Below are 70,009 nucleotides of genomic sequence, written 5' to 3'. Positions count from 1 at the left end.
TGATAGAGAGCCCTACAGAGAGGAAAACTGGCTAACCACAGAAAGCCTGTGCTGTGAGGCCATTGCACTGATGAAGCATACAGCTGATGAAGCAATTGTCAAGGAGAAGATGAAGCAGACATTCAGCTATCGTCAAAAGATGGTTCATGACCCAATTAAGGCCTCTGAAATATTCACAGCTTTTCCAAGATTCCTAGACATAGCAGGAATGGTAGGTGGACCTTTTAACTACCTTGCCCTGTAACTGTCATGATAATAGTACCACACCATAAAGTTTACTGTTGTGTCTTGACTTATTTCATCTTGTCTGCAGATTGAGCAGGATTTTAATCTTATGTTTGGTGGTGCCACCTCTGCAAAGTTCCTGGAGAAGTGGCCCACTGTCTACAAGCAGAAAGTCCTTGAACAAAGCCGTGGCCTCACACAGACAGGGGAACTTCAAGACCTGGTTCAAAATGCTGAGTCCACAACAGAAGTGGAAAATGGTAAGCATAGAATAAAAGGATTACACTAATGGAATGGAGATTGTTTTTGAATGAAAATGCAATAACTTAAATGCAATATTTTAATTTTTGTTTTTTACTTGTATTGTCAGGATGGGACAATGACATGTCATCCATTTTGGTTCTTGTCCACCTTTTGCCACCGTCTCCCCATGGCCGCAAGCGACCAGGAAAGCTCTCAGCCAAACAAGCCAGTGACCATCTTGTAAAGTTCATCAAGGTGAGGTTAAATTAACCATTTTAGGATTATGGTCAAATGTTTATCTGGAAAAGGAAAACATTTTTGTTTTTTGCGAACCGTGACTAACTTCAATAGACTAATAATAAGGTTCTATGGTCACAGACTGGGACCAGTGTCCAAGGGCATCTGGACAACATCATGGAATGTCTTCAACCCTATCTGCTTGCTGTGGGGACCAAGAGAAGTGTAATTCACACTTACTTCATTGTGATTGACAAACATGCAATACCATGTAAGTCACCAGACTCTCTTGCCTGTTTTGATGAGCTTTTCAAAGCCCATTTTGTCTTTGGTACCTCGTACAACCCAGATCTGGCAAACGTGTACAACTTTTTGCAAACCACCATTTATGAAATAGATGTTGATTCCACTAAGGTGAATCCTAGGGTTGCAGAGGTGAGGGCTCGGATGCTGCGCTGAGTCAAAACCTAAGATGTTGTGTTTCATTTGCAAAAGCCACCAGGCAAATGCCAATTCCCTAACAAAGCACTTAAAATTGATCCATGGACTTTGTTCAGGAAAGTCACTTCGTCTGAAATGCTGTCAAGCTGGTTGTTCACAAGTTTATGGCACTTTTTCTGGGTTTAGAAAGCATCTCAATAAAGCACATGAACCTTGTTCTGATCCTGGTGAAGGCCCTTCTACAACTGAAGATTTAGCAGCATGTAATTTTGAGGACTTGCCATTAAGAAGTTCCCCTTCTGACTCAGTAAGAGTCTTGTAGACTGCTGCGCTACAACAGTAGCTGAACTTAAAGTGGCAGGTTTAGGCGAAACAACCATTAACTCTTTGGTCATTTCCATGAAAGAGATTGTTGATGATATTCATAATCAAGCAAAAGAATCTCTGAAGGAGTGTCTGTCTTTACAGGAGCCTATCAAAAGTGACGTTGAGCGTAAAATTGATCAGTGTTTTGAAAAAATGGAAAACCCTTTTGGTTTATTAAATTCTGAAACAAAGAGAAGGCAGTATTTTGCAGAGAAGTGGGGAATACGTTCTTGGTACAAGATTTGATACACTGCGCAATCGGACTACTGAGTCCTATGATCAGGTTGTTGTTACCGATAAATTTGTTTATATCCCAATTTTGAAAACATTGCAGTTTATTTACAACCACCCTAATATAAAGGAGATGATGCAGACTGATTTTAGTTCAAGAGAAAATCTTCTTAATGACTTGTGCGATGGAGATCTTTTCAAGAATCATGCTCTATTTACAAAACAGAAGCATGCAATTCAGATTCAGCTTTTCTATGATGATTTTGAAACTGCAAATCCGTTAGGATCAAAACGGGGAATACACAAATTGGGAGCAATCTATTTCACCTTGCGAAATGTTTCTCCAAAGTACAACTCAAGTCTGAATAATATTCATTTGGTTGCTTTATTTCATGCTCAAGACATTAAAACATATGGCTTTTCTAAAATACTTGATCCAATTGTGCAGGATATTAAAATCTTGGAGAAGGATGGAATAAAGGTTCCCTTGTATGATCAGCCAGTGTATGGAACTATTGTTCAAGTTACGGGTGACAACCTTGGTCTTCACTGTTTATTTGGTTTTGTCGAGTCTTTCAGTGCCAGATATTGTTGCCGCTTTTGTCTTGCTGAGAAAAGAGGACTTTCAGACAGAATTTATTGAAGATTCACCCAAGATAGTTATGCGAACTAAAGCACTTCATGCAGAACACTGCCAAAAAATGGAGGCAAATCCCAGTCTTCCCTATGTGATGGGTGTTAAACGTTCTTGCATTCTAAACTCCTTGCAGTACTTCAATACGTGTGAAAACTTTGCTGTTGATATTATGCATGATATCCTGGAGGGAGTGGCACAATACAAAATGAAACTGCTTCTACTACACTTGATAGAGAAGTACACAACATCAAAGGAAATAGACAGGAGAATAAAGAGCTTTAACTATGGTTACATGGAACAAAACAATAAACCTCCTGCAGTGAAGTTAAGAGAGGACTCAAATGACCTGGGGTTAAATGCCATCCAATCTTGGTGTTTACTTCACAATCTACCACTAATTTTTGGAGACTTGGTTTGTCCCAATGATCGGCACTGGTATCTGCTACAGTTGTTGCTTCACATTGTTAACATTATATTTTCTCCAATGTTATCAAAGGGTATTACTATTTTTTTGAAACACTTGATCGCAGAACACCACAGGTTATTCAAGCGTTTATTTCCAAACAAGAGACTGCTACCGAAGCATCATTTTATGGTGCATTACCCTACATGTATTCTTAAAAGTGGACCAATTTTGCATAGCTGGTGCATGCGCTATGAAGCAAAGCATAATTTCTTTAAAAAACAATTGAAAAGCTTTAAAAATATAACTAAAACATTGGCAAAGAAACACCAAAGTCACATAGCATACAGTTGGCAGACATTTGACCCCAACAGAGTAATGATGGGTCCAGGTAAAACAATTTCTTTAAATGTGATGGAATGGGGCTGTGAGATAGCTGCGACTCTTAAGGTACCAATGGACACCAAGGTTTTAAATGTTAGATGGGCCAAACACCATGGAAATGTGTATCGTGCAGGTTTAGTGGTTTGTCTTAAAGTCAATTGTGAGATGCCAGTTTTTCACAAAATCCACCATGTTATTATTAAGGATGAGAGGTTACTGTTGGTTACTTTTGCCCTACAAACGATATGTCTTGATGAGCATTTTAATGCATTTAAAGTTGTGTGTACTACAGAGGGACCTCATGTAGTCAATGTCAATGAGCTTTTCTGTCACAAAGCATTTGATGTACAGACCTCATACAGTTGTGGTGATTCAAGTTTGTTTATTGTCCAATACTGTTTCCTGTGATATAAAAAGAATCCGCGGAGTAACCACTTTAAAGCCCAGACAGTATCTTTATTTACATGTTAAGGATTGTTTCTGTGATAGTCTGCACAGTTAGATAATTAAAGGCCAGATGTATATAAATATCTATTGCCTTTCTTTTTATTTACATGTATTAAGGGTAAACCGAGGCCAAATGTTTTTCTTGATGTTAAACTGTGAAACATCAAATGTTTATATTTTTGTATCTTAAAGAAAAGAATAAAGTGTACTTTGTTAAATAACATGACGTGTGAAATCCTATTTTGAGTAAAATACCGAACTATACCGAGGAAAAACAATTCTATGTAGAGTAAAATACCAAACTATAGCAAGTAAAAACTATTCTCTATGGAGTAAAAAACCAAACTATACAGAGTAAAACCTATACTCTGTGGAGTAAAAAACCAAACTATACAGAGTAAAACCTATACTCTGTGGAGTAAAAAAACAAACTATACAGAGTAAAACTTATACTTTGTGGAGTAAAAAAACAAACTATACAGAGTAAAACCTATACTCCTGTGGAGTAAAAAACAAAACTATACAGAGTAAAACTTATACTTTGTGGAGTAAAAAAACCAAACGATACAGAGTAAAAACTATTCTACGTAGAGTAAAAACAATGTAAAATGGCAGTAGAGTTGTTTTCATTTTATTCTATATAGAGTAAATTGTCATCATGTGGAGTTAAATTTAAACACTGAATAGAGTAGAAATAACTCTGAAAATGTTACTCTGAAAGAAGAGTAAATTTCACTCTATTTAGACTGAGACCAAATGTTATATTTTTTAGAGTAAAATTTTATTCAATTTGAGTAAAATTTACTCTGACAATTTTACTGTGTAGCAAACCCTTGTAGCACTCCAAAAGGTTCCATGGTGTAATGGTTAGCACTCTGGACTCTGAATCCAGTGATCTGAGTTCAAATCCCGGGGAAACCTGTTTTTAAGCCACAGCAAAGGGTAAAAAGATCAACTTTCCCCATCTAGTTTAAAGTGAGCTTACAGGTTTAATGTCCTTGGTCATTTAGACTGTAAACTCCTAAACCAGGGATTGTGAGTTCGAGTCTAATCTAGGGTTATTTTCAACAGAGTGGTGCAGCGGAAGCGTGCTGGGCCCATAACCCAAAGGTCGATGGATTGAAACCATCCTCTGCTAATTCAATTTTGCTAGTGACACAATGTTAGACTCTCTTAAAAGGGGGATGAATCAAGAGATTATGACCCTCAACCTGATTTCCATGGTGAGATGAATCATAATATAACTGCTGGAAAAGTTGTTGACAGTCCATGAATAGTGGCAAGTCATGTTCTGGCAGTTTACTGTCCATTTTGATGAATCAACATCCACTACCCTGTCAGAACCCTGTAGTAATGCTGAAGGAAGGAGCTCCACTTTTGATAGTATTGACTGGAAGTGATAGGCTTTGAGTTACATGGGGGATACACACTTTGCATTCAGTCTCGTAATCACCATAAAAATTAGGTATCACAGAAATTTGAACTTGTGTTGCTGCAGTCAGAGTATACAGTGCTCATCCTGAATGGGCCAGTATAGTTCATCAGAACTGCTTGTTGAATGGTCTATTAGCTTTGGAACCCCCCTTTCCCCACAGCTTTCAATTGTCAGATATGGGTGGGTGAGTGGGCTCTGTGTCAAACCCTTTCTGTGTAAAAAAACAACTAAAGAAGTCTCTTGGATGAGGGACAAAACTTCTGCGGAGGACCTTTCACCAAGTCCAGTTGCCCTTGGCCTAGTTGTGAACTTTTGGGGTAATTGCATGGATCAGGAACCAAAACGGACACATCTGGACTCAACATCCCGCGCAATGTATTGCCATTGTCAAGCACATTGCCACCCTGGTGACTTTCTTCCATGTCTCCATGAACGCCCATATATTTGGGCTGACAGTTGAGAAACCTTCCCTTATTAACTATGACATGGATGACTGAGAACCTCCTATATCATGACATGTTTAATTCACTATTATAATTTTTGAGACAGGTCCTACTGACTATCTGTTGAATCAGGATGGCCGAACACTCCATGGCTCTGCGTTCAGGTCGCAGTCTCCACATGAGGCATGGGTTCAAATCCCACTTTTGACAACTAGTGTTTTCATCTGGAACTAATGTCTGAGATATGAAATGGGAATAAAGAAGTTAGTTCTTTGTATTTACGAGGACATGAATGTGCTCAATTGCAAGTACAGCATTTTTTGAGTATCTTTGTCAACACATGTAAAGTTACTATGGGTTTGTACATTGTAGACATATCTACTGCTGTATTCACTGTCTGTGGCAAGTCTTTTAAAACCTTTGGACTTGCTTTTCCCCACATCCTCTGAACGCTTAACTAAATGACTTAAGTTGGCCAATCATTTTTGCTTCTTTGTGAGCCTTCAATATCTCCATTTAGCAGCCATGTGTTTAACACAAGCAGAGTGTTACAGCAATTGTAGCAGGAGCCACTGTTGGCATGTTAATGTCAGCCAGACTCCAGCATGCGCCTCTAGTTCCCAATTCAGTTGTGCTTTGGACTCACCATGCATCAATATTTAGTCATGTGTTTTAATCCGACAGAGTCGGAATTAAACCTTCCAACAGCAAAATATACAAATGTGCATTTCTTGTCCCTAGAACTGTGGTTGCAGAGTGGAGGTGTAGTCTCGTCTTCATTTAGCGGCCGTGTGTGACACAAGCTAAGCTTTACAGCACAGACAAGCGTCCCCTAGTCACTCCCTGGAATAATGTATATCAAATCAGAAGTGGCATATCTGTGAGCCAATGACATGCCTGGTTTATAGTGGCCCATTTAATAAATATTGGCACAGAAACCCAGTTCAATAAGTTTATTCACAACGTCAGTCAGAATCAGTGGTTGACTTTACATTCCTTTTGAAAAAGGACACGTGAATCTTCCCAAGGGACTTCATTAACGGTGAAGGTGCACTTAAGTTCCTGAAATATAAAAAGTAAACAATTAGTGCATCTTATTTAACATTGATGCACTGGGGCAAACCTGTGTTTTTCCCCTGAGTTTAAAACAACCTGAAGTCTTACACTTGCCTTGGGTTCAGAGTTGGAATCACAGTCGTTAGCAGCAGCGTTGCCTTTAACAGCAGCAGCGTTGCCTTTAACAGCAGCAGCGTTGCCTTTAACAGCAGCAGCGTTGCCTTTAACAGCAGCAGCGTTGCCTTTAACAGCAGCAGCGTTGCCTTTAACAGCAGCAGCGTTGCCTTTAACAGCAGCAGCGTTGCCTTTAACAGCAGCAGCGTTGCCTTTAACAGCAGCAGCGTTGCCTTTAACAGCAGCAGCGTTGCCTGTCTTGCACGTTGTACGTCCCAGGAGCATTTCCAGGAAGTAGTTAAATCCTCCGACAACCTAAAGTGAAAGGAAACAGGACTCAGACATGTGAGCGCCAATAATAAGACAATGCAAGTCAGTGAATATGAAAGGATTAAGGCCAATGTCAAATAGAAGAAATTCATGAGTTCAGAAATTAAGTGATAAGTTTGACATTGGCCATACTCCTCTTCCGTAGTAGAAAAAAGGTTTTTTTACGTTACCTGAACTTCAGCCGATGTTATGTCCAAAATTGCGTAATTAAACATGTCTTCTGTGTTGGCTTTGTTGAATTCATCCACAGCAAACTGCGCCGCTTCTAAAACATCGGTACGGTTCACCGGGACTTCTTGATAGCTACCGGGAGGCGGAGGAGATTGTTCGGTTACAAAGCAGCCGGTGAAAGCAGAAACAAAAACGCAAAACCAGACAAACCGCATGATCGCAACAGGTTGTTCTGCAGTAGCTATTAGGAGTTCTGTTATCAGTTCTGAGTGGACTGGTTCAAAGCCGAGTTAATATACCGTCTAGAGAAACATACACACACCTGTTTCCTATCTGTTGATGAACACCCACACAGGTGTTTCCAGTTAATCTGGCTGATTAGACCACACCCCAGGACTCTGTGGGTGTCCTTTTGGTGCGTTCATGCCACCTGGGAATATCAGGGACCGACCCCATCAGTACATTGTTTTTCAGACTGTCAGCAAATGTCTAATAAGGGAGAACTCCCAGTCTCGGGAAACTTCCGGATTGGTACAATGGGGCTTAATAGGGAGTGAGATAGGGAGTGAACAGATGCGTGTTCCTCTTTTCTGTCATATTGGCGTTTGGCATAACAACTTGTTGCATTACTGCCACTAACTGTTGGGCGTAGCCTAGAGCATCAGGTGTGCGAAAACATGGAGGCCACAATGACAAAGGACACCCCAAAGCTCTTTAATTAGGCATTACGTTCCTCACTACAGTGTGTACAAGAGCTCAAAACATAGATCTACTTGACTTGAGTTGGTTTACTGTTTACTGGCAATGGCACTGTGTGAATTTTGTATATTTAGGAAACGTTTCTAACCATTCAACACATGAAGGTACGTCAGTCACCAACTGGGAAACTGTTCTAGCAAAACCTAGCCCCAGTTTCCTACCTCTGATTCCCACATGAGTGACGTGAATGAGGACGTTTTCACTGGGAAAAATGTTTTTTTCCAATGCCCATGACGTCCACTGATTGATTAGGCCAGTACAAATGAGACCTTTATTGTTCTTATTGGTCATAAAAAGATTTGACATAATACCTTCTGTCTGATGTGGTGGTGAGTGGTACAGGGGTCCCACAGGGGACTGTGCTGTCTCCTTTTCTGTTCACCTTATACACCTCAGACTTCCAGTACAACTCAGAGTCATGTCACCTACAGAAGTTTTCTGATGACTCTGCAGTTGTTGGGTGTATAAGGGATGGACAGGAGGGGGAGTACAGGGCGCTGGTGGGTGACTTCGTGGAGCCAGCGACACAAACAGACTGAACAAACTGATCAGGAAGGCTTGCACATTGTGTTTTCCCATCCTCTATATATTTGAATATTTGTTCTAATATTTTATTCTTATATTTTATTCCTATTATTATTATTATTATATCATGTATACTGTATGTATGTATATTTTTTCCTAGTATCTCATTTATATTTATATTCTGTGTTGTGTGACTAATGTAACTGCTGTGACACCGTAATTTCCCATTTTTCATCTTAATGCTGTTACAATATTCTAATAATCAATAATGCCAGAGAAAAATGACAAAGAGTGATAACATTTTTTAATAAAGTACTGACATTTTTCAATAAAGTATTGCCTTTTGACTTGCAAAAGTTTTGTTCCAATAACATTAACAAGCATACCGTTAGTTACATCCCTGTGTTTGTCATGATGTGGAGGATTAGTAAAGGCAGGTAGTGTGGCTGAGCGGTCTAGGGTGCTGGATTTAGGTTCCAGTCGCTCTGGAGGCGTGGGTTCAAATCCCACCACTTCTGTTTGTAAATATTAAACAGCTGGAAAGGAAGCATCGTTGTATTACTTCTTTGGAACTCTTAGTTCATGTCTTAAAGTAACTAAAGTCATGTGTACGCACAATGACCACTCAATCGTAAGTGTTCAACGTGAAATACTCATTCATTGTCGATAACTGTGACTGGATGCATGTCGGCCATCACGGTAGTGAAGCGCTACCTATCCTGAGACTGTAGGTTTAATGTTATAAGCTCCTATACTAACGTGTTCATATGATTTGATAATTTTCACAATGTTTAAAATCATCAGTTAACCTAGCCATTCTCCATTTCCCCACAGTAATCCCGTAGCTTTCTTGTGCGCACTAAAACTACGGTGATTTACATGCTACTGCTACATTCATCAATCCGTCATTCTGTTTAAAACCATACCATACGTCACAAACATTACCTATTTACAATAACCACGCAACACTCACATCTCTGTTAACTATGTGTCTGTTTATTTAGTTTCAAAGTGTAACACAGATTAAACATTAGTCATATCAGCGTCTTCTCTTTCTGTTTTAAAAGGAAGTTCGCCGTGCACACCAGGTTTATAAGACGGTAAGACGTCCGGGGTGACAGGAAGTGACCCGTATTTTAAATGATAAAAATTGTAACCCTCAATATTGCTTGTGGTGTGTTTAAACGTATATCACCATCTTATCACAATGTCCATGCTTGTGTCCGTGCTTGTGTCCGTGCTTGTGTCTTTGTTATGCGAATACTCTGGAAGTCTACTTATTAAGACTCTGCGTTCCCCTTTTTCCCCATTGATTATAAAACACATGCCTGAGATTGTTGATCTCAGAAATAACAATAGAATCACAACTTCCATTCATGTGCTTGACCACCTGCAAGTCACTGTATTTTCAGCATGAGTTGTGTTATTTTCGTTTGCAAATCTCTTTGAAGTCTACTTATTGAGAGGATAATTTCCCTTTATTCCCCCCATTGATTTTAAAGCACCTGCCCCGTGTGAGGGTTGAACTCATGACCTTCAGATTATGAGACTGACGCGCTGCCTACTGTAAAAGTGAAAGCAATGGTTGGGAAAATTTCGGAAAAACTAACAATTAGGTCTTTAATCTCAATAAAAACACAGTTTCTGGAAACCTATGTACTCACACAAAAGGTTAAGATTGACCCTAGATGCTTTGTCATGACCCCATGAAAAGGCCAGGACAAAAGACCGTGTGCAAAGGTTGTAGGAAATGCAAGAATATGACCACAACAAAAGAAATGATAATTCAATGATGGTGGTAGTCAGTTTAGTCAGTTGTGAGTGTGTTTGCATGGATGAGTGTGATGATGATCAGATGCTGATGTTATCAGGTTCCCAACTGTTGGGTCTAGATCCTGGTCCTCAAAGCCTTCATCTTCCTGCTCCTCCCCAATGTTGATATCTTCCAGCAGATAATCTGTCTTCTCAGAGTCTGGGTTCATGTCCTGATTGGGCTGCCCTGTCTGATTATACAAGTAGTCAACACCAATAAGCTCTCCTGGGAGGTGGACAAAAATAATGCTGCTGCTAATAAAATGCATTATTAACTAAATGCATTATAATTAACCAATATGTGGCATCATACCTGAGAAGGTTTCCTGGCCGTACTGAGGTTGGGCTTCAGTGTTGCAGTATGTGAGCCACCGAACCGTGGTTTGAATAACTGGGGAAGGATGGAATGTCACAAGTTACAGTAAATGATCATAGAGTTGTACAGGTCAAAGCAATATACATGTAATTAAAGCTATTGTTTGCAGGCTTTGATTCTGTTTATACTTTTACAATAATGTCAATAGTTTAAGACTACAAACTGACCTTCTGAAGCTCTAGCCAGGAGCCATTCTTCGCCTAAAACAATATGAGTCATTCCAGTAAGTGAAAAGGAAACTCACATCTACAAAGATAAATTTGATGGCTGTGACTCCCTGGAAATAAAGGTTAGGTTCTTTGTTGCATCCAGTCTGTTACGTATAACAGATAAAAAGCGCAAATTGACATCATTCCATCCAATACGGGCAAGACGGGGTTGACTGACAGATTTTAAAATCCTTATAAACAGTCATCGTAGCTGTTTGCAGGATTTCCGCAACGTTTACTGAGATTAAACTGGGCCGTATAGTGGCGATTATACAAAAAGAGAGAAGTACTTCCACTCGTTGTTACCTGTCATTGCTATGGGTAACAAAAGTTCTTGTTATGTCTCGGCAAGAAGTATTATGCTTCTGGGTTTTAAACAGGTCCTACTGAAAGTTCTGCTGGATCAGTCACGATGGCCGAGCGGTCCAAGGTGCTGTGTTCATGTCGCAGTCTCCACTGGAGGCGTGGGTTCAAATCCCACTTCAGACATGTTCTGTTTTCATCTCAAACTAATGTCTGAGACATGATATTGGATATAAGAGGACATGAAAGTGCACGAGAAACGCAATTGCAAGTACATTGTTTTGTGAGCATCTTTATTGTCAACACATGTAAAGTTACTGACTGTGATTTAACTGAGGGATTCGGTGAAAGTTATCTTTTGTTTTGTAAAACTTTGGGTTGTGTACAAAACAGGAGAAAAGGGTTCTTCGTTGCATCCAGGTTGTTATGTATGACAGATAAAAAGCGCAAATCAACATCATTACATCCAATACAGGCAAGACGGGGTTGACAGATAGATTTTAAAATCCACACAGATAAACACTCATTGTAGCTGTTTGCAGGATTTCCGCAAAGTTTACCGAGATTAAACTGGGTCGTATAGTGGCGATTATGCAAAAAGAGAGAAGTACTTCCACTCGTTACCTGTCGTTGCTATGGGTAACAAGAGTTCACAGTCACACACACACACTTCCCATTCTTGTGAATGTGATAACACAGGACCCCCTGGAGGGAATTTCTGAATCGTCAGGGGCTGTAGCTCAGTGATAGAGCGCCCTTTCAGTCTCAATGCCAAGATGTATTACAAGATTTGAAGTGAACATTATATTGCCCAGCGATGGTGGTATAGTGGTGAGCATAGCTGCCTTCCAAGCAGTTGACCTGGGTTCGATTCCCAGCCATCGCAGTAACTTTCTTTGAGTGATGTTGCTTGCTTTATTTTACAAGAAGTCAGCAGAAAGGTTACTTGCCAAACCTGGTTTGATAAAACATTAGATCTCTTTGGGCTGAACGATTATGGCCAAAATTAAAGATCATATTGATCTATAGATCACGATTAATTATCGATTTTCTACTCCAAAGTGCTGGAAAGGAAGGTTTCACCATTCATTGAACCTCAGGTTAACATGGAACAATCTCAGCAAGGTGATTGATGGATGATTCTAGTTACTTCACCAAGTTCAGCCCAAATGACACAGCTGTAAGAGACCACATTGGTCACCTTCCAGCTATGTAATATATGCAAATGGCAGTGGTGGGATTTGAACCCACACCTCCAGAGAGACTGGAGCCTTAATCCAGCGCCTTAGACCACTCGGCCACGCTACCTGCAAGTATCAGCTCTCTACATCGTGACAGACACAGGCACCGTAACTAACAGTATGCTTGTTCATGTTAGTGGAAAAAAAAACCTTAGCAAGGAAAAATCCAATACTTTATTAAAAACTGCAAATACTTTTCTGGAGGTCCGAATGGCATCTTTGATGTTAACAAAGGTGAGCCACTGTGTGAGCCACAAAGTGCATAGCTGTAAATCTGCTCCCTAAAAACAATAACAGGTCTGGCACTCCTTTCCCTCTTTTCTCTTTTGGCTTCTTCATCACTCTTCTTTGCGCTCGTTCCCACTTGGACCTCCACAGGAAATAAAAGATGGCTTGTTCCAGGTTTAAAATCACTTAAAAAAAGAGTTGATGAGTAAATCAAAGCTGAAAACACTGCCTTTTTTAAAACACCAAAGTGAATAGTCAACGTGTGAGCAATCAGGAAGCTCACATAAAAGATAGCTGTTGGAACCTTGGTCCTTCCCAAACCCTCCCTCAAAATGTGTGTGCATGTGCTTTCTTACCAGCAAGTTTCTGGAGGTTCAAATAGCCTCTTTGATGGCGGCCAGGGTGAGACACTGATTTGCAAAGTGTATAGCCGTAAATCTGCTTCCTAAAAACAATAACAGGTCCGGCTCTTCTTTCCCTATTTTCTCTTTTGGCTTCTTCATCACTCTTTTTTTGTCTTACCTCTATTAGAAAGTACAGTTCTGCAAACCATGTACATATTAATCTTTGCGGTCATTGGTATGCAGGTCACTTGATGTAATACAAGCAAATACAAAAGGCCCTACCAAACAGTTTTGTGATACGTGGCGTGTAACTGTATGTCAATGATCAAGCTTGTTGCTGTGACCAAGAAACCACCAGCAAAATGATTGATACATCATCAGTTCCGAAATTTTCTTGGATGCCAAATATTTGAATTCAAAGTCAGAATCCAATTGACATGTAAGAACAAGACAATGCACGTCCAGCTTCTATCATCAGTCAGCCATTGCACCCACACTGCTGCTGTATGTGGACTGTGGCTTCTGCGTCAGTGAGGGGTCCAGCAAGCTGCAGACAAGGTTTGGGGAGTGGTCAGACCCAAGGAGGCCACCATTAGTCTCACTGAGCGGCTGCTGCAGGAACTGGGAGGGGCAAACGGGAGGGACCTCATGGGGTTGCCACTGCAGGACCAGGTGCGCATGGAGCAATCTGGCGTGTGCAGCAACGCCATGTCTCGCCATGTATACCCAGTATAGTCTTTTATTAAAAAAATCATTAGATTGGAAAGCTAGACCTTTTTAATGGACTATTAATATTTTATTGTTTTGTCAGGAACCAGTGCAAATGCGCTGAATTTCCATCTTTACCTCCTGGAAGGCCTGAACAGGTGGAACCAGGATCGGGGGAGTTCAGGGGTGACCAGTAGGCCATCGTCTCTGCTCACCTACGCCGGGCATGTGACCCAGTGCGTCAACAGCAGCAGCTTGAAGGTGTTTGGCCGGCCATTTGTGCCAAACTTCAGGCCACCCTCCAAATACACTGGTATGCTAATGTAATAGTAACTGTCTACCTAGTACAGTGAGGAAAATGAGGATTTGAACACCCTGCTGTTTTGCAAGTTCTCCAACTTAGAAATCATGGAGGGGTCTGAAATTGTCATCGTAGGTGCTTGTCCACTGTGAGAGACATAATTTTAAAAAAAATATCCAGAAATCACAATGTAGGGTTTTTAAACTATTTATTTGAGAAGTGGGAGAACTTGCAAAATAGCAGGGTGTTCAAATACTTATTTTTCTCACTGTATGAGGAAAATTAACAGGCAGAAACCTCAGACTAAAACTGACTCATGGTGGGCAGTCATCTGACACAACCAGTTGGGGGAGAGGGTGAGAGAGAGAGAGAGAGACAGAAAGAGAGAGAGAGAGAGAGAGAGAGAGAATGGAATGAAAAGATGACCAGTGCTAATTATGGCCGCAGTAAAGGTAATAGAACTATTACTAATAATAGTAGCAGTAGTAGTGCAGGGCGTCCAGCAGGACCACGGCAGCAGCTGCATCCACTACTCAGGTGCCACCACAATCCAAGGAAATCTGAGAGGGGAGAAAGCACAAGGGCTTCTGGAAAGAAGCAACATTAGTTACATGCATGCTTTTTCCAAGTATCAACAGCAATCATAAAGATGATAGCCTACACACATCCTTAGAGGGGGCACCCAGATTTGAACTGGGGACCTCTTGATCTGCAGTCAAATGCTCTACCACTGAGCTATACCCCCACACACCATATGTTGGATATGCTTATGGTGCAGCAAAACAATGGCTGGACCTCCACCATGTGGTTATCTTCACAGTCTGAGAAAGTATCCAAATCTCATCTACTGTATGAAAGGGAGTTACAGTTTTTTACAATTGCTATGACAGATTTTTCAATACTTTTAACACATTTCCAAAATTATTAACACAGTTAGCACTGCATCCGCATGTGTAAGCTATACTATTACAGTTTTTTACAATTGCTATGATAGATTTTTCAATACATTTAACAAGTTTCCTAAACTCTTAACACACAAACACACCCAAAACACACAACTGGCAAAACAGTAAATTTCATGCTCAAAATCACACATTGTAAACTGAACTCCAAAACTAATTTTCAAAATACAATAATACACTAACACTACACACTATGTCTAACAAAACACTGCAAACATGTTTCAAAATGAAATAATTATTCCGAACACTAACACATGTTCTCCTCCAACAGGAACATTTAGTCAATCATAACACAATGACAAAAACAAACTCTATCATCAGCTGACATTACAAAAACTTCATTATTTTAGATGTGTCAGGTATGCCCTTATACAATAGACATTATATTGTATTGATCATAGATTGTGTTTTGCACATGCATTTTCAATTCAATTTTATTTATAGTATCAATTCATAACAGGAGTTATCTTGAGACCCTATACAGATAGAGTAGGTCTAGACCACACTCCAGAATTTACAAGGACCCAACAGTTCTAGTAGTTTCTTCCCGAGCAAGCAACAGTGCAACAGTGGCGAGGAAAAACTTCCTTTTAGGCAGAAACCTCGGTCAGACCCAGGCTCTTGGTAGGCGGCGTCTGACGGGCCGGTTGGGGTTAGAATGAAGAGTGGAAATAACAAAAATAGAAAAAATAGTAGTTTATAGCAGATCTTTGTAGTAGTTCATGGCATAGCAGGGTACTGTGGGCATTACAAGGCACAGCAGGAGAATTTTTTGAAAAATCTCATAAAGTCGTTACTACTAAGAGCTCTGGGAATACTTGGCTCAGTAGAGCTGTGACCATCCGTCAGCCTGGCTACAGTGCTGAAAAGAAACCTCACTTCACTTCGTTCACCATTGCATTGTTTTCACTTTTCTGAACCGGAGCTACAGTACAGCTAATTCTACAGTCTATGGTTAAGGTCACATTTATATGCAGATTATGTAAAGATATATATCACAAAGGTTCCGTAGTGCAGTAGTTGTCAAGTCTGCTTTGCATGCAGAAGGTCCTGGGTTCAATCCCCAGTGGAACCAAATTTAAGGTTTAAAGTAAGAACTATGTCCCGTTACCGTCTCACAGGCGTCCCTTGAAAAGTTTTAAAAAAGGGAGTGAACGACACTTGACAATCAAAAAAAACATGCTCCAAAGACATATTGTCTATTTGAAAGACTTCTTCAGTGTTTTTGCATTGGTTTCACTTCTTAGAACCTGACCTCCATCCATTTTATTTACAGTATGGTTCTGATTATGTTAAAGATAACAGTCTGCACATTAGTTTTCTAAAACAAATATCAAAGAAATCAACAGCCACAGATAAAAGTCAATTTTAACAACATACATTATGGTTGCATCTTTAGTATATTTCTATCATTTAAGTATCCCAATTAACTTTACCTTCTTAGTGTGAAATCCACACGTGCAGACCTGTGCTCCACCAAAAAGAGACATCTGCCCCCGCTGCTGGAGTGGACACTTCTCTATCTGTAATTAACCGAAATTAAAATGCACCAGACTGTTACATGACATAAATTAATTGCTGATAGTTGTTAAAAAAACATGTAAAAAGCTGTACCTTAAGATAGAGCTCATGCCATCTCTTTGCCTAGGGGCTGGTCTATTCCCAGCATCAGTAGGCCAGACCCCTGTAGCGGCAAACGTCCTCAGCCAGGACAGCCATTCATGGTCCCCCATGGCACGATGCTTAAAGGCCTTAGATGCCATCTGAGATTAAACTGAATAGGACAATAGGACAATAATGTCAATAGTTTAAGAATACAAACTGACTATGTGACAGATGTGTAATCTGTCATGTCCTGCCTTCTGAAGCTCTAGCCAGGAGCCATTCCTCGCCTAAAACAAATGAGTCATTCCAGTAAGTGAAAAGGAAAATCAAATCTACAAAGATAAATCTCATAGATGAGACTCCCTGATGGTCTAGTGGCTAGGATTCGGTGCTCTCACCGCCACGGCCTGGATTTGATTCCTGGTCAGGACCTGACAGATTCAGGTGTAATATCTGTTAGAGTTTGTTCCTGGACTTGATTTAGATTTGTCAAATTCTTCCTCATTAGTTTAACGCTTGAACCCCAAAACTTTTAAAGAGTACCTTTTCCTTTAAATCTGACCACCGACAGCAAATGTTTCCTTTTTTCATCATTGATGGGTCATAAACACTTCATCTGCCTCTATCTCAATAAGATAGATAGATAGATAGATAGATAGATAGATAGATAGATAGATAGATAGATAGATGTTTATTGATACACCCTTCTGCATGTAAAGCAGATGTGATAACTACTACACTATGGAACCTCTGACGTACTGCCATCTTTAAAAAATCTGAACAATACAGGAAAAATAATGGCTTCAGGTGAGGTTCTGAAAAGACTGGGCTTATATTTCATTATCGGCATTCAATTCTTTCTTAAGACTTTTGAAATAACAATTCCCAGGTGGTACCATATCCATGGTTCTTACTTTAAAGCATAAGTCTGGTTCCACAGGGGATTGAACCAAGGACCTTCTGCGTGTAAAGCAGACGTGATAACTACTACACTACGGAACCTCTATAAAACTGTTGTCTTTAACATAATCGGAACCATACTGTAAATAAAATGGATGGAAGTCAAGTTCTAAAAGGTGAAACAAAAGCAAAAGCACTAAAAAAGTGTTTCAGATAGACGATATGTCTTTGGAGCAGGTTTTTGTGATTGTCGAGTGTCGTTCACTCCATTTTAAAGACTTTTCAAGGGACGCCTGCCAGGGGGTAAGAGGACATAGTTCTTACTTCAAACCATAAGTCTGGTTCCACTGGGGATTGAACCCAGGACCTTCTGCGTGTAAAGCAGACGTGATAACTACTACACTATGGAACCTCTATGATACGCTTTTTCTTTACATAACCTGCATATAAATGTGACCTGAACCATAGACTGTAGAATTAGCTGTACTGTAGCTCCGGTTCAAAAAACAATGCAATGGTGAACGAAGTGAAGTGAGGTTTCTTTTCAGCACTGTAGCCAGGCTGACGGATGGTCACAGCTCTACTGAGCCAAGTATTCCCAGAGCTCTTAGTAGTAACGACTTTATGAGATTTTTCAAAAAATTCTCCTGCTGTGCCTTGTAATGCCCACAGTGCCCTGCTATGCCATGAACTACTACAAAGAACTGCTACAAACTACTATTTTTTCTATTTTTGTTATTTCCACTCTTCATTCTAACCCCAACCGGCCCGTCAGACGCCGCCTACCAAGAGCCTGGGTCTGTCCGAGGTTTCTGCCTAAAAGGAAGTTTTTCCTCGCCACTGTCGCACTGTTGCTTGCTCTGGAGGAAACTACTAGAACTGTTGGGTCCTTGTAAATTCTGGAGTGTGGTCTAGACCTGCTCTGTCTGTAAAGTGTCTCGAGATAACTCTTGTTATGAATTGATACTATAAATAAAATTGAATTGAATTGAATGTAGGTTGCCCATTGTTCATTTAGACTTGCCAGCAACATTGTTATAATGCAAACCTGCTTGAAAAACAGCCACAATTATTTTTAAAGACTTGGAACACACATGATATGACAGTGTCTGAAGTGTTCAGGCAAGTCAAATGGACAACTCATCTAGCAAAAAGTGCAACTTTACGCCTGAACAGGGACTTGAACCCTGGACCCTCAGATTAAAAGTCTGATGCTCTACCGACTGAGCTACCCAGGCTTCTAAATTAAAAATCTGTGGAAAAAACAATCTCCTGAACTGAAAATAGCGAGCACTTCATACATATCCCAGAATCAAGCTGTTGCCTTACCAGGGACTTGAGCTGTGGTATTCCTTTTTGCTCAAAACGTTGATAGCCTAATGCAATTTTATGGCTACAGACAAATAAACTTAACTGCTAGTGGGTACAATAAAACAACTCTCCCTCTGGTTCTGCTTCCTCTTGACGGGCCTTCCTCTTGGCCACCAGAAGTTCTTGTATCTCAAAGGCATATGAGGTTGCATACAGATGGAGAGAAGGAGGAGGAGAGAGGTACCTAGTGCATCATGGGAAGTCCACCGGTAGTCTAGGCCTATAGCAGTACAACTAAGGGATGGTTCAGGACTCACCCAAGCCAGCCCTACCTATAGGATTTATCAAAGAGGAAAGTCTTAAGCCTACTCTTACATGTGGAGATGGTGTCTGCCTCCTGAACCCAAACTGGAACCTGGTTCCACAGGAGAGGAACGCTCTGGCTCCCATTCTACTTTTGGAAAACTTGTTCTTGACTTGCCTTCTCCCACATCCTCTGAATGCTTAGCTAACTAAATTACTTAAGTTGGCCAATAATTGTTGCTTTTTCATCTTCGTTGTGATTGTTGTGCGCCTTCAATATCATATCATATCAATATTATGTGGATATTATGAAAGAAACTGTCAAGCACAGGAGCACTACAGAGGCGGAGACTGCCTTAAAGATGCGTCAGATGGAGATACAGGCTGGGTTGGGAGTTGCCCGTAACGTATCCACTGCCGGCGCGCATTCTCGCAGTTCTGTCAGTTTTGACGTGAGTAAGCACATTTCGCTGGTGCCAGTTTTCCGTGAGTCCGAGGTGGAAGCGTACTTTGGTGCATTTGAGCGTATTGCTGCTGCTCTACAGTGGCCTAAAGATGTGTGGGCTATCTTATTGCAGTGTAAGTTAGTGGGTAAAGCTCAAGAGGCCTGTTCCTCTATGTCTGTGGAGGACGGGCTGGCTTATGAAAAAGTAAAGAGTGCTATCCTGCAAGCATATGAGCTGGTGCCTGAGGCCTACAGACAGCGTTTCCGCAGTCTTAGGAAAAGCCAGAGCCAGTCGTATGTAGACTTTGCTAGAGAGAAAGGGATTCTTTTTGACAGGTGGTGTGCAGCGTGTAAGGTTGCCGATCTGTCTGCTTTGCTTGAGCTAATGTTGCTAGAAGAGTTTAAAAACTGCGTACCTGAGCGTACTACTGTGTATTAAAATGAGAAAGTTTCCACCCTACAGCAAGCTGCTATTCTAGCTGATGAGTTTACACTTACTCATAAGGTTGTTTTTAGCAAACGTTTTTAGCACCCATGGTGCAGATCTTCCAGTGTATTATGACAGCGCTCCTTTGCGTCCAAGGTCTGACATACTATGCTTCTTCTGTCGCAAGTCCGGTCATTTGATTGCTAACTGCGACGCTTGGAAGCGGAAGCAGCAAGGGTCGTATCAAAAACAGCTGAAGGGTGTGGGATTGATTAAAACTTCTCCCAGAGTCCAATCCTTGGAATCTGTGGCTCTTGTGATGCCTGATGACTGTTTTAATCCTTTTATCTTTAATGGTTTAATGGTTTAAGTGTCTCTTTCAGGGAAATCTGAGGAAAAGCATCCAGTGACAATACCGCGAGACAAGGCTTGTTCACGGTCACTGATCCTGTCTGATGTTCTGCCGCTGGGACCTAGCTTAAGCATGTGTGCAGTTGTGAAGGGCATTGAAATGGGTTTTGTGCCAGCACCGCTGTATCAGGTTCATGTACAGTCAGACCTAGTGACAGGGTTTTTTACAGGAGGCGCCCGGTCACGATTCCCTATCGAAGGCGTTGACTTTATCATGGAGAATAGAATGATATTGCAGGGGGGAAAGTTTATCCTGTTCCTGAGGTGGTGTACACTCCAATTCCTGAGTCAGAAAGTGATGAGCTAGCTCGAGAACATCCTCATGTGTTTGTAGCTAGTGTTACCACTAGAGCGCAGGCTCATAAGCAGACTCAAGAGGTCAGTTTGTCTGACTCCTTGTTTGCTTCTGTACTTTCTGGGGAAGGTGTGACCTCTGGTGGTTCGGTAAGCTGTACTTCAGGTGAGCCTGGTGAAAAGGCTAATGCTGCTGCACCCTTGCCGCTTACTCGGGAGGCTCTCGTTAAAGCTCTGAGAAATGATCCCTCGCTGGATAAGTGTTGGAAGTCAGTGTTCAACATGACTGAGTGTAATGGTCAACTGCCTTTATTTGTGGAAAATGGTGTGTTGATGCGGAGGTGGTTCTCACGGAAAGGGTGGGTGGCGACCGATTCTGAGGATGATTGGGGGGTGGTTTTTCAGGTAGTAATCCCTGTTGACTGTCGGCAGCATGTTTTAGCGCTGGCTCATGAGCACCTTTGGTCAGGTCACTTGGGCATCAGTAAAACCTATGATCGTGTCTTTAGGCAGTTCTTTTGGCCAGGAATGAAGGCAGACGTAGTGCGCTTCTGTCAAACCTGCAGTACTTGCCAGATGGTAGGTAAGCCTAATCAGCCTGTGCCCCCCGCGCCGCTGCGGCCTATTCCGGCTGTTGGTGAACCTTTTGAGCATGTTTTAGTCGACTGCGTGGCCCATTGCCCAAAGCTAAGTCTGGAAATCAATTTTTGCTTACCATGATGTGTATCTCTACCCGTTTCCCTGAGGCCATTCCTTTGCGCAAGATAACCGCTAAAGCAGTCACTAAAGCACTGATTAAGTTCTTTACAACTTACAGTCTACCAAAGACCATACAGTCTGATCAGGGAACAAATTTCTTGTCCAGGATTTTCAAGGAGACTCTCCAGTCCCTCGGTGTCCAGTGCTTATCATCCTGAGTAGCAGGGTGCACTTGAGCGCTGGCACCAGACTTTGAAATCCATGCTGAAGAAGTACTGTTATGAGACTGGGAATGACTGGGATGAGGGTGTGTCTTTTGTTCTCTTTGCTGTCCGTAATGCAAAGCAAGAATCTCTAGGGTTTAGTCCCGCAGAGCTAGTGTTCGGTCACAATGTGCGTGGCCCATTGAAGGTGTTGAAGGAGAAATTAGTGGGTGATAACTCTGGTTGAAAGAACGTGTTGGATTTTGTATCTTGCTGTAGAGAACGTCTGCACCATGCTACACGTTTGGCCATGGAGTCACTCTCGTCATCGCAGGGTAACATTAAGAGACGCTTCGACAAGAAGGCAGTCGAGAGACAGTTTGCCGCTGGGGATAAGGTGTTGGTCTTGCTGCCCACAACAGGCTCTGCTCTTGCCACCCGGTTCTCAGGTCCGTATGTCGTGGAAGCCAAAGTTTCCAATACCGATTATGTTATCCGTACGCCTGAGCGTAGACGGAAGACCCGCTTATGTCATATTAACATGCTGAAATCTTTTCATCCCAGAGGGGCTGACCTGAAAAGGCCAGAGACGACGCCAGACGTTGCTGTGGTAGGGGTTTCTTCTCTTGTTGGTGGCACTCAACCGGTGTTGGAGGCAGACTTGATGACACCCTGTGAAAGTCATCTGTGTGGTAGGCAAGCTAACTCTGAGTTCTTGTCCAAACTTGACCAGCAGCTGTCCTACCTCCCAGTGCCTCACAAACAGGATGTGATCGGCCTGCTCGGCAGGTATACTAGTATATTAAAGGATGTACCCTCACGCACAGGTGTGCTGGAGCACGACCTTAACGTGGGTAATGCTGCTCCCATTAAACAGCATGCAAAAAAGGGAGGCCATGAGGAAAGAAGTCAGCTACTTGGTAGAGAATGGTCTTGCCAAGCCCAGCTATAGTCTTTGGAGTTCATCCTGCTTGTTGGCGCCTAAACCCGACGGCAGTCCTCGCTTCTGTACGGACTTTCGTAAAGTAAACGCTTTTACCGTGTCAGATTCCTTTCCTTTGCCCCGTATGGATGATTGTGTTGACAGGGTTGGACCAGCTGTGTGTATTTCAAAGCTTGATCTTCTCAAAAGATACTGGCAGGTTCCTTTGACACAGCGGGCTTCTGATATCTCTGCTTTTGTCACTCTTGATGCTTTTATGCAGTACACTGTGATGCCGTTTGGCATGAAGAACACACCTGCCACTTTTCAGCGCCTGATGCAGCGTGTGTTAGGGGATGTACCTAACTGCAGTGTGTATCTGGATGATGTGGTGGCATCTGCCAACGGTTGGCGGGCGCCTCCCTTACCCTTAACTTGGCCAAGTGTGAGTTTGGTAAGGCCACTGTCACTTACCTTGGTAAGCAGGTTGGCCAGGGGCAGGTTCGGCCTGTGGATGCTAAGGTAGCTGCGGTTGTCTCTCTACCAGTGCCCAGCACTAGACGTGAACTAAGGCGTTTCTTAGGCATGACAGGTTACTATCGCTGTTTCTGCAAGAACTTCTCTGTAGTGGTTGCTCCTCTGACCAGGTTGTGTAGTCCTGTGGTTCCTTTCGTGTGGAATGATGAGTGCAACCATGCTTTTACCTCTGCTAAGTCTCTCCTCTGTAGTGCTCCTGTGCTGGCTGTTCCTGACCTTGCTCGACCTTTCCAGCTTGAGGTGGATGCCAGTGCCACTGGAGCTGGTGTTGTGCTGTTGCAGGAAGATGTACAACAGCAATCAGCGCTTGATGCGCTGGGCACTTCTGGCATGTTGAGGAGTCACCTGGTTGTTAATGTAACTTGAAGGAGCTCCACATTTGACAGTATTGACTGGAAGTGATAGGCTTGAGTTACATGGGGGATACACACTTTGCATTGAGTCTCGTAATCACCATAAAAATTAAGTATCACTGAAATTTGAACTTGTGTTGCTGCAGTCAGAGTATACAGTGCTCATCCTGAATGGGCCAGTATAGTACATCAGAACTGCTTCTTGAATGGTCTATTAGCTTTGTAACCCCCCATTCCCCACAGCTTTCAATTGTCAGATATGGGTGGGGGAGTGGGCAGTGTGTCCAAACCTTTCTGTGTAAAAAACACAACTAAAGAAGTTTCTTGGATGAGAGACAAAACTTCTGCGGAGGACCTTTTTACCAAGTCCTGTTGCCCTTCAAGGTTCAAGGAGTCTTTATTATCCCCGGGGGGCAATTTGTTGTGCAGCAGCATGTAACTTAAATAACACACAGGTTATTCAATACAACAGCCATACATCTAAAAACAAAATAAATATGTACTACACGGAAGTCCACACCTCACGTTGACTTATTAAGGAAGCCTATAGCAGCAGGGACAAAACAGTTTTTGTGTCTGTTTGTCCTGCATTTAGGCTTTAGACCGAATCTGCGGCCAGACAGCAACAAGATGAAGCAGCTGTTCAGGGGGGGACTAGGGTCGGCCAGGACTGATTGGGCCTTCTTGAGGGACCTTGTCTCATATACAGAGCTTAAGTCAGTCAGAGGGTTGTGAGAAATCTTGCCACACACGTTAACTACATATTGCAGCCTGTTCTTGTTTTTAAGCGTTGGGGCAACGTTGTTAAAAACTGACAGCTCCACACTAAAATCATGAATATTAAAACAGTTCAGCTCATTTGAGAGGGCAAGGTGTGACATGCCATTGGTGGGGAACAGACACTTCTTAGGCTGCATCCCCATCATTGCTTTCACACCCTCCCATGCAGGACGTGAGTGGCCTGTGCTCAGCATGTTCTCAACTTTGTTCCTTATAATTAAGTTTTGCAAGCTTAAGTTCCTTTTAGCTTGTTTTTGAAGTACTCTGTATTTAGTCATGTTACCTTGGATGAAGCTAATATTTCATTCATTAATTATGCTTTTGACAGATTTGGAGACCCATGGTATATTATTTGGACATATGGAGATGGATTTACGAGGGATGACTAAGTCCTCACAGAAGGGGATGTATGCAGAAACAGTCTCTTTGAGCTCATCAATGTCCTTACATTTGTTTTTGAATAGATCCCAGTCAGTGCAGCAGTAGCATTCCTGTAGACACTGCATCAAGTCCTCTGACCAAACCGGAACTAACTTTCGTTTCGGCTTGTTTCTCTTGAGGGACGGTTTGTAAGACGGAACCAAATGAACAGAGTTGTGGTCAGACATGCCGAGTAGAGATCTGCTGTTGTGATACGCATCTTTGACGGATCCATAACAGTTTGCCACCCTGGTGACTTACTTCCATGTCTCCATGAACGCCCATATTTGTGGGCTGACAGTTGAGAAACCTTCCCTTGTTTACTATGACATGGATGACTGAGAACCTACTATATCATGACATGTTTAATTCACTATCTTATAATTTTTTAAACAGGTCCTACTGAAAACCTGCTGGAGCTGTCAGGATGGCCGAGCGGTCCAAGGCGCTGCGTTCAGGTCGCAGTCTCCACTGGAGGCGTGGGTTCAAATCCCACTTCTGACAGCTAATGTTTTCATCTGGAACTAATGTCTGAGACATGATATTGGGAATAAAGAACTTAGAAATTACTTTTATTTAAGAAGACATGAATCTGCGCAAGAAACGCAATTGCAAGTTAAGCTTTTTTGTGAGCATCTTTATTGTCAACAGATGTAAAGTTACCATGGGTTTGTACACAGTAGACATATCTACTGCTGTATTCACTGTCTGTGGCAAGTCCTTCAAAACCTGTTCTTGACTTGCTTTTTCCCACATCCTCTGGATGCTTAACTAACTAAATGATTTAAGTTGGCCAATAATTTTTGCTTTTTCATCTTTGTTGTGATTGTTGTGTGCCTTCAATAGCACACATGTGGATATCATGAAAGAAACTGTCTAGCATACCCCTGCAACACTTCTAAAGGTTCCATGGTGCAATGGTTAGCACTCTAGACTCTGAATCCAGCAATCTGAGTTCAAATTGCAGTGGAACCTGTTTTTAAGTTTTATGTCTCCATTAGTTTAAGTTAAGTGTAATGTCTTGTTTGTGTTGTAGTATGGAACCATTTTCCTGTCTTTTATGTATTATGAAACTTATTTCCCTGGAAGAAGATTTATTGTAGCTCAATGGGATTGTTCCTGGTTAAATAAAGGTTAAATAAAAATAAAATGAATCTGTAATATGTCCAAACATTCCTCTCTTCATTACCGACATACTGGAAGTCGGCCATGTTTAATTGGATGTTCTCCAGTTATGCTTGTTTGGTAGATTAATATTATATTTTCCTACTTTGGGGACTTTTCATTTCATATTCTTTGTCTGACATTTTCTATTCCCTGTTTGTATTTTCTGTGACTGCATGTGGTTTTAAATCTGTTGGAGTTTCTTCAGACTAAAGCAAAGACACTGATGATGTCATCCAAAGGAATCATAAAGGACAGCAACCTGTTTCCAGAGGACACTAAAGAATGACGGAGCAGCAGGAAACAGAGCAGCTCAAATAGCAAACAGCTGATTTATTCATCTGACTCGTAGAATAACGCCAATGATTGACTTGTTTTAAATGTCTGGGAATGTGGAACAGCTCCATGCTGACTACCTGAAATAAAACAAGGCCACATGCTGATTATTGGGGACTTGATTTGATGGATTTATTCTTCCTGTTGTGTCTCTGTTTAAACTCCTAATTTAAAGGTAAAGTCAGGGTCCACTAAAGGTTGTGTTGTTGTTGCTGACAGACTCAGATTATTATTCTAAGTGTGTGACAACATTGTGGGATGGATCCCTGCAGAGATAGACCTGTTAGTTAAAGAGGAACATCCTTTTAGTTTAGATCCTTTAGTTTCCAACCAGACCAGATCGGTGATTGTAGGAACAGTGGAAAGATGAACCAAGACGGCTTTTCATATATATATTTTCTTTTTCTTTTGACTATAGTTGTGTTTGTTATTAACAGAAATCAACCTGTCGACAAGAAGCTTCTTTTTTCATGTTCAGGAGAAGGCCTGTTTCCAGCCAGACTATGAATTGATTCATGAAATCCCTGTTATTAATATCTAGTCAGTCCCATATGGTCTAGTGCAGGGGTCGGCAACCTTTACCACTCAAAGAGCCATTTGGACCAGTTTCACACAGTAAAGAAAACACTGGGAGCCACAAAACCCTTTTAAAATTTAAAATGAAATAACACTGTATATAACACATTTGTGCTATGTATAAACAAACTAAACTGTGTTACATTTATGAAATCAATGAACGACTGCAGAGAAAATGAAATAACATTTTAGAATTGAATATTCCCAGAAATGCTTGTTACTAACCTAGCTCTGGGGAGTCACTCCCCGGAGTCCTCATGTTCTTTTTTCCCCAGCATGTTCCCTTGGATCTGGGAGGCTCCAAAATCATGGTAGCAGCTGTCGCCATGGTCCCGCTACACGTTTTGCGATGCCATGTTCATCTGCTACACTCTGTGGTGCCCTGCTACGTCCTGCTGTGCCTTGTGATGCCGCACAGTGCCCTGCTATGCCATGAACTACTACAAAGAACTTCTACAAACTACTATTTTTTCTAAACCCAACAGGCCCGTCAGACTCCACCTACCAACAAAGGTAACCACATGGTGGAGGCCCAGCCATTGTTTTGATGCACCATAATCTTATTCCACATAGAGTGTGTGGGGGTATAGCTCAGTGGTAGAGCATTTGACTGCAGATCAAGAGGTCCCCAGTTCAAATCTGGGTGTCCCCTGCAAGAATGTTTGTACCCTATCATATATATGATAGTTCTTGTTGTTGATGATACTTGAAAAAAGCATGCATGTAACTAATGTTGCTTCTTTCCAGAAACCCTTGTGCTTTCTCCCTTGTCAGATTTCCTTGGATTGTGGTGGCACCTGAGTAGTGGATGCAGCTGCTGCCGTGGTCCTGCTAGACGCCCTGCACTATTACTGCTACTATTATTAGTAATAGTTCTTTCTACCTTTACTGCTGCCATAATTACCACCGGTCATCTTTTCAATCCATTCTCTCTCTCTCTCTCTCTCTCTCTCTCTCACCCTCTCCCCCAACTGTTTGTGTCAGATGACTGCCCACCATGAGCCAGTTTTAGTTTGAGGTTTCTGCCTGTTAAAAAGACATTTTTCCTCGTACAGTGAGGAAAATAAGTATTTGAACACCCTGCTATTTTGCAAGTTCTCCCACTTCTCAAATAAATAGCTGATTTAATAGCTGCTACCAGCTGGTCTAAAGCTAATATAGTTAGCCCAAAGAAACAAGCAGAAAACTGCTACCAGCCAGGCTAAAGCTAATACAGTTAGCCCAAAGAAACAAGCAGAAAGCTGCTACCAGCCAGGCTAAAGCTAATACAGTTAGCTCAAAGAAACAAGCAGAAAGCTGCTACCAGCCAGGCAGGTCCTGCACTTGACGTGTTGCTGCACACGCCAGATTGCTCCATGCGCACCAGGTCCTGCAGTGGCAACCCCATGAGGTCCTTCCGGTTTGCCACTCCTAGCTCCTGCAGCAGCCGCTCAATGAGGCTGATGGTGGCCTCCTTTGGTCTGGCCACTCCCCAAACTTTGTCTGCAGCTTGCTGGACCCCTCACTGACGCAGAAGCCACAGTCCACATACAGCAGCAGTGTGGGTGCAATGGCTGACTGATGATAGAAGCTGGACGTGCGTTGTCTTGTTCTTACATGTCAATTGGATTCTGACTTTGAATTCAAATATTTGGCATCCAAGAAAACTTTGGAACTGATGATGTATCAGTCATTTTTTTGGTGGTTTCTTGGTCACAGCAACAAGCTTGATCATTGACATACAGTAGCACGCCACGTATCACAAAACTGTTGGGGGGGGGCCTTATGTATTTGCTTGTATTACATCAAGTGACCTGCATACCAATTACCGCAAAGATTAATTTTTGCCGAACTGTACTTGCTAATAGAGGTAAGGAAAAAAAGAGTGATGAAAAGAGAAAATAGGGAGAGGAGTGCCGGATCTGTTATTGTTTTTAGGAAGCAGATTTACAGCTATACACTTTGCAAATCAGTGTTTCACCCTGGCCGCCATCAAAGATGCCATTTGAGCCTCCAGAAACTTGCTGGTAAGAAAGCACATGCAGACCCCCCCCGTGGCTGTGATCAGGATGGCTGCAACATCTAAATAGTATGTGTTTCATGATTGTACTTTTTGTTTTTGAATGGTACATGAACATATTTTAAAGAGTGGTTTTATATCTGTGCTGCGAATTTTGACAAACTGTTTTGATCACTTGAGGTATTTCCGTGTAGTCTTTGGTCTTGGACAGTTACCTTGCAATCTAAAATTGTATATCCTATTGGCTCTGGAACAATAGTTAGCAGTTGGAGGGGTAATGGCTCTTTACAGTGAATATGCAAAAGAAGATGTTCACAAATTCAGTCCAGGTAAATGCTCAGCCCATATTCACACAGACCTAAACCTACTCACTTAATGCTGGTTACAATATTCTAATAATCAACAATGCCAGAGAAAAATGACAAAGTGTGATAACATTTTTTAATAAGTATTGGCTATTTCCTTGCAAAGGTTTTTTTTTCCAATACCATTACCAAGCATACCTTTAGTTACGATGCCGGTGTTTGTCACAATGTGGAGAGCTGATATTTGCAGGTAGTGTGGCCAAGTGGTCTAAGGTGCTGCATTAAAGCTCCGTTCTCTCTGGAGGCGTGGGTTCAAATCACACCACTGCCATTTTAATACATCACATTGCTGGAAGCCAACCAATGTGATGTCACAGCTGTGTCATTTGGGCTGAACATGGTGAAGTAACTAGAATAATCCATCACCTTGCTGAGATTGTTCCTTGTTAACTTGAAGTTCAACGATGGTGTAACCTTCCTTTCCAGCACTTTGGAGTAGAAAATCAACAAATAATTGGGATAGTCTCCATATTGATCAAACTAATTGTGATTATCACTTTGGCCATAACTGTGCAGCCCAAAGAGATCTAATGTTTTATCAAACCAGGTTGGGCAAGTAACCTTTCTGCTGACTTCTTGTAAAATAAAGCAAGTAACATCACTCAAAGAAAGCTACTGCGATGGCTGGGAATCAAACTCAGGTCAACTGCTTGGAAGGCAGCTATGCTCACCACTATACCACCATTGCTGTGCTATATAAAGTTCACTTCAAATCTTGTAATACATCTGGGCATTGAGACTGTGAAGTGCGCTCTATCACTGAGCTTCAGGCCCAGTCAGAAATTCCCTCCAGGGGGTCCTGTGTTATCACATTCACATGAATGGGAAGTGTGTTTATATACATTGCTGCCCTTCGATAGCTCAGTTGGTAGAGCGGAGGACTGTAGAAGCATAAATCTGAAATCCTTAGGTCGCTGGTTCAAATCCGGCTCGAAGGAGCAGTCTTTTCAAGAGTTTCCCTTTAAGGATCAATAAAGTGTTTCTGATTCTGATCTAGAGATGGACAGACAACTCAAAAGCATGTTACTTATTGCCGAGACAGAACAAGAAAAAAAAGAAGAGGTCGGGTAGATAAAATTAAGTCCTGACAGAATAGAGCACTACAGACAAAAGATGTGAAAAAGTGTGAGCAGAAGAATATTCCTGTTTTGTACACAACCCAAAGTTTTACAAAACAAAAGATAACTTTCCCCGAATCCCTCAGTTGAATCACAGTCAATATTTGTCTCACAAACCGTCTCAATGTCCAATTTAAATAATTTATCCAACCGAATTGAAACTTTAACTTACCCCCGCTGTTTGAAATTGCTTCCTTGTCGTTTGGATTTCCCGAGTGGAATCAGCGAGCCCTCCTTGGTGGGAAAATGCAAAGTCATAACAAATTCAGTTGTCTCCTACAAGGAGAAGACACTGAGGAAAGATACAGAAGTCATATACTCTGAGAGGCATTGGAGATCTTATTATGAATAATTAATATGAAAATCAGTGATTAAATGTAATTTTCAATTACAAGTTACTGTTTGAAAAACTGAAAAGAATTGTTATTGAGATAGAGGCAGATGAAGTGTTTATGACCCCTCAATGATGACAAAAGGATACATCCGCTGTCGGGGGTCTGATTTAACGGAAATGGTACTCTTTTAAAAGTGTTGGGGTTCTAGTGTTAAACTAATGAGGAAGAATCTGACAAATCTAAATCAACCAAAAACAAGTCCACAAACTTATGCTTTCAAATCTTACACCTGAATCCTTAAAGTACTGACCATTCCCTGACCAGGAATTGAACCCGGGCCGCGGCAGTGAGATCGCCAAATCCTAGCCACTAGACCGTCAGGGAGTCACGTCTATGAAATTTATCTTTGTAGATGTGAGTTTCCTTTTCATTTCCTGGAATGACTCATATTGTTTTAGGAGAGGAATGGCGCCTGGCTAGACCTTCAGAAGGCAGGACATGACAGATTACACATCTGTCACATAGTCAGTTTGTATTCTTAAATACCAAGTCTCTTGCTGTTCCTTGACTAGTTGGCCCCCCCTGCTTTGCAGTTTCCATCAATGTAAAATGAAGCAGAGGATGGAACAATTTGGAGGCATAACAGACAACTAGCTTTACAAAGTTGCCGTGACCCGGATTGGAACCGGGGTTGCTGCGTCCACAACACAGAGTACTAACCACTATACGATCACGGGCACTTGGAACCAGTAGGGTCTTGTTGTTGTGAAAGCATAGTGGGAACTCTGACTATCAACTCTACTGATATTTTCCCGCTTTCCCTGATTGTTGACTAAGAAATGAAAATTTCATGGATGGTTTATCTAGCACGGCTGATTCTGTCTTCAGGGACACATTTATTTTCAAGGAAAAATGAATTACTCATCATTTGGCTATTTAAAGATGTACATTTTCTTTGTAGAGTTTGTCCGGGGGGGGGGGGGTAAAGTTGGAAATGACAAAGAAGGGATTTAGTCGCTAAAGAGCACTACGAGCTAGCCAGGAGTCAAACCTATAATCTTCTGATCTGTAGTCAGACACGTTATCCATTGCGCCAAAGCTGGGGAGCAATAACCTCATGGGGGGGGAAGAAGACGAAAAAGGGGAAGAGGGAGGGAAGAAGGAAAAAGAGGAAAAGGAAGAGGAAAAAGGAGGAAAAAAGAGGAAATGAGAGAAAAGATGAGAAAGATGCTAAATTAAACACAAAGGAAAATCACATCTACAAAAATAAATCTGGTGGATGTAACTCCCTGATGGTCTAGTGGCTAGGATCTCAGCGATCTCAGTGCCGTGGCCTGGGTTCAATTCCTGGTCAGGGAATGGTCAGGACTTGACATATTCAGGTGTAACATTTGAAAGAGTAAGTTCCTGGACTTGTTTTTGGTTGATTTAGATTAGTCAGATTCTTCCTCATTAGTTTAACACTAGAACCCCAACACTTTTAAAGAGTACCATTTCCTTTAAATCAGACCCCCGACAGCGGATGTATCCTTTTGTCATCATTGATGGGTCATAAACACTTCATCTGCCTCCATCTCAATAACAATTCTTTTCATTTTTTCAAGGAGGAGGTCACACGGGCGCCCTCAAAACCCAGCGCCTCCATCTCTGAGGGCATCCCCCTCCTGGATGGCCCTGCACCATCATCAGGTCACTGCATGCTGGTGAGGAATCTGAGGATGAATCGGATCAGTTCCTGGCTGGTGATGATGATCAGGATGCCACAGTGGGGCTGGGCCAAGATGTTGCGGCTGAGTCCAGGGAAAGGTTAGGCACCGCAGCAGGGAAACTGGCAGCCAATCTGAGCAAAGAACTAGGATGGCATTTTGAACCAATTTTTCATGCTGCTTGTTTTAAATGCGACTCCAGTTGCGTCTCTGCCATCGGAGATTTTTTTTTTTTACTGTCAGCTGCCCCCCCCCCCCCCCCCGCCCCCTCTCTCTCTGTGTCTCTCTCTTACTCACACACACACACACTCACACACACACACACACACACACACACACACACACACACACACACACACATACCTGGTGTGGAAATAAAAAATAAAAAAGAACCAAAAAAAAAAAAAATCACACTGATCATAAAAAAATAAAAAGTTAAAAAAAGAAAGTTATATTGAGTATGAAAACTCTTGTTCATTACATTTTACTTCATAATTGCAACCGCATGTGTTGTATTCATTGTTGCAAAACGTTCTGTATATAGTTTGTTTGTTACCATGACAACACCATTGATCTGAAGCTCGATGCTGTCATGTAAAAAGTTTTCAAATCAGCAATAAATATAACAATTTTTGATCAACTTATATCAATTGCATGCTTAAATAACATACCGGTTAAAGCCCCGCACATTTCAAGAGAACCCGACCCACTTCCTGGTTAAATCTGACCACTTCCGGTTTAGGCCCCGCCCAGTCCGAGTACGGATCCGGATACAGATAATTCATGTGGTAAACAGATACAGATAATGCTGTACTCGCTCATCCCTAGTAAGGACCTTGATGAGCTCAAAGAGACTGTTTCTGCATACATCACCTTCTGTGAGGACTTAGTCATCCCTCGTAAATCCATCTCCTTATGTCCAAATAATATACCATGGGTCTCCAAATCTCTCAAAAGCATAATTAATCAACGAAATATTAGCTTCAACAAAGGTAACATGACTCAATACAGAGTACTTCAAAAACAAGCTAAAAAGGAACTTAAGCTTACAAAACTTAATAATAAGGACAAAGCTGAGAACATGCTGAGCACAGGCCACTCACGTCCTGCATGGGAGGGTGTGAAAGCAACGATGGGGATGCAACCTAAGAAGTGTCTGATCCGCCTCAATGGCATGTCACACCTTGCCCTCTCAAATGACAACACTTTTTATAATTGTTTTAATATTTATGATTTTAGTGAGGAGCTGTCAGTTTTTAATAACGTTGCCCCAACGCTTAAAAACAAGAACAGGCTGCAATGTATAGTTAAGGTGCGTGGCGAGAATTCTCACAACCCTCTGACTGACTTAAAGTCTGTCTATGAGACAAGGTCCCTCAAGAAGGCCCAATAAGTCCTGGCAGACCCTAGTCACCCCCTGAACATCTGCTTCATCTTGTTGCCGTCTGGACAAGGACAAACAGACACAAAACCTCTTTTGTCCCTGCTGCTATAGGCTTTTTTAATAAGTCAATGTGAGGTATGGACTTCCGTGTAGTACGTATTTATTTTATTTCTAGATGTATGGCTGTTGTCTTGTATAACCTGTGTGTTATTTATGTTACATGGTGCTGCACAACAAATTGCCCCCTGGGGATAATAAAGACTCCTTGAACCTTGAAGGGCAACAGGACTTGGTAAAAAGGTCCTCTGCAGAAGTTTTGTCTCTCATCCAAGAGACTACTTTAGTTGTTTTTTTTTACACAGAAAGGGTTGGACACAGTGCCCACTCCCCCACCCATATCTAACAATTGAAAGCTGTGGGGAAAGGGGGGTTCCAAAGCTAATAGACCATTCAACAAGCAATTCTGATGCACTATACTGACCCATTCAGGATGAACACTGTATACTCTGACTGCAGCAACACAAGTTCAAATTTCAGTGATACCTAATTTTTATGGTGACTGAATGCAAAGTGTGTATCCCCCATGTAACTCAAAGCCTATCACTTCCAGTCAATACTGTCAAATGTGGAGCTTCTTCAAGTTACATTAACAACCAGGTGACTCCTCAACATGCCCCCACCAATGTACTGTTTTCAGGTTTAATGGCCAAGGACATTAAACCTGTAAGCTTACTTTAAACTAAATGTGGAAAGTTGAAAGGTTGATTTTTTTCACTTATACTGTGGCTTAAAAACACATTCCACCGAGATTTTCACTCAGATCGCTGTATTCAGAGTCCAAAGTGCTAACCATTACACCATGGAACCTTTAAAAGTGTTGCAAGTGTTTGCTTGACAGTTTCTTTCATAATATCCACATAATATTGATATGATATGATATTGAAGTCGCACAACAATCACAACGAAGATGAAAAAGCAACAATTATTGGCCAACTTAAGTCATTTAGTTAGCTAAGCATTCAGAGGATGTGGGAAAAGTTTTCCAAAAGTAGAATGGGAGCCAGAGCGTTCCTCTCCTGTGGAACCAGGTTCCAGTTTGGGTTCAGGAGGCAGACACCATCTCCACATGTAAGAGTAGGCTTAAGACTTTCCTCTTTGATAAATCCTATAGGTAGGGCTGGCTTGGGTGAGTCCTGAACCATCCCTTAGTTGTGCTGCTATAGGCCTAGACTGCCGGGGGACTTCCCATGATGCACTAGGTACCTCTCTCCTCCTCCTTCTCTCCATCTGTATGCAACCTCATATGCCTTTGAGATACAAGAACTTCTTCACTTGCGTAAATGGCCTATTTGTGCAAACAAAAGGTGGAAACAGATGATCTTGAGTGTAGGGTTTGGTGATTTTATTACCCCTAAAGTGTCTGCCGGTGCTTAGCATTAATAGCACCACACTCAAACCATCTGAGATAACTGGCCTGCTTTTTAAGTGTTTGAAAAAATTAGGCCAGTTTTGGATGGGCTACCTGGTTGTGTATGGTTTGTAGGGACTGCATATATTTTTGGCCTTGCAAAAAAGACATGGAAAGCAGAGCTATGGAGTCCAAACCAAGATGCTACCATTCTGTTTCTGGAGGTAGACAGGAGTTTCTAACCATGAAGGGACTTGAACCCTTAATCTTCTGATCCAAAGTCAGACGCCTTGTCCATCAGTCCACATGGCTGCAAAAAATAAAGTAATATTTCCAAATCTGAATTGCCATGGTTTATCTGAAATTCAGGAGCGAGGTAACATTTGTAAAAAAGGCAGACTAATTAGGTGGCCAGTTAGCTTTTGTTGAAGGAAATAGATTGAATGCTAGGCACATCAGTTACCTGTGACTCATATTTGCACTTGCTGAGCAGACAACCTTACAACTGTGTTTTGGGCCTTGCTACAAAATACATGGGAAGCAGAGCTATAGAGATTGAGACTTGTTTTGCGTTAATGGCCGATTTGTGCATACAAAAGGTGGATATAGGTGACCTTGGGCTTAGGGTTTGGCGATTTTAGAACTCCTAAAGTGACTGCCGGTGCTTAGCATTTTTAGCACCACACTCAAACAATCTTAGCTAACCGGCCTGCTTTTTAACTGTTTAAAAAGAAAAAATTCCGAAAAACAAACCACGCGAAATCAAGCACCATTGGGAGAGTTTTGGATGGGCTACCTGGTTGTGTATGGTTTGTAGGGACTGCATATGTTTTTGGCCTTGCAAAAAAGACATGGAAAGCAGAGCTAGAGAGTCCAAACCAAGATGCTACCATTCTGTTTCTGGATGTAGACAGAAATATCTAACCATGAAGGGACTTGAACCCGAAGGACAACGCCACGTGTCCCTGTGACCCAAAAGGACAACGCCACAAGTCCACGTGACCCGAAAGGACAATGCCACGGGTCCCTAGGACCCAAAGGACAACGTCAAGGGTCCCCGGGACCCGAAGGACAATGCCACGGGTCCCAAGGACCCATAAGGCCAATGCCACGGGTCCCTGGAACCCGACGGACAACGTCAAGGGTCCCCGGGACCCGAAGGACAATGCCACAGGTCCCAAGAACCCATAAGGCCAATGCCATGGGTCCCTGGAACCTGAAGGACAACGTCAAGGGTCCCCGGGACCCGAAAGACAACCCTATGGGTAAAACTGCACGGGTCCCCAGGACCCAAAGGACAACTCAGGGGTTAAAAAGTGCCTGGCTAGCTCAGTCGGTAGAGCATGAGACTCTTAATTTTAGGGTCGTGGGTTTGAGCCCATGTTGGGTTCTAGAACTATAACATTGTAGAACTGTAAGTAACATTTTAGGACCATAACTCTTAATATTCTAAAACTACAACCTATTGTTTTACAACTGCAACTTAACCTTCCAGAACTGCAGCTTAACATTCTTGAACTTAAACCTAACATTCTAGAACTGCAGCTTACCATTGTAGAACTACAATGTAACCTTTTAGGACTATGAGCAACCTTTTGGGAACGCAATTTATAAAAAGAACTGCAGAGTAACATTCTAGAACTGTAACATTTCAGAACTTTTACGTAAAATTTTTGGACTGCAACTCAAAACTTCAGAAGTGCCTGGCTAGCTCAGTCGGTAGAGCATGAGACTCTTAATATCAGGGTCGTGGGTTCGAGCCCCACGTTAGGCGGTGGTGTTTTAGAGAGTGGGAATACCTGAGTTCTGCACAGTATCAGATGGCTGTATTGGGGTGGATTGGCTGTCAATAGCAAGATTAGCAGTTCCATCCCAGTAAAAAAATCCCTGAAAGAATAGAAAGAACAATAGGTTGAAGTTTTAGAATTTTTACAAATTGCGTTCCCAAAAGGTTGCTCAAAGTCCTAAAAGGTTACATTGTAATTCTAGAATGGTAAGCTGCAGTTCTAGAATGTTAGGTTGAAGTTCTAGAATGTTTAACTGCAGTTCTGGAATGTTAAGTTGCAGTTCTAGAACAATAAGATGTAGTTTTGAATATTAAGAGTTATGGTCCTAAAATGTTACTTACAGATTTACAATGCTATGTTGTAGTTCTAGAATGTTAAGTTTAATTTCTAGAATGTTAGGTTTGAGTTCTAGAATGTTAATATATTAAGTTCTAGAATGTTAGGTTTAAATTCAAGAATGTTAAGCTGCAGTTCTGGAATGTTAAGTTGCAGTTGTAGAACAATAGATTGTAGTTTTAGAATTTTAGGAGTCATGGTCCTACAATGTTACTTACAGTTCAACAATGTTATGTTGTAGTTCTAGAATGTTAAGCTGCCATTATAAAATGTAAAGTTACAATTCAAGAACAAAAGGTTGAAGTTTTAGAATATTTGTAAGTTGCGGTCCCAAAATGTTACTTACAGTTCTAAAAGGTTTCATTTTAGTTCTAGAATGGTAAGTTGCAGTTCTAGAATGTTAGTGTTGTGTTGTAGTTTTAGAATGTTAGGTTTAATTTCTAGAATGTTAAGCTGTCAATCTAGAATGTTAGTTCAAAGTTCAAGAATGTAAACCTGCAGTTCTGGAATATTAAGTTGCAGTTCTGGAACAATAGGTTGAAGTTGTAGGATTTTAAGAGTTGCGGTCCTAAAATGTTAATTGCAGTTCTAAAATGTTACATTGTAGTTCTAGAATGTTAAGCTGCAGTTCTGGAATGTTAAGTTGCAGTTCTAGAACAATAAGTTGAAGGTTTAGAATTTGAACATGGATTGTCACCAGACTTTAGTTTGATCTGAGGAACAGGGGGCAGCACAAGCCATAATTTTAGAATGCAGGCACATTTTAGTCTGGTAAATTTCAGGGATTTTTACACTGGGATAGAACTGCTAATCTTGCGATTGACTGCCGATCCACCCCAATACAGCCATCGGATACGGTGCAGAACTCAGGCATTCACACTCTCTAAAACACAACCGCCCAACGTGGCGCTCGAAACCCACAACCCTGAGATTAAGAGTCTCATGCTCTTCCGACTGAGCTAGCCAGGCACTTCTTAACCCTTCTGTTGTCCTTCGGGTCTTGGGGATCCATGCAGTTTTACCCATAGTGTTGTCCTTTGGGTCCCCGGGGACCCGTGGCATTGTACTTTGGGTTCCAGGTAGCCAGAGCATTGTCCTTTGGGTCCCGGGGACCCTTGACGTGGTCCTTTGGGTCCCTGGGACCCACAACGCTGTCGTTTGGGTCCTGGGGACCCTTGACGTTCCTTTTCGGGTCCCAGGTACCCTTGACGTTTTCCTACGGGTCCCGGGGACCCATGACGTTGTCGTTTGGGTCCCATGGGTCGTTTGGGGACCCATGAAGTTGTCCTTTGGGTCCCAAGGATCTGTGTCATTGTCCTTTGGGTCCCGGGGACTCTTGACGTTGTCCTTTGGGTTCCAGGGACCCGTGGCATTGGCCTTGCGGGTCCCGGGGACCCTTGACGTTGTCCTTCGGGTCCATAGGACCCGTGACGTTGTCCTTCGGGTCCATAGGACCCGTGGCATTGGCCTTGCGGGTCCCAAAGACCCATGGCATTGTCCTTCGGGTCCCGGGGACCCTTACGTTGTCCTTCGGGTCCATAGGACCCTTGACATTGTCCTTCATGTCCATAGGACGCTTGACGTTGTCCTTCGGGTCCCGGAGACCCTTGACGTTGTCCTTCGGGTCCATAGGACCCATGGCATTGGCCTTGCGGGTCCCAAGGACCCGTGGCATTGTCCTTTGGGTCCCGGGGACCCTTGACGTTGTCCTTCGGGTTCAAGGGACCTGTGGCATTGGCCTTATGGGTCCTTGGGACCTGTGGCATTGTCCTTCAGGTCACAGGGACCCTTGACATTGTCCTTTGGGTCCCAGGGACCCGTGGTACACTCAATCGGTCGTATTAGTTCTGCTACCCTCGCATCATCCTGCCTTTGAGTCCCTGGGGACCCTTGACGTTGTCCTTCGGGTTCCAGGGACCCGTGGCAATGGCCTTATGGGTCCTTGGGACGCGTGGCATTGTCGTTTCGGGTCACGTGGATCCGTGGCCTTGTCCTTTGGGTCCCTAGGACCCGCGACATTGTCCTTCGGTTCCCAGGGACCCGTGGCATTGTCCTTCAGGTCACAGGTTCAGGACCCTTGACATTGGTGGTACACTCAATCGGTCGTATTAGTTCTGCTACCCTCGCATCGTCCTGCCTTTGAGTCCCTGGGATTCTGGCCAGTGGCTTGTAGTTGTAGTAAAAACAGGAAAGGCAAAGGCGAGTGGAAAGGGAGGTTAAAAAAGAAAACTAAAGGCTTGACATCAGTCCACTAATTATTTTTATTACATACACACACACACACACACAATATACACTTTAGACACATTTGTCTTCTTGTTGTTGTCATTTTTTTTCACGTCATCTTGTTTCGGTTCTGTGCACTTGTTGCACGTGGCTCGGCACAGCCGGGGGAGCAGCTGCAGCATGGCCCGTCGTTTGACTCTGGAGTTGAAGCTGCATCGGATTCTCGTGAGCGGCGGTGCCGCTCGCAATGTCTCCGCTGAAGCCAAGGTACAAAAAGGAGAAAACCCACAAGAGGCCCGCGACGAACACAACGACGACAACCACCACCGTGACTGTGATGGCGGCGGGTGTGCGTCACAAGAGGACCAACACACACACAACCACAGCAGAGAAAAAGACTACTGACAAACATGTTTGAAATCTGAAAAGTGTCAGGGGATGTAGCTCAGTGGTAGAGCGCATGCTTCGCATGTATGAGGCCCCGGGTTCAATTCCCGGTATCTCCAACAAGTGTTACTGTCTCATTGAGAAGGATTTGAACAAGCTTGAATAGCATGATATAGTGGGTTTCTGGCAGTTAATGCAGAAATCAGTCTCAATGACCAGATGTGTTGCATGATTTGCAGTGCATTTCCCAGTGATGGTGGTCAGTGTAGCTACCTTCCACGCAGTTGGTTTTGTCTCCCAGCCATTGCAGTACCTTTCTTTGAGTGATGTTACTGTTTATCTATGATTTATACAATTCAATTCAATTTCAATTCAATTTTATTTATAGTATCAATTCATAACAAGAGTTATCTCAAGACACTTTACAGATATACCACACTCCAGAATTTACAAGGACCCAACAGTTCTAGTAGTTTCCTCCAGAGCAAGCAACAGTGCGACAGTGGCGAGGAAAAACTTCCTTTTAGGCAGAAACCTCGGTCAGACCCAGGCTCTTGGTAGGCGGTGTCTGACGGGCCGGTTGGGGTTAGAATGAAGAGTGGCAATAACAAAAATAGAAAAAATTAGTAGTTTGTAGCAGTTCTTTGTAGTAGTTCATGGCATAGCAGGACGCTGTGCGGCATTACAAGGCACAGCAGGACGTAGCAGGACGTAGCAGGACGTAGCAGGACGTAGCAGTGTAGCAGTTGAACATGGCATCACAGAACGTGTAGCGGGACCATGGCGACAGCTGCTACCCTGATTTCGGAGCCTCTCTGATCCAAGGGAACATGCTGGGGAAAAAAGAACATAAGGACTCCGGGGAATGACTCCCCAGAGCTAGGTTAGTAACAAGCATTTCTGGGACATGGATGCACATAAATGAAAAAAGATGGAAAGATAGAGGAGAGAGGAGCTCAGTGTATCAAAATAAGTCCCCAGCTGTCTAAAATTATTACAGCAAAACCAAGAGAGACAAGGTAAAGAGAGCTCCAGCCCGGCCGGGCCAGAACTCTCCCCAACCGGATCGGGCTGTATGCCAAGTCTCCCTTTAGTTCTATTATATTCTTGATTATATGATAGATAAATCTGAAAACTATGTGACTAACTACTACTCCCTAACAATATTTGATTCTATGCCCTAACTAGTGTATCAAAATAAGTCCCAAGCTGTCTAAAACTATTATTACAACAAAACCAAGAGAGACAAGGTAAAGAGAGCTCCAGCCCGGTCGGGCTAGAAACTCTCCCCAACCGGATCGGGCTGTATGCCAAGTCTCCCTTTAGTTATATTATATGATAGATAAATCTGAAAACTATGTGACTAACTACTACTCCCTAACAATATTCGATTCTATGCCCTAACTATAAGCTTTATCAAAAAGGAAAGTCTTAAGCCTACTCTTAAATGTGGAGACGGTGTCTGCCTCCCGGACCCAAACTGGAACCTGGTTCCACAGGAGAGGAGCCTGATAGCTAAACGCTCTGGCTCCCATTCTACTTTTAGAGACTCTAGGAACCACCAGTAACCCTGCATTCTGGGAGCGTAGTGCTCTCCTAGGGTTGTAAGGTACTATAAGCTCTTTAAGATAAGATGGAGCCTGACCATAAAGAGCTTTGTAGGTGAGAAGAAGGATTTTAAATTCTATTCTAAATTTTACAGGAAGCCAATGCAGAGAAGCTAAAACAGGAGAAACGTGATCTCTTTTCCTGGTTCCCGTCAGAACACGTGCCGCAGCATTCTGGATCAGCTGTAGAGTCTTTATGGATTTTTTCGAGCAGCCTGATAGTAAAGAATTGCAGTAATCCAACCTAGAAGTAACAAATGCATGGACTAATTTTTCTGCATCATTTTTAGACAGGATATTCCTGATTTTTGCAATATTACGTAGGTGAAAAAAGGCGATCCTTGAAATTTGCTTTAAGTGGGAAGTAAAGGACATGTCCTGATCAAAGATGACTCCAAGATTCTTCACAGTGGTACTGGAGGCCAGGGTGATGCCATCCAGAGTAACTATATCTTTGGATAGTGCGTCACGGAGGTGCTTGGGTCCGAGAGCAATAACTTCAGTTTTATCTGAGTTTAACATTAGAAAATTACAGGTCATCCAGGTTTTAATATCCTGAAGGCACGTTTGAAGTTTAGCTAACTGATTAGTTTCCTCCGGCTTGATTGATAGATATAATTGAGTATCATCTGCATAACAATGAAAGTTTATGGAGTGTTTCCTAATAATACTGCCTAAAGGAAGCATATATAAAGTGAACAGGATTGGACCGAGCACAGATCCTTGTGGGACTCCATGACTAACCTTGGCGTGCACAGAGGATTCATCGTTAACATGAACAAACTGAGATCGACCTGATAAATAAGACTTAAACCAGCTTAGAGCAGTCCCTTTAATGCCAATTAAATGTTCCAATCTCTGTAATAAGATATAATGGTCAATGGTATCAAATGCAGCGCTAAGATCTAATAACACAAGTACAGAGATAAGTCCTTTGTCTGAAGCAATTAGGAGGTCATTAGTAATTTTCACAAGTGCTGTCTCTGTGCTATGATGAACTCTAAATCCTGACTGAAAATCCTCAAATAAGCTGTTGCTATGCAGAAAGTCGCACAGCTGTTTGGCGACTGCTTTCTCAAGAATCTTAGAGAGAAATGGAAGGTTGGATATAGGTCTATAGTTGGCTAAAACATCTGGATCAAGGTTTGGTTTTTTCAGAAGAGGTTTAATTACAGCTACTTTAAAGTACTGTGGTACATAGCCTGTTAATAAAGACAAATTGGTTATACTCAGTAGTGAAGTGTTGACTAATGGTAAAACTTCTTTAAGTAGCCTAGTCGGGATGGGATCTAAGAGGCAGGTTGATGGCTTAGATGAAGAAATAATTGAATTAAATTGATAAAGATCAAGTGAAGCAAAGCGGTCAAAACATGTATCTGGTTTTACAGCTGTTTCTAAGGTTCCTGAGTTTAGAGATAAGCCAGTTAAAGGCAGGTCTTGGTGAATTTTGCTTTTAATAGTTATAATTTTATCATTGAAGAACCTCATAAAGTCGTTACTACTAAGAGCTATGGGAATACTTGGCTCAGTAGAGGTGTGACCTTCTGTTAGCCTGGCTACAGTACTGAAAAGAAACCTGGGGTTGTTCCTATTTTCCTCTATCAATGACGAGTAGTACGCTGCTCTGGCATTACGGAGGGCCTTCCTATACGTTTTAAGACTATCTTGCCAGGTTAAACGAGAATTTTCCAGTTTGGTGGAGCGCCAGATCTTCTCAAGTTTCCGCAATATTTGCTTTAATTTGCGAGTTTCAGTGTTATACCATGGAGCTAACCTTCTTTGTTTTATTATCTTCTTTTTTAGAGGGGCAACAGAGTCTAGAGTCATTCGTAGCGAGCCTGCTGCACTATCAACAAAATGATCGATTTGGGAGGGACTAATAGCATAGGAGTCCTCCGTTACTTTGGGACTTGGTAATTAATTAAATGCTAACGGAATCGCATCCTTAAATTTAGCTACAGCACTATCAGATAGACATCTTGTATAGGATGTTTTGCCTAACGGCGTGTAGTTCAGCAGTATAAACTCAAAAGTTATCAAACAGTGGTCAGATAGGAAGGGATTCTGTGGGAACACTATTAAATGTTCAATTTCAACACCATATACCAGAACAAGATCGAGGGTGTGGTTAAAACGGTGAGTCGGTTTATGTACACTTTGAGAGAAGCCAATAGAATCTAATAGAGAGATAAACGCAGTGCTAAGGCTATCATTCTCATCGTCCACATGAATATTAAAATCCCCTACAATAATAACTTTGTCCGTTTTTAGCACTAAGTTCGATAGAAACTCTGCAAATTCGGATAAAAATTCAGAGTATGGACCAGGTGCTCGGTACACTATAATATACTATATATATATATATATATATATATATATATATATATATATATATATATATATATATATACATATACTAATTAGTCTGCCTTTTTTACAAATGTTGCCTCTCTCCTGAATTTCAGATAAACAATGGCAATTCAGATTTGGAAATATTACATTTTTTTTTTGCAACCATGTGGCCTAATGGACAAGGCGTCTGACTTCGGATCAGAAGATTGAGGGTTCAATGGTTTGGACTCTATAGCTATGCTTTCCATGTCTTTTTTGCAAGGCCAAAAATATATGCAGTCCCTACAAACCATTCACAACCAGGTAGCCCATCCAGAACTGCCCCAATTTTGCTTGATTTTGCCTGGTTTGTTTCCGGAAATCTGTCTTTTTCAAACATTTAAAAAGCAGGCCGGTTAGCTCAGATGGTTTGAGTGTGATGCTAATAATGCTAAGCACCGGCAGACACTTTAGGGGTAATAAAATCACCAAACCCTACACCCAAGATCATCTGTTTCCACCTTTTGTTAGCACAAATAGGCCATTTACGCAAGTGAAGAAGTTCTTGTATCTCAAAGGCATATGAGGTTGCATACAGATGGAGAGAAGGAGGAGGAGAGAGGTACCTAGTGCATCATGGGAAGTCCCCCGGCAGTCTAGGTCTATAGCAGCACAAGTAAGGGATGGTTCAGGACTCACCCAAGCCAGCCCTACGTATAGGATTTATCAAAGAGGAAAGTCTTAAGCCTACTCTTACATGTGGAGATGGTGTCTGCCTCCTGAACCCAAACTGGAACCTGGTTCCACAGGAGAGGAACGCTCTGGCTCCCATTCAACTTTTGGAAAACCTGTTCTTGACTTGCCTTTTCCCACATCCTCTGAATGCTTAGCTAACTAAATGACTTAAGTTGGCCAATAATTGTTGCTTTTTCATCTGTGTTGTGATTGTTGTGTGCCTTCAATATCATATCATATCAATATTATGTGGATATTATGAAAGAAACTGTCAAGCAAACACTTGCAACACTTTTAGGTTCCATGGTGTAATGGTTAGCACTCTGGGCTCTGAATCCAGCGATCTGAGTGCAAATCTCGGTGGAATGTGTTTTAAGCCACAGTATAGGTGAAAAAAATCAACCTTTCAACTTTCGACATTTAGTTTAAAGTAAGCTTACAGGTTTAATGTCCTTCGCCATTTAAACTGAAAACAGTACATTGGTGGGGGCATGTTGAGGAGTCACCTGGTTGTTAATGTAACTTGAAGGAGTTCCAAATTTTACAGTATTGACTGGAAGTGACAGGCTTTGAGTTACATGGGGGATACACACTTTGCATTCAGTCTCACAAAAAAATTAGGTATCACTGAAATTTGAACTTGTGTTGCTGCAGTCAGAGTATACAGTGTTCATCCTGAATGGGCCAGTATAGTGCATCAGAACTGCTTGTTGAATGGTCTATTAGCTTCGGAACCCCCCCTTCCCCACAGCTTTCAATTGTCTTTCACCTGTGCTGTGGCTTAAAAAGAGGTTTAACTAAGAATTGAAGTTAGATCGCTGGATTCAGAGCCCAGAGTGCTATACATTACACCATGGAACCTTTAAAAGTGTTGCTAGTGTTTGCTTGGCAGTTTCCTTTATAATATCCACATGTGTGATATTGAAGGCACACAAAATTCACAACAGATCAGAGAGCTTTCAGGGGATGTAGCTTTGTGGTAGAGCACATGCTTTGAGTGTATGAGGCCCTGGGTTCCACGGCATCTCCAACAGGTGTTGTTTTCCTGACTGTAGAAGAGCTCTTATTCTGGAAATGAAATAATGCAGCAGGAATTAAAAGAGAATAAAACAGGTGTTTAACTTAACAAGTGTCTACCAACTCTGCACTTTACACATGTCCTGCTTTACTCAACAATTGAGAAGGATTTGAGCATTTTTGTATAGCACAGTGTTGTGGGTTGTAGTGATCTCCTTGTGTTTATGGTAATTAATGCAAAAATCAGTCTCAATGACCAGATGTGTTGCAAGATTTGCAGTCAACATTGAATTGTCCAGTGATGGTTGTATAGTGGTGAGCATAACTACCTTCCAAGCAAATGACCGGTGTTGGATTCCCAGCCATCGCAGTAGCTTTTTTTGAGTGATGTTACTTTTTGTTACATTTGATGTTACGTTTACATTTTGAGTCTCAATGCCCAGATGTGTTACAAGATTTTCAGTGAACGCTGCATTGTCAAGCGATGGTGGTATGGTGGAGAGCATAGCTACCTTCCAAGCAGTTGACCTGGGTTTTATTCCCAGCCATCGCAGTAGTTTTTATTGTGTGGTTACTTGCTTTATTTGTCAAGAAGTAACCAGAAAGGTTACTTGCCCAACCAGATTTGATAAAATATTAGATCTCTGTTATGGTACAAATAAGGGAGCATATCAATCAATCAAGCTGCCTCCACGAGGATCCACAGACACAGGCAGGGCACTACAATTTGTGCTTTGCCCGTGTCTGGTAACTACTACTAACCAAATAAAAAGTTTATCAACAGAGCAGAAAGCAGCAGAAAGGAAACAGGTGTGTTACTTTTTGACTATGATTTATATTGCAGCAGTGCAATCATTTTGCCCAGGTTTGATTTCCAGCCACCGCAGTTGCATTTAAAGGTTTTAAAGCCTTATACAACATTAACATTACATGTTTTACCCAGTTTTCTTCTTTTATTCCGTAATATTTCAATTTCTTTGCGGTGAGTCATCCCAAAAGGATTAATTATAAACTATTTTTGGTGGGATTTGCTTTTTGGCCGAGTCCTCATTTTCAGAGTTTCTCTTCGGGGATCAATAAAGAATTTCTGATTCTGATGTAGAGATGGACAGACAACCCAAAAGCATAAGACATCTTGCCAAGACATAACAAGAAACAAAAAAAAGAGGTGAGGGAGGTAGAGTTAAAGAACCTTTTTTCAGGACCTTTTTTTTGTCGCTCAATATGGCAGGCATTCTATGCATCCAGGGCCAAATGTTTTACCATTTCATCCACTACGGGCCCCTAAGGAAACGTGTGAATGTGAACTCTTGTTACCCATAGCAACGACAGGTAACAACGAGTGGAAGTACTTCTCTCTTTTTTGTATAATCGCCACTATACGGCCCAGTTCAATCTCGGTAAACTTTGCGGAAATCCTGCAAAGAGCTACGATGACTGTTTATCTGTAAGGATTATAAAATCTATCTGTCAACCCCGTCTTGCCCGTATTGGATGGAATGATGTCAATTTGCGCTTTTTTATCTGTTATACATAACAGACTGGATGCAACAAAGAACCTAACCTTTATTTCCGTTTTGTACAACCCCAGGATTTAAAAAACAGAAATAGTTTTTCACCAAATTCCCCAGCCAATCACAGTCAGTACTTGTCTCATGAAACAAAACGTCTTAATGTCCAAATTATATCATTCATTCAGCAGAATTGAAATTTTAACTTACCCCCGCTGTATGAGAATTTTTTTTTTAAGTGTAAAAAAGAGACAAAAATGTCGAATGTCAACAAATGTGACGTGTAAAAAAAAAAAAAAGCTTTAAAAATGTTGTGAAAAACCCAAGAAGATTTAAGAAGGAAAATCAGAGGGAGAAGACGGGGACAGATCTGTGGCAGAAGATGGGGACAGATCAGAGGGAGAAGACAGGGACAGATCCGTGGGAGAAGACTGGGACATATCAGAGGGAGAAGATGGGGACAGATCCGTGGGTGAAGACGGGGACATAACAGAGGGAAAAGACGGGGACAGATATGTGGGAGAAGACGGGGAGAGATCAAATGGAGAAGACGGGGACAGATCAGAGGGAGAAGACGGGGACAGATCAGAGGGAGAAGACGGGGACAGATCAAAGGACCAACACACGGAGACTTTGATTCCTAATAATTAAACTGAAATAATAAATCTGTCTTCCGGGAGAAGACGGGGACAGATCCATCTGGAGAAGACGGGGACAGATCAGAGGACCAACCCGACATCATGAAGACAGAGACAGATGCTTTTATTCGTCCTTATTTCTTGTTGGAGAACAGAAGAACTCAGTTTTGTTTTTATTTTTCTGTTTGCGTCCGTTTTAAAACCCGAGCACCTTATTTAAGTTTTGTTGCATGAATGTTTTATTTTGAATTTGTGTAAAACCACTTCCTAATAAAACAGGTTGAACTATCTGAGGTTTATTCATAAAGTGTGTGTGCGTGTGTGTGTGTGTAAAAAAAAACAATGATTCAGTTTGAAATATATTTTCATCCACAAATTAATTTTAGTCTTCAAAGCCTCGTAGTAACTCATAGTATAGTACCTCAAAATGTTCATTAAAAGTCATAGTATAATGTGTCGAAAATTCATAAAAGTCATAGTATGTTGACAAATTCCTAAATAGTCATACTATAATTTGTTGAAATATTTATAAAAAGTCATAGTATAGTATGTCAAAAATTCATAAAAAATCATAAAAAGTCATAGTATACTATGTCAAAAATTCATAAAAAGTCAATAAAATCATAAACAGTCATACTGTAGTATGTCAAAATATTTATAAAAATTAATAGTATAGTTGTCAAAAAATTCATAAAAAGTCATAGTATAGTATGTCGAAATATTCCTAAAAAGTCGTAGTGTAGTATGTCGTAACAAGTCCAAATTTATAGTTCTTGTTGTAAAACAAGAAGAATCTAAAGTCCTCTGGAGAATGCGGGCATTGATCCCGCTACCTCTCGCATGCTAAGCAAGCGCTCTACTACTAATTCCCCTTTTCAAAAAAAGTCATAGTATGTTTAAAAAAGTCATAAAAGTCATAGTGTAGTATGTTTAAAAATTCATAAAAAGTCATAAAAAGTCGTAGTATAACATGTCGAAAGTTCCTAAAAGTCATAGTTTAGTATGACAAAAAAATCATAAAAGTCATAGTATAATGTGTCGAAAATTCAAAAAGTCATAGTATAATTTGTCAAATTATTCAGAAATAGTCATAAAAAGTCATAGTCATGGTCATAGTATGTCAATTTTTTTTTTTTTAAAGTCATAGTAGACTGTGTCAAAAATTCACAAAAGTCATAGTATCGTATGAAAAACTATTCATAAAATGTCATAAAAAGTCATTTTATAGTATGTCAAAAAATTCATAAAGTCATAGTGTAGTATGTCGTGACAAGTCCAGATTTATAGTTCTTGTTGTAAAGCAAGAAGAATCTAAAGTCCTCTGGAGAATGCGGGTGTTGATCCCGCTACCTCTCGCATGCTAAGCAAGCGCTCTACCATTTGAGCTAATTCCCCTTTTAAAGAAAAATTATAGTAAAGTATGTCAAAAATTCACAAAAAGTCGTAAAAAGCCATAGTATGTCAAAAAATTCATAAAAAGTCATAGTTTAGTATGTCAAAATATTCATAAAAGTCATAGTATAATATGTCGAAAATTCATAAAAGTCATAGTATAGTATGTCAAAAAATGTATAAAAATTCATAGTACAGTTGTCAAAAAATTCATAAAAAGTCAAAAAAATCATAAACAGTCATAGAATAGTATTTCAAAAAATTCATAAAAGTCAGTATAGAATGTCAAAAAATTCATAAAAAGTAAAAAATAAAACACTCGGCCACGACAGCCTGAAAAGCAGTGTTTTACCTGTTTGGACCAATGTTCATAAACTTTTCAATTGGTTAGTAGTAGTTACCAGACACGGGCAAAGTGCAAATTGTAGTGCACTGCCTGTTCCTGTATATCCTCGTGGAGGCAGCTTGATTGATTGATATGCTCCCTTATTTGTACCATAACAATTCACTTCAATTTTATTTATAGTATCAATTCATAACAAGAGTTATCTTGAGACACTTTACAGATAGAGGAGGTCTAGACCACACTCCAGAATTTACAAGGACCCAACAGGTCTAGCAGTTTCCTCCAGAGCAAGCCACAGTGCGACAGTGGTGAGGAAAAACTTCCTTTTAGGCAGAAACCTCGGACAGACCCAGGCTCTTGGGAGGTGTCTGACGGGCCGGTTGGGGTTAGAGTAAAGAGTGGAAATAACAAAAATAGAAAAAATGGTAACAAAGCCCTGGTAAAATCCAACCTCCATGCCATAAGTCCCCTTATCACAAAGGTCCTTAACCACTCCCTCCAGGCAGGCCATGTTTCATGGAAAGCCCTGAAAAGCTTAAAACAGAGTCCTAGTTTAGTCCTCCTCAACAGTCAACATAGCATTTGCTGTGTGGCGTGTCTGTTTTTATTTCTCCCATGTTAACAGTATTGACCAATACGGTAGGCAATCTAACCTCAGCTGACACGCTCACGCCATGCAGGCAGTGTGCAGGAGCCCTAAGCTTCCAAGGTAAGACTGAAATTCATGATAATAAAAACTTTATAATCTTCACACTAAAGTTGAAAAAACACCTCCAACAAAAGGCTTTTATTCGCTTTACATGGACACATGTAATGTTATGGTACAAAATAACTTCACATGTAACTTTAGTGCTCTAGAAAATCAGACAATAACTTGGTTGCACATGATTAGTATTGGCAACCATGTAGAATCAATTGAGTGAGAACCAGGCACTGCTGGGAATTGGACACAGGATCTCCTGTTTACAAGACAGGCGCTTTAACCAGTAAGCTACAGCGCCTTCTACAGATAACCCTGTCTTGCAAGAATACAATGAGCTAGTGAAAAGGGTTCCCTCCATCTTTGTCCAGCAGCTCCAGCAGGGGACCTCAAACTTTCCTTTGCCGAGCCACATCAACCAGCTCCGACTGGGGGATCCCGAGGCGTTCCCAGGCCAGGTTGGAGATGTACTCTCTCCACCTAGTTCTGGGTCTTCCCCGAGGCCTCCTCCCAGCTGGACGTGCCTGGACCAGCTCTCTACAGAGGCCCCCCGGAAGCATCCTTACCCGGCGCCCTAACCACCTCAACTGGCTCCTTTCATTGCAAAGGAGCAGCGGCTCTACTCAAAGCCCCCACCATCCATTGGGTTAGAGATGCCAGCCTCCTCCTGAGGAAACGCATTTTGGCCGCTTCTGACGTCCACTGTTCCCTCCAACATGGAACTCTTCCAGATTGTTGAGAAGCTCTAGCAGCTGGATGTGCTGCAATACAAAAATGAGCTGGTGACCAGGTCAAGATGCCTCCTGGGGACCTCCCTAGGGAGGTGGTCCAGGCACGTCCAGCTGGGAGGAGGCCCCGGGGAAGACCCAGGACTAGGTGGAGGGATTATATCTCCAACCTGGCCTGGGAACGCCTCAGGATCCCCCAGTTGCTCGGAAAAGGGAATTTTGTCCAGTCCCCTGCTGGAGCTGGTGGACGCAGATGGATGGCTGGAACCCTGTTCACTAGCTCATTGTATTCTTGCATGACAGGCAAACCTGTCACAGGCGCTGTAGCTTAGTGGTTAAAGCGCCTGTCTTGTAAACAGGAGATCCTGGGTCCAAATCCCAGCAATGCCTGATTATCTCTTACAGTATGTGCACTACAAAGAGTTTATGTATTTGTTTTTGCTGTAGTGATTAACAAGCATTTCATTTTGCCCAGTTGTGGCCTGTTGAGGGCAAATAAATATCAAAAGCAAAATGGATTAAACACATTTTTTAATGCTTTTAAACCTTGTTTTGTTGGGGCTGAACGTGGCCCAGGTGTACATCAGTACCCTGTGACACTGTCGGGTGGGGTTTCAGGTGCATGTGATGCTGACTGAGGTAAACATGAACTTTAACGGCTAAGGCACTTTGGGCGCTGACTGCCTGATTTTAACGTCTTCAATGCTGCTGTAATAAAAATTAATACATTGGTTATTTGATATTAGTTGACTATATCGGGATATGCAACTGAAGGAAGAATCACCTGGTTGTTATGGATAAAAGAATAGGGGACCCAACTCGTAAAGGTCTGCACCGCCAATAAACTGTAATTTCTCAAAATATCGTGCTTCCCTATATGCCTTTGCATTTTGGATGCTTTTCTGTGGTTAAGATATGGCTACATTTACATAAAGTATCCAAAGTGCACAATACTCTGTTCAGTTGTTTACACCAAGTTCCTCCAATATAGCCACACATCCAGACGCCATCAGAGGTAATCTCTGTACCAACAAGGTGCTGCTAAGATTTGAACCGAGGATCTCCTGTTTACTAGACAGGCAATTTAACCAACTAAGCCACAGCTCCACGAGTATCAACCCTTGTTAAGTCTTAATTTGTCTTTTACCTTGTATAAGCTAAACATACAGTATACTGACTGGCAGTATTGGGAGTAACGGGTTTGCTCGCTTAGGCTTGGCGGATCAATCCTATCCAGTAGATAGTCTGCAAAAGAGGTATAAGTACCTGGCAGTAGGGATGAGCCGAATACTCGGCTGAAACGAGTATCCGGTACGGATAAAGCACTTTTGCCGAGTACAAGTATCATACGAGTAATGCGAGTCAATATCCGTGCTCGGATTGAATACGTCTCCACTGACTGTGTCTCCATTCTGTGATAGGCTAGTCACAGTGCTAGTCACAGCGCCTCTCCCCTACACTATTCTGTGATAGGCTAGTCCCAGCGCCCCTCCCCTACACTATTCTGTGATAGGTTAGTCCCAGCGCCCCTCCCCTACACTATTCTGTGATAGGCTAGTCCCAGCGCCCCTCCCCTACACTATTCTGTGATAGGCTAGTCCCAGCGTCCCTCCCCTACACTATTCTGTGATAGGCTAGTCCCAGCATCCCTCCCCTACACTATTCTGTGATAGGCTAGTCCCAGCGCCCCTCCCCTACACTATTCTGTGATAGGCTAGTCCCAGCGCCCCTCCCCTACACTATTCTGTGATAGGCTAGTCCCAGCGCCCTCCCTACACACAGATTCCTCCTGTTGTTGTGTCCCCCCGGCCCTGCTCACACACTCTCAGGACACAGAGAAGTGAACGTCTCTCTCCTCAGGTTCGCGGGGCTTTTCCGTTAACATTTAGGGTTTCTTCAGCTTCAGGTTTGTTTTATACTTCGGTTCAAACTAGTACCTAGTAACCAGGAGACTTCTGGTAACCGTGGGGATTGTTCAGACATAGTGCTTGGTAGAATGGGACTCGCGTTGCATCTCTGCCGTCTGAGTTTTTTTTTTTTTTTTCAACCCCCCGCCCCCCTCTCTCTCTCTCTGTTTCTCTCTCTTTCTCTCTCTCTCTCTCTCTCTGTATCTCTTACTCACTCACAGACACACACACACTCACACAAACCTGTGAAAATAAAAAAGAACCCCCAGTCCGAGTACGTATACAGATAATTCATGTCGTAAACAGATACAGATACGGATAATGCTGTACTCGCTCATCCCTAATAGTATGTAAAAAAATCATAAAAGTCACAGTATAATATGTCAAAAATTCGTAAAACTCATATTACAGTATGACAAAATATTCATAAAATGTCATAAAAAGTCAGAGTATAGTATGTTGAAGAATTCATAAAAAGTCAAAGTATAGTATGATGAAAAATGAATAAAAAGTCATAGTATAGTATGTAGAAATATTCATAAAAGTCATAGTGTAGTATGTCGAAAAATTCATAAGTCATAGTATACTTTTGGACAGCAGAGGAACATATGTCAGAATGCTGTTTCTAGATTACAGTTTGGCTTTTAACACCATCCACCCGGGTAGGCTGATTGAGAAGCTGACAGACCTCGGCGTCCCGACTCCCACCTGTAACTGGATCCTGGATTTCCTGATTGAAAGACCACAGGTGGTGAGGATGGGAAAGAGGGTGTCCGCGGAGCTCATCGCCAGCACAGGGTCACCACAAGGCTGTTGCCTTAGTTCTACACTATTCAACCTGTATACATACGACTGTGTTCCCACCCAGGATAACACCATCATTCCTAAGTATGCAGATGATTCTACTATCCTGGGTCTCATTAAGGGGGGGATGAGTCGGGTTACAGGAGTGTGGTAAACGACATTTGTGTCTATGGTGAGTTGAACAACTTATGCCTTAACGCAGATAAGACAAGAGAAGTAATTATGGATTTCAGGAGAACCCCACCTCCCTTGCAGCCCCTTATCGTCAAGGGGACTGAGGTGGAGAGGGCTGACAGCTACAAATTCCTGGGACTACAGGCAACATCGGATCTGAACTGGACTGCGAACACTGTTGCCACCGTGAAGAAAGCCCAGCAGAGATTGTACTTCATCAGGCTGCTTAGAAAAGCTGGTCTGCACTGTTGCCCTCTCACCCTCGTCTACAACGGACTGATAGAGAGCATCCTCACCACCGGCATCACTGTTTGGTATGGAAACACCACCCAGACAGAGAGGAAGGCTCTGCAAAGAGTCGTAAAGACTGCAGAGAGGATTATTAGAACAGAACTCCACTCCATGGACACAATCTACACAAAGCGCTGCCAGAAAAGAGCAGAGAGAATTATTAGGGACACATCACATCCAGCTCACCCCCTGCTCGTACACAAAAATTGTACATATAATCTTTATTACAAAGAGAACATTTGAGTTGAGTTACTTTTTTACAAGAGCTTCTTTCCAGCCGCAGTGAGACTTTTGGCCAAAACTAAATGAACTATTCTGCTTAGGGTCTGTGTAATTTAACACACATGTGCAATATACCTGTGCATCTTCTTTATTTATTTAATAATAATTGTGCATTTTAATATTTTATAAGGGGCAAATGGCAATATGCAAATATATTTTTGGCAAGTTTAGGAATGCAATTTTATTTACTTTTATTTGTACTTTTTAATGGTTTTGTGCAATGTTATTCATTTATAATGTAAATGCTTTGTGTGTCTTTTAAACTTGACTTGACTTTCTGAGCAATAACCGCACAAGAGTTCCTATGTGTGAAAACATAACTGGCAAATAAAGCTCTTGATTCTTGACTTGATTCTATGTAAAAAAAAATCATAAAAAAGTCATAAACAGTCATAGTATCTCAAAAAAAATTATGAAGTCGTAAAAAGTCATAGTATGTCGAAATATTCATATACATCATTGTTTAGTATGTCGAAAAAAACATAAAAAAGTCATACTGTAGTATGTCGAAATATTCCTAAAAAGTCGTAGTGTAGTATGTCGTAACAAGTCCAGATTTATAGTTCTTGTTGTAAAACAAGAAGAGTCTAAAGTCCTCTGGAGAATGCGGGCATTGATCCCGCTACCTCTCGCATGCTAAGCAAGCGCTCTACCATTTGAGCTAATTCCCCTTTTCAAAAAGAGTCATGGTATAGTATGTCAAAAATTCTTGAAAAGTCATGGTATAGCGTGTCAAAAAATTTTTTAGTTTGGTATGTCAAAAAAGTCATAAAAGTCATAGTATAGTATGACAAAAATTCATGAAAGGTCATAAAAAGTCATAGTATAATATGTCAAAAAAATCATAAAAAGTCATACTATGTCAAAGAATTCTTAAAAAGTCTTAAAAAGTCATAGTATGTTGAAATATTCATAAAGTCATTGTTTAGTATGTCGAAAAAACCATAAAATGTCATACTGTAGTATGTCAAAATATTTTTTTTAAATGTATAGTATAGTTGTCAAAAAATTCATAGAAAGTCATAAAAAGTCTTTGTATAGTATGTCAAAATATTCCTAAAAAGTCGTAGTGTAGTATGTCGTAAAGTGTAGTATGTCATAAAGTCCAAATTTGTAGTTGTTGTTGTAAAACAAGAAGAATCACAACATTTGAACTTGAATTTTTCGGTCAGAAGTGACAGCAGAAAAGCCTAGTTTCCACCATCTATTGGACGACAGACTACTTTTGCCATAATTGGAAATTGAATATTGGTAAAAAGGAAATGCAGCTTGAAAAAGGAAATGCAGCTTGGATTTGTCACTGACTTGAAAGACTATGGTCAGGTAGATTGGCATGGGGTCTTTTCATGGCTCCACGGCCCGATTCAGCTTTCCAATATCATTTGACAACAGGAAACATTTGATACAATTTTTTTTACCAAAACACACACTTGATTTTGTCAGTAAAAAGTGATAGTAAAATCGTGATGAATTTGCGGGGGCAATGACACTCTTTTCCATCACACTCAATAAATAAACCAGATTATTCAATCCATGCTTCCACTATGCAAAGTGGTCTCATCCAGGACCTATCGCACCCTAAGGGAGAATCATACCCATAGACCAAGGGTCGGCAACCCGCGGCTCAGGAACCGCATGCGGCTCTTTGATGCTCCTCCTCAGCTTTTGAAAATAATTAATGAGTATTTAATTAAAATGTATTTTATTTTAGTTTGTTCATGTTCAAAATGTAATTCTAGGAAGATTATGGCGATCTTGTAACTTCTAAAATATTTAAATATTTAAATATTATTATTTTGTTGTTGTTGTCGCTCTTAATACACGTCACAATGTGCGACACCCGCCAGTGAGTGTTTTTTTTAAAAACTTTTTGACCCCAGGTAGGCCAACTATGGAGAATTCAAAGAAAAGAAAAGTATGTGATGCAAACAGGACGTTCAATGCTACGTGGGCAGATTCATTTGCTTTCACTGCTGACGAGACTGGTTTACCAGTGTGCCTAAAATGTAATGACAAACTAGCTAACAACAAAAAGTCAAATGTCACAAGACATTTCCAGAATAAACACGCAGCCTTTGCTCAGAAATATCCGGTTGGAGATGAGAGAAAAAAAGCTGTTTTGGAACTGACACAGAGGACTGATCAGAGCAAAAATCACTTCAAGAAGTGGATGAAGTTCAAGTACATATGCTAGTTTTGTTGCCGCTCAGGAACTAGTGAGGCACGGGAAGCCATTTACAGATGGAGAATATAGAAAAAGAATCTTTCATTAAGATTTCAGAATGTACTGTTCAAGGACTTTAAAAACAAGAATGAAATTGTGCAGAAAATCAGGGATATGTCCCTCTCTGCAAAGACTGTCAAAGACAGAACCATAAAAATGGCAGAAGACATCACCAGACAGCAAATTAAAGACATCAATTCAGCTGTGGCCTACTCAATTTCAATTCAATTTCAATTCAATCAATTGCTTGTGATGAATCTAAAGACGAAGGTGATATAGCGCTGTTCTGCCGGTATGTAAACTTGATACCACTAAAAGGCCAAACACGGGGGGGAAGGACGTTTGTGAGGCTGTCTTGAATTGTTTAAGATCAAAAGGAATCAATACCACCCACCTGGTGTCAGTGGTGCAGACGGAGCACAGAGTATGACAGGAGCGCATGACGGCTTTGTGGCTTTCCTGCAGAGGTCGCTGGACAGAAAGTTGCTGACTTTTCATTGCCTCCTGCACCAAGAAGCACTGTGTGCTCAAACATTTCTTCCGGAATGCACAGAAGTCATGAATGTTGTCATTCAGATTGTGAGCAAAATAATGGCGAAAGGTGTAAATCCCCGTCAGTTCCGTTCGTTACTGGACGAGCTGGAAAGCACGTATTCTGATCTCCTGCTGCACAACAAAGTCCGGTGGCTGCCCACAGGCGAGGCGCTGAAACGCTTTGTGGCATGTCTGGAGGAAGTGAAAACCTTCCTGGGCAGCAAAGGGCTCACATTTCCTGAGCTAGAACAGCCAGTGTGGCTCGAAAAGCTTCACTTCTTGGTAGACATGACATCGCACCTGAACACAGCTCTTCAGGGTAAAGGACGCACAGCCCGGCACATGTTGGAGGAGGTTTTGGCATTCGAGCGCAAGTTGACGGTGCTTGCCAGAGATATACAGAAAGGCACACTGTCACACTTCCCCAGTTTGAGAGAGTTCAGAGAAGCTCACATGATCAATTTAGAATTTTTACATTCTGCAGTCATCGCAATGCAAACATCGTTCGGGAAACGATTCAGTGAGTTCAGAGAGGAAAAACCCACATTATCCTTCCCTGTCACTCCCCTAAGCCTCGATCCATCCCTGTTGAATATGACAGCATTTCCAGGGGTGAGTCCACCTGATCTTGAGATGGAACTGGCAGACATAGCCGACAAAGAAATGTGGGTGTCTAAGTTCAAGCGCTTGACAGCGGACCTTGAAGATGTTTCACGTCAGAAGGCTGTTCTTGCTCAGAATCACAAATGGCGTGATATTGAAAACCTCCCCAAACCAGACCAACTTGTGTTTGAAACCTGGAATGCAATCCCCGACATTTATGTCAACATGAAAAAGTATGCACTTGGAGTCCTGTCGATCTTTGGATCCACATATGTATGCGAGCAGGTGTTCTCCAACATGAACTTTGTTAAAAACAAACACCGCCCACGCCTCACAGATGACAGCTTACAGTCCTGTGTGAAGATGAAGGTGACCGCGTACAGCCCCGATGTGCAGACGCTGTGCGCTGAGGTTCAGGAGCAGAAATCACATTGACCAAGTATGATCGGTATTTTAATTGCCTATTATTTTGCAAATATTCACATTTTTTCATTGTTCAGTGAAATAGACATTTTATTATTCAGGTTGACGGCTGACTGCACGGCGCCGGTAAAAGGATGACGGCACGCAGAGAGAGGACGGCATTTTTGTTTACTGCCAGTGGATAATTTAAGTTCGGTGTTTTGTTTCATTACTACAAGGACTCAAACAGACATTGAGTGTTTTATTTAACGTTCAACACAACGTCTTTTTTTGGGAGTTAAAAATGTTTTGTTGTATGCAGAAATTCATTTCCCCTGCAGTTGTTCATTGATTTCATAATTGTAACACAGTATAGTTTGTTTATACATAGCACAAAGGCAAAAAAAAGTTATATACAGTGTTATTTAATTTAAAATTTCAAAAGGGTTTTGTGGCTCCCAGTGCTTTCTTTTCTGTGTGAAACGTGTCCAAATGGCTCTTTGAGTGGTAAAGGTTGCCGACCCCTGCCCTAGACCAACGAGCCACGTAAAACCACTTTCAGCAATTAGCAATTACCAATTTTCCATCAAGTACGTGTGATCAGTCAGTGACTAGAAAGGCAAATGTTAAGTAGTTTGGTGTTTTTATGGCTCCACTGCCAGATTGAGCTTTCTGATTACATTGGACGAAAGACTACTTTTGAAGCAAAACATTTTACCAACATTGGAACTTGAATTTTGGGAAAAAGGAAATGCAGCTTGGATTTGTCACTGACTTGAAAGACTATGGTCAGGTAGATTGTCATGGGGTCTTTTCACGTCTCCACTGAATGAGTCAGTTTCCTGATCTCATTTGATACAAAATATTTTTACCAAAACACAGACTTGATTTTGTCAGTAAAAAGTGATAGTAAAATCGTGATGAATTTGCCACGCCGATGACACTCTTTTCCATCACACTCAATAAATAAACCAGATTATTTGATTCATGCAAAGTCGTCTCATTAGCGACCTATTGGACCCAACGCGAAAATCATACCCACAGACCAACGAGCCATGAAACACAGAGTTCTAGCAATTTTCCATCAAGGAAGTTCAGCTACAATCTGTCAGGGTCTTAAGTATTTGCCTGTATAACATCTAGGGACCTGCATCAGCAGAGGATGGTTTTGATCCATCAACCTCTAGGTTACGACCCAAGCACGCTTCCGCTGCGCCACTCTGCTCTGCTGTCTATACTCAGGGGAAGGAAAATTCTGGGATTTACATTTTGAGGGCCAGTGGCAACCAAGGTTCCACCAGCTTTCGGGTTGCAAAGTTAAACATTTGGTAGACCTTGCAACTATCATTTATGTGAGCTTCCTGCTTACCTCGAAGAATCTTGAAGCAGTCTACTGAAGCAATAATGAGCCAATACCTTGTTAAAAAATGTTATCAACACCCTTCACTCTTTGCAATTTTTCTCTGACATTGTTTATTTTAGAAAATTGTAACCAGCATTAAATGAGTAGTTTTAGGTCTGTGTGAATGTGGGCCGAGTATTTACCTCGGCTGAACTTGTGAACATCTTCTTTGGCATATTCCCAGTCTGATCAAGTCCAGGTGCTGGAAAATCTGTGATTCACGTTTTGAGGGAATGGGATCTGCATGTGCTTTCTTACCAGAAAGTTTCTGGAAGTCCAAATGGCATCTTTGATGGCGGCCAGGGTGAGCCACTGATTTGCAAAGTTACATGCTGGTATCTGTTTCTTTGGCCTGACGGATGGACAGACGACACAAAAGCATAATACTTCTTGCCAAGACATAACAAGAAACAAAAAAAAGAGGCGGGGGAGACAGAGTTAAGCCCTGAAAGAATAGAGAACTACAGACAAAAGATGTGAAATAGTGCCAAGTGTGACCAGAAGAATTGGGAAAAAAACTAGAACGTCCACAAGTACAAACCTTTCTTCAAGAACTTTTATTTGTGCTCACATTGGCCCTCATTTATGTAACGTGCATACGACCTAAAACCGGCGTAGGACGGGCGTACGCCGATTCCTACGCAAAGTTTGGCAAAGTATGTGGAGTGCTTAGGTCTCCACATACATTGTTTTTATTAAGATTGAAGACCAAATTTTACGGAATTTTCCCAACCATTGAGAGTGCCTCGTTGGCGCAGTAGGCAGGGTGTCAGTCTCATAATCTGAAGGTCGTGAGTTCAGGGGCAGGTGTTTTAAAAACAAAAAAACACAACTGATACTGGAAATACAGCGACTTTCAGGTGGTTGAATACTGGCACAAGCATGGAAGTTGTGATTCTGTGGTTATTTCTGAGACAAGGAAAGGCTTCTTTAAGAGGGTGGGGGGGCGTCTGCCTCAACTGGTTGGGGTGACAGACAGACAGAGAGAGAAAAGACATGGAGAATTGTAGCAGAGGGTGTCTAGCAGGTGACTCCAACCACCGATCTAAACTCCTTAACAGTAGGAGTAGGGCAGGTCACCACTACATCGTAGTGATTTGTGATTATGCAACACGTTACCCAGAGGCTTTCTCCCTCAGAAACACCAAGGCTAGACAAATGGCCAATAGTTTACTTCAACATTTTTCCCGGGTAGGGGTCCCCACAGAAATCTTAACCGATCAGAAAACTAACTGAACATTGAAGGAGGTAGACTCCCTGTTAGGGATCCGGGGCATTAAAACAACACCCTACATAGTTTGTGGCTTCATGAACAATATTGTGTTATCTCATAGCTACTGGAAGCCACCCGTCTCCACCAGTGCATTTCTCAATGCCCAGATGTGTTACAAGATTTGCAGTGAGTGTTGTGTTGTCCAGCAGAAGGGCAACAGATGTGTTACTTTTCGACTAGATTTACACCATAGCAGTGCAAGCATTTTCCCAAGGCTCACTTTTCAGCCACCGCCATGTTTTGAAACCATATACAACATAAATATTACATATTTCACCCAGGTGTCTTCTCTTATTAATGATGATCTCACAAAAAGTAAAAAAAAGCCAAAAACATTCAGGGGATGTAGCTCAGTGGTAGAGCGCATGCTTTGCATGTATGAGGCCCCGGGTTCAATCCCCGGCATCTCCAACAGGTCTCCAGTCTGTCAAAGAGCTGCAAAAAGCTCTTATTCTGAAAGAGAAAAGTATTAAAAGGCAATCTCCTTGTGTTCATGGTAATTAATGCAAAAATCAGTCTCACTGGCCAAGATTTGCATTGTCCAGTGATGGTATAGTGATGAGCATAGCTACCTTCCAAGTAGTTAACCTGGGTTTGATTCCCAGCCATCGCAGTAGCTTTCATTGTGTGGTTACTTGCTTTATTTGTCAAGATTAGCCAGAAAGGTTACTTGCCCCACTGATTTGATAAAATATTAGATCTCTTTTAAGGTACAAATAAGGGACTTTATCAATCAATCAAGCTGCCTCCATGAGGATCCACAGACACAGGGAGCGCACTACGGTTTGCACTTTGCCCGTGTCTGGTAACTACTACTAACCAATTGAAAAGTTTACCAACAGAGCAGAAAGCAGCAGAAAGGCAACAGGTGTTTTACTTTTCAACTATGATTTATATCGTAGCAGTGCAAGTATTTTGCCCAGGTTTGATTTCCAGCCACCGCAGTTGCATTTACAGGTTTTGAAGCCATATACAACAATACCATTACATGTTTTACCCAGGTTTCTTCTTTTATTCCGTAATATTTCAATTTCTTCGCGGTGAGTCATCCCAAAAGGATTAATAAAGATAAGTCTTAGTATCTTGGAAAAAAGTAAAAAAAATCTGAAAATCTTCAGGGGATGTTTTTCAGTGGTAGAGTGCATTTGACACAAACTAAACGGTGTCCCTTTTATACCTCAGACTATCAGATAGCACTACAAGCACTTTAAACGTAGTTTATTTATTGTATTACGCTACAGTTTTTATGGGTGTTACAGCAGGTATTAGCACTGTAGTTTGCATATTCGTGGATGAAATATAATTGACATGCAATTAAGTTTATTTTTCAGCAAGTGGAGACATTTCACTTCAGACAGATGCAGCAACAGATGCTTCGTTAAACATTAACACACAGGAAATAGAAGTAATGCTGATACAATTAGCAGAGGATGGTTTCGATCCATCGACCTCTGGGTTATGGGCCCAGCACGCTTCCGCTGCACCACTCTGCTCTACCATAATACTCAGGGGCAGAAGATGTGTGATTGACATTTTGAGGGAAGGTTTGGGAACCCGCGGCCACCAAGGTACCAACAGCTCATGGGTTGTAAAGTTAAACATTTGGTAGATATGGTTGCTCCTTGCCACTATCTTTTATGTGAGCTTCCTGATTACTCACACATTGATTAGTCACATGTAACACTTGTGATTGGCTGGTGTTTTAAAACAAGGGCTCCGCTCTACCAACTGAGCTATCGAAGGGACCTAATACATATGTACGCACTTTCCATTTATATTTATATGATAACACAGGACCCCCTGGAGGGTATTTCTTTAGATTTTGCAAAACATTCACATAAACTCGCAGATCAACTGACAAGAATCCCACCCAAAAAAGGGATTTTACACCTGGAACGAGCAATTTTTTATTTCCTGTGGGGGTCCAAGGGACCGAGTGCAAAGAAGAGTGACAAAGAAGCCAAAGGAGAAAGGAGGGAAAGGGGAGCAGTTTTACAGCTATACACATAACAGCAGCCACGGCCCCATCCAGAAATCCTAAGACTGCAGTTATGGCACGGTTCTGGATGGGATCATACCTCAGAAGATTGAAGATCTTGTAGCGGCCCCTCGGATTTATGGACTCAGACGCAGAGAGTTTCAAACGGGTGTCACTTTAATTCTTCTTCTTAAGGAGCACCAGGCACCATTTGTTTCATGAACACCGTGAAAAACTACAGAAAACATAAGTACAAAATGTTTCAATGTTGATTCACAAACAATTAAAATAGTACTCATATTCACATATTAATCGTACCTTATTCCGCTCTCCGAGGGCGCTAATCAACGAGTTTCCCTCCATTAACTTGCATGCTCTCTAGCTTGACACATTCTCACAGTTGGAGCTCTTAGAAATACCATGTGCGAACAACAAGAATAATAAAGTAAATCACAATGCGAACCTTTTCTTTACAAAATTCAAACGGATGAATGATTAATAACTTACAAGTTTTTACCACTCTGACAATGCGTGAGCAACACATTGTGAAGAGAGTATGACCGGAAGTGTAGCGTCAAACAAAATACAAGAAGAAGAAAATGGCGCTTTTCAAAATAAAAGCAGAACCGACCACAAATAACACTAGAACTGCAATGTATTGTTAACATAAATAATATAATACTGTGTGGGAGAATAGAATTGCAATTTATCAGAGACATTTACAGATCTTACCCTTTGATCTTAAAGTACCTGGAAGGGATGAGCGAGTACAGCATTATCTGTATCTGTATCTGTACTCGGACTGGGGCCTAACCCGGAAGTGGACAGGGTTTAACTCGGAAGTGGGTTGGTTTGTCTGGAAATCGGCGGGGCTTTAACCAGTATGTTATTTTAAGCATGCAATTAACGGGTTGAACAGAAATTGTTGTATTTATTGCTGATTAGAAAAGTATTTCCATGACAACACAAGGAATCTTTTTGTGTGTAGGGGAGGGGTACTGTGACTAGCCTATCACAGAATAGTGTAGGGGAGGGGTGCTGTGACTAGCCTATCACAGAACGCAGACACAGTCAGCTACACGTCAGTCAGATTTTTTAACAATCCGAGCACAGATATGGACTCGTATTACTCGTATTATTCTTGTATTTGGCAAAAGTGCTTTATCTGTACCGGATACTCATTTCTGCCGAGTATCCGGCTCATCTCTAGTGTCTAACAACTCTGTGCACTTTACCCATGTCCTGCTTTACTCAGCAGTTGAAAAGGATTTGTGCAAATTTGTATAGCACAGTGTTGTGGGATGTCGTGACTCCTTGCATTTATGTTAATTAATGCAAAAATCAGTCTCAATGCCCAGATAGGTTGCAAGATTTGCAGTGAACATCACATTGTCTAGTGATGGTGGTGTAGTAGTGAGCATAGCTACCTTCCAAGCAGTTGTTTATCACCACTTTTTGAGTTTTTGTGGTCGAGTGTTTAAGGCACTGGACTAGAAATCCATTGGGGTCTCCCCACGAAGGTCCAAATCCTGCCGACAATGAAAGGCAACCTTAGCGTTGGTAGCAAACCAATGGCACATCACATCATAAAAAATCTCACTTGTGCCTTCGTGAACAATATTGTATTATCCCATAGGTACTGGAAGCCTGATTTAGGGTCTTAGCCATGCTGAACACAGCCTGAGCCAAGGCCCGCTTTCCCCTCATGAGTCACCCCAGAAGGCGCTGTGGATCAACAGAACCACATTATCTGCAAAGACAATAAAAGGAATTCTAAGGTGCCCAGACTTGACACACTGCTGCGCCTTGAGACGTGTTGTTCATGTCCAGGAGTTGTACTCTTTCCATCGCTTGACAATATTCCCTTTTTGAGTCCTTGTAGTATTGTGACAGGCGGAGATACTGTCCATTATACTAACGAGGAATGGCCAAGTTTAAAATTTGGCACATCATTCGATAGGTGGCGCTATTCCAGCATTTAGGCCACATCCACTTTTGTACTTTATAGTACAAACCTTAAAGTAAATGGTTGTTTTTTTCAATTCTTCTGGTCACACTTGGCACTATTCCACAACTTTTGTCTGTAGTTCTCTATCTTGTCAGGGCTTAACTCTGTCTACCGCAACTCTTTTTTTGTTTCTTGTTATGTCCCGGCAAGAAATATTATTCTTTTGGGTTGTCTGTCTCTACATCAGAATCAGAAATACTTTATTGATCCCCTAAAGGAAACTTTTGAAAAAACAGATCCTTCGAGCTGGATTTGATCCAGCAACCTAAGGATTTCAGCTTTATGCGTCTACAGTCCTCCGCTCTACCAACTGAGCTATCGAAGGGAGTTAGCACATACTTGTGCACTTTCCATTCTTGTGAATGTGGAAACACAGGACCCCCTTGAGGGAATTTCTGACTCATCAAGGGCTGTAGCTCAGTGATAGAGCACACTTTGAGTCTCAATGTCCAGATGTGTTGCAAGATTTGAAGTGAACATTGTATTGCCCAGCGATGGTGGTATAGTGGTGAGCATAGCTGCCTTCTAAGCAGTTGACCTGGGTTCGATTCCCAGCCATCGCAGTAACTGTTTTTGGGTTGTGGTACTTTCTTTTTTTACAAGAAGTCAGCAGAAAGGTTACTTGCCCAACCTGGTTTGATAAAATCTCTTTGAGACGCATGATTATGGCCAAAATGATAACGACAATTACTTTGATCAATATGGAGATCACGATTAATTATCACAATTATTTGTTGATTTTCTATTCCAAAGTGCTGGAAAGGAAGGTTTCACCAATCGTTCAACCTCAGGTTAACAAGGAACAATCTCAGCAAGGTGATTGATGGATGATTCTAGTTACTTCACCAAGTTCAGGCCAAATGCCACAGCTGTAAGACATCACATTGGTTACCTTCCAGCAATGTAACATTTGCAAATGGCAGTGGTGGGATTTGAACCCACGCCTCCAGAGAGCCTTAAGCCTTAATCCAGCGCCTTAGACCACTCGGCCACACTACCTGCAAGTATCAACTCTCCACATCGTGACAGAAGCAGGGACCGTAACTAACGATATGCTTGTTAATGTTATGGAAAAAAAACCTTTGCAAGTAAAAAGCCAATACTTTATTAAAAACTGCTAATACTTTATTAAAAAAAATTATCACACTTTTTCATTTTTCTCTGGCATTGTTTATTATTAGAATATTGTAACCAGCATTAAGTGAGTAGGTTTAGGTCTGTGTGAATATGGGCTGAGCATTTACCTGGGCTGAATATGTGAACATCTTCTTTTGCATATTCACTGTAAAGAGCCATTACTCCTCCAACTGCCAATTATTGTTCTAGAGACAATAGGATATACAGTTTTAGATTGCAAGGTAACTGTCCAAGACCAAAGACTACACGGAAATACCTCAAGTGATCAAAACAGTTTGCCAAAATTCGCAGCATATAAAACCACTCTTCAAAATATGTTCATGTACCATTCAAAAACAAAAGTACAATCATAAAACACATACTACTTAGATACTGCAGCCGTCCTGATCACAGCCACGGGGGGATCTGCATGTGGTTTCTTACCAGCAAGTTTCTGGAGGTCCAAATAGTATCTTTGATGGCAACAAAGGTTAGCCACTGTGTGAGCCACAAAGTGTATAGCTGTAAATCTGCTCCCTAAAAACAATAACAGGTCCGGCACTCCTTTCCCTCTTTTCTCCTTTGGCAGCTACAAACGTCCCTGGGTGGACTTGAACCACCATCCTTTCGGTTAACAGCCGACTGCGCTGACCTATTGCGCCACAGAGACTGCGCTTGTTGGACATTTTATGAGCGGGAGCTCGATCTTTAAGCCACAAACATTTGCTTTATGGCTTTTTGAGGTTGAGCTGCACATGTATGCTTATCAGGCTATTTTCCTGTTACTCAGAAATTGAGGAAGCTGACTCATGCGGAAATGTAGAAGCTGGACGTGCATTGTACTGTTCTTACATGTCACTTGGATTCTGACTTTGATTTCAAATATTTGGCATCCAGAAAATTCCGGAACTGATGATGTATCAGTCATTTTGCTGGTGGTTTCTTGGTCACAGCAGCAAGCTTGATCATTGACATACAGTTGCACGCCACGTATCACAAAACTGTTGGGTGGGGCCTTATGTATTTGCTTGTATTACATCAAGTGACCTGCATACCAACCACCATCAGAGATGGCAAAAGTACTCACTGCCCGTACTCAAGTAGAAGTACATATAATTGTGTTAACAAATACTCTGGTAAAAGTAGAAGTACTGATTTAACTTCTTTACTCAAGTAAAAGTAACAAAGTACAGGCTTAGCAATTTACTTAAAAGAGTGAGAAGACTCGCCCCAATGGTGCTATTAAAAACCTCCTTCACGATTCTGGCAGGGACAACGTCTAAGGGACAGTTGGCAGGTTTCATGTGTTGTACAACCTCAACACAGGCTTAAATTCCTCAAACACAGCTGAGTGTGTAGGAGAAGCAGATAAAAAGACCTTAAAATTAGCACTGGTAATTGCCCAGATAGATGCTACTTTGTCAATAAAATAACCAAGACATTTCTCACATGTACTAATTGACACATCTGTTGGAGCAGAGGTGCATGGATTTATGACGGAGTTAATAGTATTAAATAACAATCTAGGTTTGTGGCAATTGCTAGCTATGACAGAAGAGAGATGCTGCATCTTCACCACCTTCACAGCATTCTGGTATGTGATAGACTGTCCCTTAATACACCCAGTGTCACATGTAGATTGTCTTTCCATCTTTGTTCAGCTTGTCTGCAGTGTTGCCTAAGGGCCCTTGTGGTGTCATTTAGCCAGGGGTCTGCCTTAGGTTTAACAGCTTTAATCTGATAAGGGGCAATAGAGTCAGAGTATACAGTGCTCATCCTGAATGGGCCAGCATAGTGCATCAGAACTGCTTGTTGATGGTCTATTAGCTTTGGAACCCCCCTTCCCCACAGCTTTCAATTGTCAGATATGGGTGGGGGAGTGGGCACTGTGTCCAACCCTTTCTGTGTAAAAAAAACAACTAAAGAAGTCTCTTGGATGAGAGACAAAACTTCTGCGGAGAACCTTTTACCAAGTCCAGTTGCCCTTGGCCCAGTTGTGAACTTTGGGTAATAGCATGGATCAGGAACCAAAACGGACACATCTGGACTCAATGTGGACATTGTACGTCAATATTTGACACATTTAGACCACAAAGACAGTTATCAGTTTATTTCCCATCTGGCAGGTATATCTGTGGACTCAGTTGGACATTTTGAAGATAATTGCACAATGTTGATCCAATTGTCAGGTCTATTTCCCATCTGGCAGGGACATTTCTGGATTCAGGTGGACATTGTTGACAGAAACATTAGTGGATATTGATTCCCACCATAGGATTTGGCCTGTATTGCACATTGCCTTCACATCCCGCGCAATGTATTGCCTTTGTCAAGCACATTGCCACCCTGGTGACTTTCTTCCATGTCTCCATGAACGCCCATATATTTGGACTGACAGTTGAGAAACCTTCCTTGTTAACTATGACATGGATGACTGAGAACCTACTATATCATGACATCTTTAATTTACTATATTAAATTATAATTTTTGAGACAGGTCCTACTGCGTTTGTTGGATCAGTCAGGATGGCCGAGCGGTCCAAGGCGCTGCGTTCAGGTCACTGTCTCCACTGGAGGCGTGGATTCAAATCCCACTTCTGACAGCTACTGTTTTTCTGAGACATGATATTTCCCATGATATTGGGAATAAAGAACTTAGCAGTTCTTTGTAATTAAGAGGACATGAATGTGCACAAGAAACGCAATTGTAAGTGCAGCATTTTGTGAGCATCTTTATTGTCAACAGATGTAAAGTTACCATGTGTTTGTACATAGCAGACATATCTACTGCTGTATTCACTGTCTGTGGCAAGTCCTTCAAAACCTGTTCTTGACTTGCTTTTTTTCCACATCCTCTGGATGCTTAGCTAACTAAATGACTTAAGTTGGCCAATAATTGTTGCTTTTTAATCCTTGTTGTGATTGTTGTGTGCCTTCAATAGCACACATGTGGATATCATGAAAGAAACTGCCTAGCATACCCCTGCACACTTCTAAAGGTTCCATGGTGTAATGGACCTTGGAGTAGAGTTTACCAAGGAGCCTGCGCATAGTGATACTCCTGTAATGGGCAGATGCCATTCTTCTTGAAGAGGGGAGCAACCACCCTGGTCTGCCACTCCTTAGGCACTGCCACAGACCTCCACGCAATGTTAAAGAGGTATGTCAACCAAGACAGCCTCTCCTTACAATATTTCTTAACGAATTTAATCAATCCCTGGGGCTTTCCCACTGTGGAGTTCTTTAAACAGTAAAACTAAGGGTATTTTTACTACTGTAAAACTAAGTTACAGTAAGGGTATTATACTGTAAAAAACATGTACAGTTATGATACTGTAATCAGGAAGTTACAGCACGTTGCCAGTAAGTTAACGCAAATTTACAAAAAAAAGTTTAACAGTGTTCAGACAAACATCATTGACTTTCTTTCTTGTAAAAAACACAACTTCCTGACTTTCTTTACAATATAGTCTGTACATGTCCCTTGCTTCCAAATTCCCATTTTTCATGGGCTGAATCTCAACTAGCACTGACTCTGCAGAGAGAGCCAATCAGAGCTGATCAGCAACAGCTGTGCTACCTGCATGATGGTTTTTACCTGGCATGTAGCACAGGAACCAGTTTCTCTGGTGACTGGAGTGATGGCAGCTGTTTGGGTCTTTGTTGTTTGTGTGCTGACTGTTTGGATTAACAAAGGTTGTTACAGTTCTTCTGTTTGAAGCTTGTATTCAAATATGTAGTGGAGTATAGCGAATGTAAAGAGTAGGGTAAATTACTCAATTACTGAATGAAATTTAGCAAGTTCATGATATGTGGTGTCAAACAGCAGAACATTTGATTAACCGCAGTTGCATTGTCCTCAGGCTTGAGTTTGCCAGTTGGCGGCACAAATGAAAGACATGATGATGCGCTGCAGAGGAGAATGATTAGAGGTAAGAACATTAGTGACAGAATCTTTATAGAGCTACTTACGGATACTAACTGAATTTATTTGAACTGCAGATGTGTCTCCCAATGATATCTCCATGAAGAGGGCCTTTGCACTTCTCCAGTCAATGGAGTCCATGTTGATCCAAGCTGCTAAAAAGGTGAGCAGGTTCTATGAAACCATATTGGGAAAATGCTGCAAATGTGTTTTACAGCTGAGGTTCTTTGTGGCACAATGTAGTAAATTAAGGTTAAGTTGTCTGGCTTTTGGAGCGGGGATTCCAACCCATGTTTAATTTAAGCTATTTTGACATACAATGTGGGTAAAAGCTGGCTTCTCAAATTATTCAGACATTATATAGTCAGTCAGCCAACTAAGCTAAGGTGGCTCTGTAGAGATTGTGTAATTTC

General features: G+C 41.6%; 2 protein-coding genes and 19 non-coding genes across 21 annotated transcripts in view; 10 read left to right on the top strand and 11 right to left on the bottom strand.

The window, feature by feature from the left end:
• The window catches only part of LOC116683406 (uncharacterized), a gene marked incomplete at its 5' end in the record, with an annotated part of 22,049 nt that extends 21,311 nt beyond the window's left edge, over positions 1-738 (top strand). The window contains 3 exons of the mRNA XM_032509876.1: positions 1-211; positions 314-485; positions 596-738. The exon at positions 1-211 is cut by the window's left edge and continues 13 nt beyond it. Coding sequence (XP_032365767.1) covers positions 1-211; positions 314-485; positions 596-738 — 526 coding nt within the window. The remainder of the gene's footprint in view (positions 212-313; positions 486-595) is intronic.
• Positions 739-6,467: 5,729 nt separating this feature from the next.
• Positions 6,468-7,393, bottom strand: LOC116683405 (uncharacterized). The gene is made up of 3 exons (XM_032509875.1): positions 7,163-7,393; positions 6,657-6,977; positions 6,468-6,554 (listed from the first exon to the last, which is right to left on the bottom strand). The coding sequence occupies exons 1-3, from the start codon at positions 7,376-7,378 to the stop codon at positions 6,468-6,470; spliced, it is 624 nt and encodes a 207-aa protein (XP_032365766.1). The 5' UTR covers positions 7,379-7,393.
• A 4,568-nt stretch (positions 7,394-11,961) lies between these two features.
• On the top strand, positions 11,962-12,033 carry trnag-ucc (transfer RNA glycine (anticodon UCC)). Its single transcript has one exon. It is a non-coding gene; the product is annotated as a tRNA-Gly (tRNA).
• A 340-nt stretch (positions 12,034-12,373) lies between these two features.
• trnal-aag (transfer RNA leucine (anticodon AAG)) lies at positions 12,374-12,455 on the bottom strand. The gene has a single exon. It is a non-coding gene; the product is annotated as a tRNA-Leu (tRNA).
• Positions 12,456-14,642: 2,187 nt separating this feature from the next.
• Positions 14,643-14,714, bottom strand: trnac-gca (transfer RNA cysteine (anticodon GCA)). The gene has a single exon. It is a non-coding gene; the product is annotated as a tRNA-Cys (tRNA).
• A 2,751-nt stretch (positions 14,715-17,465) lies between these two features.
• On the bottom strand, positions 17,466-17,538 carry trnav-uac (transfer RNA valine (anticodon UAC)). The gene has a single exon. It is a non-coding gene; the product is annotated as a tRNA-Val (tRNA).
• Positions 17,539-17,775: 237 nt separating this feature from the next.
• trnav-uac (transfer RNA valine (anticodon UAC)) lies at positions 17,776-17,848 on the bottom strand. Its single transcript has one exon. It is a non-coding gene; the product is annotated as a tRNA-Val (tRNA).
• A 753-nt stretch (positions 17,849-18,601) lies between these two features.
• trnak-uuu (transfer RNA lysine (anticodon UUU)) lies at positions 18,602-18,674 on the bottom strand. The gene has a single exon. It is a non-coding gene; the product is annotated as a tRNA-Lys (tRNA).
• A 6,288-nt stretch (positions 18,675-24,962) lies between these two features.
• Positions 24,963-25,045, top strand: trnal-cag (transfer RNA leucine (anticodon CAG)). The gene has a single exon. It is a non-coding gene; the product is annotated as a tRNA-Leu (tRNA).
• A 2,152-nt stretch (positions 25,046-27,197) lies between these two features.
• trnac-gca (transfer RNA cysteine (anticodon GCA)) lies at positions 27,198-27,269 on the top strand. Its single transcript has one exon. It is a non-coding gene; the product is annotated as a tRNA-Cys (tRNA).
• Positions 27,270-29,831: 2,562 nt separating this feature from the next.
• Positions 29,832-29,919, top strand: trnay-gua (transfer RNA tyrosine (anticodon GUA)). Its single transcript is given in 2 exon segments — positions 29,832-29,868; positions 29,884-29,919. It is a non-coding gene; the product is annotated as a tRNA-Tyr (tRNA).
• Positions 29,920-36,633: 6,714 nt separating this feature from the next.
• Positions 36,634-36,706, top strand: trnak-cuu (transfer RNA lysine (anticodon CUU)). Its single transcript has one exon. It is a non-coding gene; the product is annotated as a tRNA-Lys (tRNA).
• Positions 36,707-39,715: 3,009 nt separating this feature from the next.
• On the top strand, positions 39,716-39,787 carry trnaa-cgc (transfer RNA alanine (anticodon CGC)). The gene has a single exon. It is a non-coding gene; the product is annotated as a tRNA-Ala (tRNA).
• A 9,042-nt stretch (positions 39,788-48,829) lies between these two features.
• On the bottom strand, positions 48,830-48,902 carry trnaa-agc (transfer RNA alanine (anticodon AGC)). Its single transcript has one exon. It is a non-coding gene; the product is annotated as a tRNA-Ala (tRNA).
• A 2,088-nt stretch (positions 48,903-50,990) lies between these two features.
• trnat-ugu (transfer RNA threonine (anticodon UGU)) lies at positions 50,991-51,063 on the top strand. The gene has a single exon. It is a non-coding gene; the product is annotated as a tRNA-Thr (tRNA).
• Positions 51,064-54,729: 3,666 nt separating this feature from the next.
• On the bottom strand, positions 54,730-54,802 carry trnaa-agc (transfer RNA alanine (anticodon AGC)). The gene has a single exon. It is a non-coding gene; the product is annotated as a tRNA-Ala (tRNA).
• Positions 54,803-59,047: 4,245 nt separating this feature from the next.
• Positions 59,048-59,119, bottom strand: trnat-cgu (transfer RNA threonine (anticodon CGU)). Its single transcript has one exon. It is a non-coding gene; the product is annotated as a tRNA-Thr (tRNA).
• A 1,789-nt stretch (positions 59,120-60,908) lies between these two features.
• On the top strand, positions 60,909-60,980 carry trnaa-ugc (transfer RNA alanine (anticodon UGC)). The gene has a single exon. It is a non-coding gene; the product is annotated as a tRNA-Ala (tRNA).
• Positions 60,981-64,792: 3,812 nt separating this feature from the next.
• Positions 64,793-64,880, bottom strand: trnay-gua (transfer RNA tyrosine (anticodon GUA)). The gene is given in 2 exon segments: positions 64,793-64,828; positions 64,844-64,880. It is a non-coding gene; the product is annotated as a tRNA-Tyr (tRNA).
• A 166-nt stretch (positions 64,881-65,046) lies between these two features.
• Positions 65,047-65,118, top strand: trnar-ucu (transfer RNA arginine (anticodon UCU)). Its single transcript has one exon. It is a non-coding gene; the product is annotated as a tRNA-Arg (tRNA).
• Positions 65,119-66,267: 1,149 nt separating this feature from the next.
• Positions 66,268-66,341, bottom strand: trnan-guu (transfer RNA asparagine (anticodon GUU)). Its single transcript has one exon. It is a non-coding gene; the product is annotated as a tRNA-Asn (tRNA).
• Between the last annotated feature and the right edge of the window lie 3,668 nt (positions 66,342-70,009).

The sequence above is a fragment of the Etheostoma spectabile genome, unplaced genomic scaffold (assembly GCF_008692095.1).
Source record: "Etheostoma spectabile isolate EspeVRDwgs_2016 unplaced genomic scaffold, UIUC_Espe_1.0 scaffold00018988, whole genome shotgun sequence".
Taxonomy (NCBI): domain Eukaryota; kingdom Metazoa; phylum Chordata; class Actinopteri; order Perciformes; family Percidae; genus Etheostoma; species Etheostoma spectabile.
This window is presented reverse-complemented; position numbering and strand designations above follow the sequence as displayed.

What these genes read in the sequence shown, in the direction of transcription:
- LOC116683405 (XM_032509875.1), bottom strand. Translation starts at nt 7,378, where the DNA reads ATGCGGTTTGTCTGGTTTTGCGTTTTTGTTTCTGCTTTCACCGGCTGC. An exon ending in TAACATCGGCTGAAGTTCAG is followed by an intron (nt 6,978 to 7,162) that starts GTAACGTAAAAA and finishes CTTTCACTTTAG; the next exon opens with GTTGTCGGAGGATTTAACTA. An exon ending in ACTCTGAACCCAAGGCAAGT is followed by an intron (nt 6,555 to 6,656) that starts GTAAGACTTCAG and finishes TTTATATTTCAG; the next exon opens with GAACTTAAGTGCACCTTCAC.